Raw genomic sequence first — 72,089 nt, 5'->3', positions numbered from 1 at the left:
ACCCAACCAGCATAATCCAGCATCCCACTCTGCAATTCATCGTCCGAACTTGCAAATTACTCCCGTGTGCATCCAAAAACATAGGTATTTACCGATTTCACCTCCCAAAACCGTGCTTTTTAGCTTTCCTTTGCAAAATTCCCCAAAGAAGCCAAATTCTAGTTGAATTCGTTGCACTGCCTTCAAATAAACGCACCAGAGCCACTGCTCTTTACCAATTTTACCAGAAACCTTGCAAATTTCGTCTTTCTCTGTAAATTTCACCCAGTGAGCTAAATTCAAATCGACTTTGCTCTACAATTCCCAGAGAAAAGCCCCAGAACTATTGTTTTGCCTACTTTTTCTACAAAAACCTAAATTCCAATTTGAAAATCACAGAAAATTGAGCAATGGAAGCTCCGGTGGCCCTGAACATTACTCCCCTCAATGCACCTCATAAAGACCTAGAGTGGTTACCCCTGGCCGATAGAGATTTTCAAATCCAAGACTTAACTGGTAATGAAAACCACCTCCAAGCATTTTTTGAAATTAGAAACAGTCACAGAAGTAACTCTGATTTATATGGAATATGGGAATCCAACCTGCCCAGGTACTACCTCCCCTCAGTCAATGTTTTCCCTGATATAATCCGCTTATGTTGTGCCAATTATGAACCTGTACAAAGAGCAGTCAAGAGTCCATCTGGAATTGTCCTCTTTTATATAACTCCTGAGTCCATAAATGAAATGTTACACTTCAAACCCATTCTGCCTCTGGCTCCTCTTTCTATGGGATTCTTGCTTGAGCAGGGCCCTAAAATACCAAACTCAGAGATAACCCGCATTGCTCAAACATTCATGAGACCAGATTGCCAGCCCAAATTCCCACCTCCCTTTCTACATGTTTGGTTCAATAAAGCTGGAAGATTCATCATTGATATGATATCCTATGTCTTGGGATTCAAGACAAGTGAATATGTTGATGAGACCGCCCTAGTTTTGTTGTCCACATTTACTCCAGGACAGCCCCCTGTTGTCAAATATGACTATGCTACTTTGATTTCCAACAAGATCCATGACCAACTCTTGAATTTAGACAGAGAAAGAGTCTTCAAGTATACCTCTTATATATATCATCTGTTCCTATATTTCCAAACAGACAGTTTTTAGTTTCCCATCAGAAAATTGGATTCTAAAGGAGAAAGGAGGTATGTGATCTTTTGGACCTCAGTCTTCCATGAAGTCCATAACTCTCCTTACACTTACTGTGAATTCATTGATTTGTTTATACATCCGGTCTCCTCTCTACTGATGAGAACTCCTCCTCCTAGACTCTCTGGTGATATGCAGAAAATTTTACAGCTCTCCAAAAGCTACAAAATAGGTGACTGGTACTTCTACCAGAATCACACTGAAATCAGAATATATGGTTGTGAGCTGTGCCCTTATAAGCTGCCCAAATATGTGCCTATGAGACTGTTTGCTCTAGAATATTTCAGGCAATTTATCAATTCAGATTTGACTCACTTTTACGGTGCAAAGAAAAAAGCTCAGCTGAAATTAAGAAACCAGTTAGGCCCTTTTATCATTAACAAAAAGGAAGCATGGCAAGATGCTGACAAGATATTGGGAGAACAACTCAAATTAAAGAAGAGCTTTTGGTGGGTACCCTATGACCCAAATGGATTTATCTGTGAAAGAAAAGTAAAAAACAGGCTATCAACCTATAAACATTGTAGGATCCCTGAAATAGAGCAATTTGCTAATCAAGATGAGTGGGTAGAGGGCACATTGATAGAAGAGCTTACTGAGCAAGAGAAAATGGAACAAGCTATGAAAAATCTAGAAAAGACTCTTGACCTGGACTCTTTTGGACAGGTATTTTTCAAGCTGCCTCAGCAAACCGGAGTAGGTACATCATCTGCTAGAACTTCACAGCAACCTGCCCAAGAAAGCACTACACCAGCTACAGGGACATCAAAGGGAAAAGAAGTGCTAGATACAGAGCAGCACATAATGATAGATCAACCAGCATCATCAAAGGAACATGGCCAAGGGCAAATTCCTCCTGTCCAGACCAAAGCACTAGAGATACTAGCATTACAGAATCCTCTAAATGAGGAAAGGGTAGGAAAAGAGACAGAGAAGAAGCCACACCTGTAAGTGGATCAGCAGAGCAACTAGGGGAAAAAAGGAAAAGAATAAATCCTCTACCTGAAGAGGAAATTATTGAGGAAACCTTAGAGAGCTGAAGAGGCGAGAGGGCAACCAACCCATAGATCTCCTTGGTAATAGAAACATCCACTAGCTCTGATAGGCAGGACCTAGAAAGGCAACATAGTGTGGAAGTTTCATCCACATGACCATCAAGCAAGCAGGCCTCAAATGTCAAAAGAACATTCACAGAGATTAAGGCTATAAATGATCCATTGAGGCTACAACTTTATGACAAATTTCTCAAGATGACCCCCGCCAACTAGCAAAGGTTAATGTCCGCATATGACATTAAAGAAGGAAAAATGATCTTGAGCCACTTTAGGCCTAAAGTGCAGCAGCCACAGTCAGCAATTGACTACATTAGAAGAAATATGGAGGTCCTTGCCAAAGATATTCATCCTATGGATCATATTGAGCTGCATAAGAAAACTGGAGAGATGCTCTACTCTACATTGGTAGATAAGGCAATGTTAACTCACAAATTACAGAACTCATTGAACAACACATCTGCCCAACTAGATTTGGAGAAGGCATCTTCTTTAGCCAAGGACAACAGGATAAAGTCCTTGGAGGATATTATCATTGAGCTGGGACATGATCCTAAGGATGCCAAAGGAATAAAAGCATTGATTAAGAAGAAGGAAGAGGACATTGCTGCCCTCAGGAAACAGTTGAAGCTGCCTACTACCATGCATCCACAAACTACAGAGGTTGTGCAGAAAAAAGCAGAGGAGGACATGATGGACTTGCTGATGAGAATGAATCAAAGATTAAGCGAGATAGAGCAGGCCTTGGAGAAAGAACTACAAGATAAGTAGGGAGATTCAACCTCCTAGCCATCTCAAATAGCTCAAACTGTCACAACTGCTCCTCCCACAGTTACAACAGCAGTGCCTCCCACTGGCCCAGCATCAGCAGTAGGTACTTCAGCAACAACAACAGTAGCAAGCAGTAGCACTACCATGACCACTGAGGAGTTAATAAAATCCATGGAGCAATTACAACTCCAAGTTTCAGAATTGAAAGAAACCAAAGAAAGGTTGGCTAAGTTAGAAATAAGTTATTACAAATCTAAAATGATTGTGGCAGAAAAGACAAGAGAGGTCAAAGCATTAGAGAACAAGGTAAAAACATTGGAAAAGGACCTCTCTTTAGATAAGCCTTTGGGAGAAATCAAAGGCATTTTGTGGGCTTACATTAGTGAATCCATTAGTAATGTGTGGAGATCTATTCAAATTATATATGAGCAGATTGACTTGATAGGAGCAGCCTAGGTGGAAATTCAAAAGGCCAGAAATTTATTGGAACATATACCCGAACAGGCCAACAGGTTAATACAATTTTTGAACACTAAGACCAGTGAAGAACTAGCAGCACTGGACATCAGAGACAAGACAGGCTCCATTCTAAGAATCAAAAGAATTATGACAATGAGAACCCTGATGCAAAATTTTGAGAGGAAGAGCCAAGACATGCAAGTGGAGATAGACTCTTTTGTAGAAAGATTTGTAGTTTTGCATGAAAGGGGCTTGCCAAGTCTATTGGGAAGAAATGAGCGCCTGTTGAGACAAGCCGAGTACACGCATAGGTTGAATAAACATGCTGCTGATCAAGTAAATGCATCATCAAGTACTTCAGTAGAGAAGGCCTTTCCATCTGGCCAAACTCTCTACAACAACTTGGAAAATCTATTTTATATTGAGCATGAAGTAAAACATCTTTTTACAGTCTAGCCTAACTTCTATAGGTACATAGACGCAAATAAGACGTTGAGAAAGCTGCAAAGACATTAGTTACCAGAAGAGCAGTGGTGGAAAAGCATGCTGGAAATCCTATAGGCACGTTTCAACTTTTGTTTTACCCAGGATACAACAGATAACATAAAGTGGAGGAAGGAAATGGATAAGAGTCATGCAAGGCAGCAATCTATCAAATCAAAAATAGATACGCCCGAGAAAGCTAAGCCAGTAGCACAAAATATCAGCAGAAACAACCACCGGCCGACTCACCGAGCTTACAGTCAACATATCTCACCAACTGAGCACCCAACACAACAACATTTACTTCTTCATTTATTTCTCCCTGTTTCCAAGATCATTTATTTCTCCTTTCGAGTAGGTAGAATGAGTTATTGCTAGATATTATCTCATTGAGATATTTTGTAAACACTTTTGTACAAATACCTCCCCAAGTGAAGTATTCGGGGTTGGTGATACATTTTCTGGAAATGTGCTACAACTCTGAAAATCTTCTGAATACAAAAGCTGTTGGAATCCATTGTTGCTGGAATCTCTGGATGTGGAATTGATAGCAGAGGACTATGTTACAAAATTCCTGAATCATTTTGTGGATCAATAAGTCCCTCTTGCTTGTGTTTTCAGATTCTGTGTTTACTATATTGTATATATTTCATGATCTGAATAATAGGGAAAAAGAATAACTCAGAATTTGTTTTCATGCACTCTGAGTTCAATCTATGATATTATTAATGTTTTCTTTAGAATTAGGATAAACAGGAATTCTTAACTGCTCCTGTTTCCCCTGGTTCTTACATCTTGAATATTAGCTAAGGAATTCTTAACTACTCCCTAGCAATAACCATCCACTCTCCCTCTGTTTGCATGATGAAGGATTCTTAATTGTCCTTCACCCACTGACTCCATCCCATCTGATTCCAACTTATAAATTGTTCCATGATTGATTACCTTGCTTTGTAGTACCACCCTCTGTCAAAGAAACCATATCCAGCAGTTCATCCTCATAGACTCCATTAGCCCAATGGACTGAACTTCTCATATTTACACCCCTATTCTATTAAAGATCACCATCCAAAAATCAAACAAACCATTTCACTTCATAACTAGCCTAATATACCTCAAAACAAAGCTAAATCATAAAGAGAGAGCCCTCTCTAGATGTAGATTGGCAAAAACATGCATCTAAAAGATTGGTCTGTGGTTACCTCGGCCGTATTCCTTTTCTACAACTTTTGGGAACAACCTGAGTGATAACATCATTGGCGACTCCATTCGGGAACTGAATAAATTGTTTGTTACCACTGTATATTTTTAAAGCTACAGATGGAGCCTGAAGTTAGCCAGCTAGCCTTTGAAACTGTTTCTACTATGCAATTACAGGAGTAAATAAAAGTTGCTTCAGTCTATCTTCAGTCTAGTTTTAGGTGTTGAACAACTGTCTCAAATATTTGATCAATTCCTTGTTTCAACATATCTAAAGGAAAATTCAAAGCTCCTATATTTCAAAAGCTTCCTTCAAAATACTGTCAAAAGTTGTGTCTTTCAAAATATTTGGAGAAAAACCAAAAATATTCAGAAGATCGCTCCAAAGAAGAAGATCTGTTATACCAGATCAAATCCAGATCCAAATCCCCCACCTATCTTTGAAAATCCTAATTTGATCCCTAAGAACCTTAGAAGCCGAGATAATCAAGAATATTCTATTGATTTACACTTTGACACACCTCAGCAGAACCCTACCCAAACTAAGCTTACTGCTGGAAAATCACAAGTCCTTTCTACCATTACTGCTGCTTCTCCTAGTTCACCATCAACACTTCAAAAAAGATTTTCTACTCCCCCATCCATGACATATATTTCCATTGTTATCCCTATTCTTCCAGCTGTTACATTTATCCCTGCAAATATGGTAAACCGATATGCTCCCCTGCAGTTACCTGCAAATCCAAGGGCCATGCCTCAAGATTATCAAAGCAAAATCACCTATTTTGATGGTACTATCACTTATACATCTCAACAACATACTAAGAAAATGACAGATTATTTTGAAAACTATGAAATTGATGCTGATGATGTGAGAATGAAGATCTTTGTTCACAGCTTAACTGGTGATGTAAGGACCTCGTTTAGGGAACTCCCTGTAAACATTATCGCAGATCCAAAAGCCCTTTATCAGACTTTCTTGAACAAATGGGAAAAGAAGAAAGACCCTTTTCACATCCTATTAGAGTATGAAAGCTTGAAAAGAGGCCCACAAGAAACCGTTCAAGATTACTGTGTCAGATTTAATAATGTGTACAATGCCTATCACTCAGAATCTCAGACCCCCACCAGACCTGGCCTTGATCAAATTCCATGATGGATTTTATTCTGACATGGCATATCAGCTTAGGGAAAGAGATCCTCCAAGATCAAAAGACATGCAGAGTATAGCTATCAATGTAGAGGCCAACCTGATTTCTAAAAGTGCTCGAGCTAGAGCTGAAAGGACGACACCTTTCAAAGAGGAACCTTCTGCATTTGAACAAAAATAGGATGCAATTATTAAAGGAATGGATAGACTGGGTGATAGAGTAGAAACAATTGAGAGGAAATCCTCTTGGGATGGTCAACCAAGCAACATCGGAAGAAACCCAAATTTCAGGAAAAATCAGAATACCAATACTGGGAAGGCCGGTTCTGACCAAAATATTAGGCCTCCTTTCCAGGAAAACTATGCCGAAGCTTCAACTTCTAGTGAGCCAACAGAAGAATCTCAAATTAACTTAATGGGTCTAAATAGTGAACAACGAATTTTTTTGACCCAGGAAGATAAAGAAGCTCATACTTTTAATCAATTCCAAACCCAATTGGCGAATCATTCGATTTTAGGGAAGGATATGATACAGCTGTCTATGAGGTTCATAAGTAGTACAATCTGAGAGGTAGAAAGATAGATGTCCCTGAAAACAATAAACAGAAACAAACCAAGCAACCTACCAAAACCAAGGCTAAGAACCCTCTTGTACAAATTCTTCCCAAAACAATTTCTAACTCAAACAATCCAATAGTTGAAGATATATCAGACAACCTACAACCTAGCAAATAGCCTTCAACTTCTATTCCTCCTAAAGGAACTGTGGAAGATCCTCCAAAAATAACCTTGGAAATAGATTCAGCTCATAACAGCACTCCTGATAAAGGAAAAAGCATTGAAAACACAACAGAAAAAAGAAAATCTTGCTACCCAAAATGAAAAAGTCCAAATAGAAAAACCTTTTAACCTTGAAACCGAAATAAGCAAATTAAAGACAGCCATTCCATTGTCTGAATTGGCTAAACATGATGTCTATAGACAACAAAATCAGTAGATCACTTCAAATTTCAGAAAACAGAGATGCAGTAAATGTCCTAGATGACCAGCCAAAATTAATTTTTGGCCCTGAAGTAAATGGCAAATCAGTAGATGGAGGAGTTCCTCCTTTCTACGTGAGTTTGAATATTCATGAAAAAGTACTTCACAATGCAATGTTTGATTCTGGAGCTTCCCATAATCTAATGCCCAAATCTGTGATGGAAAAATTGGACCTAGATATCACCAGGCCATATAAAGACTTGTTCTCTTTTGATTCTAGCCAGGTTAGATGTCTAGGCCTAATCAAAGGTTTATGTGTTTCACTAGTTCAATACCCTGCCAAGAGAATCTTAATGGATGTAGTGGTAGCTGATATCCCACCAAAATATGGCATGTTACTGTCCAGATCTTAGGGTGCTAAGCTCCAGGGATATTTGTAGTTAGACATGTCCTATGCTACCATTTCAGTATTTGGTCAGCCAAAGAGATTGTACCCAGACACTTTGATGAAATATGTGGTCAACGGCCAAGAGAAACCCGAAAATTTTCCCATCTATTCCATGCACTCTGATATGGACTCTTTCATCCTATACAATTCTGAAATTTTCCCTCCAACTAATGACAAGGTTTTAGCATCAGCACAAGGAAAAAGCATAAATGAAGAATCTATTGCTCAAACTCTAGAAATTGCTGAAATAATTGATATAACAGACATTCAAGGGAAACTGCATAAAACTGAAAATCCAAATCTGCCTACCAAGCAAATTTTTAAGACCCCTGATACTAACTATAATCAAGAAATCCTATGGTACTTAGAATTTGATGGATTAGTGAATAAACTAGGAGAAGGAGTAGGAATTTGGATACATAATATGGAAAATGACCATGTTGAAGGACATGCATACAGGCTAAATTTTAGATGCACAAATAACATGGCTGAATATGAAGCCCTCCTACTAGGACTCAAATTGATCAAAAGTTTAGGGGCAGTTAGGATATCCATTTTGGGAGACTCTGATTTGATTATTCAACAAATGAAAGGAAACTTCCTCACAAATGACCTCAGGTTAAGATCTTATAGAGGGGCAGCAATCAAAATACTTAATACCTTTCTAGAATCACAGCTTGCCAAAATTCCAAGGAACCAAAATTTGCGTGCTCACAGTTTAGCAACATTTTCCAGCACTTATAAACTACAGTTTGAACCTAATCATCATTTTATAGCTGAAATTAAACACAGGCCAACTGTACCTGACAATGTTAAAAACTGGCAAGTGTTTGACAATGACACTCAAATTAATAATTTCCTGACTTTAAAAGAAGAATTTTCCAACACAAATATAGACACAAGCACTGTTTGTGAAGCTGATCAAATAGACAAAATTGAAACTTACATTTCAGCTGAAACATCAACTCAAATTCTACATCCAACAAACTTTACCAACAAAGGGTTGCAAGAGCTTAAAGAAATAGACTTTGATGAAATTTTTGAAGGAGAATCTGAAATGATTGATTTAAAAGACAATATTTTACCCACTGGATTAACTCCTCTGGAAGACATTTTTTATTCTAATGATATTCCAAGAAAGCAAAAAATGCAGCCATTAAACGCACAAATTGAGGACTGTAATATAGGCACTGAACGGAATCTTAAAATGATAAAATTGTCTAAAGCATTGCCTCTTGACCAAAATTTGAAATATGTTGAACTGTTCAAAGAATTTCAGGACGTTTTTGCATGGAGTTATGAAGATCTCAAGTCCTATGATACTTCTGTAATTCAACATAGAATACCGCTAAAAGAAAATCAAAAACCTTTCAAGCAAAAACTTAGAAGGGTCAACCCTGTACTCTTTCCTCTCATTGAAAAAGAAGTCAAAAGAATGTATGAAGCTGGCATAATTGCACCCATCAGATTTTCAGAATGGATCTCCAATTTAGTGCCCACTAGGAAAAAAACAGGAGAAATAAGACTGTGTGTTGATTTGAGAAATTCGAATAAAGTCTCTTTAAAAGACCACTATCCCTTACCTAAGATGGACCACATTTTACAAAGGGTAGTAGGTGCCTCTAGAATTTCATTACTAAATGGGATTTTAGGCTTCAACCAGATTTTAGTTCACCCTGATGACCAAGATAAGACTGCTTTTACAACACCTTGGGGAACTTTCAAATATGTAAAGATGCCATTCGGACTCAAGAATGCAGGGGCAACATTTCAACGAGCAATGGACATAGCCTTTGCAAAAGAGATTCATGATTTTCTGGTCATATATCTAGATGACCTTACTACATTTTCCAAATCAGATCAAGAACACCTAGATCATCTTAGACAAGTGTTTTTAATCTGCAGAAAATATGGTATATCACTAAATCCAAAGAAGTCATTATTTGGCTTGGAAGAAGGTAAACTGTTAGGTCACATCATCTCTAAAGAAGGTATTATAATAGATCGGAACAGAATACAAGCCATTCTGCAAGTTCCTCACCCTAGAAATATCAAAGAACTTCAAGCTTTCCTAGGGAAAATCCAATTTTTTAAGGAGATTCATACCCAACTTGGTTGAACTGATAAGATTGCTGAATAACATGCTGAAAAAGATTCCAAAGTCAAGTGGACAATACAAGCTAAACAAGCCTTTGAAGAAATCAAAATAGCTTTAACTAAAACACCAGTCCTTACAAGCCCAAAATTTGACAGAGACTTCATAATCTTCTTGTTTGCATCTGAACATACTATTGTTGTTGTTTTATTACAAAAATATGACCAAGGATGTGAAAAACCCATAGCCTTCTTTAGCAAAGCACTGAGAGATGCACCTTTAAAATATCAAATCATGGAAAAACAGGCTTATGCACTAGTAAAAGTTATTAAGGACTTCAGAGTTTATATTTTATTCTCGCACATAAATACTATTGTCAAAGATATCCTAACCTAGGAAGGAATTGAAAGCAAACGGGGCAAGTGGATAGCTAACATTTTGGAATATGACATTGAAATTAAACCAACAAAGCTGATAAAAGGACAAGGATTAGCTAAACTTATGACTGAAACCAACTTTCAAGCCCTTGACATCAATGAACTGGATAATGAATAGGAGATGGTGACTCCACAAATCAATCAAACCTTTTTATAATCACCTTGTTATGCTGATATAATTTATGTATTGTTAAACCTGCAGGCTCCTCCAGGGTTATCCAGAACTAAAAAGAGATTTCTAAAAATGAAAGCTTCAAAATTCTGTATTGTAGATAATGTTTTATTTTGGAAAAATCATGAAGGCATTTTACTGAATTGCTTAACAAAGGATGAAATTGACAAAGTGCTGAAAGAATTTCATGCAGGGGACTGTGGTGGACATTTGTATTCGAAATCAACTACTGATAAAATCCTAAGGGTTGGATTTTATTGGCCCACCCTATTTGCTGATGTCAAAAAGTTTGTTACTACTTGCCATAAATGTCAAATTTTTGAAGGCAAGAGAAAACTTCTACGTCTACCCCTTAGACCAATTTCTACTGAAAGACCATTTCAACAATGGGGTTTAGATTTCATTGGGGAAATTCACCCTCCCTCTTCTGGCCGGCGTAAATGGATTTTGACTACCACAAATTACTTCACCAAGTGTATAGAAGCCATCCCTTGTAGACAAGCCAATGATTTAGTGATTATGCAATTCTTAGAGACCAATATCCTGTCTAGATTTGGTTGTCCTGAAAAGATTATAACTGATAATGATGCTGCTTTTAAATCCAAAATAATGATCAATTTTTGTCACAAATACCACATCACCTTAGGCCACTCCATAGCCTATTACCCTCAAGGTAATGGTCTGGCTGAATCATCCAATAAAAGCCTGATCAATATCATTAAGAAAGTATTGGAGGAAAACAAGAAAAACTGGCACAAGAAGCTTATCAATGCACTTTGGGCAGACAGATTGACTACAAAGAGATCCATTGGAAAAAGCCCCTATGAATTGGTTTATGGCATGGAGCTTGTATTTCCTTCATATTTGGGAATCCCTATGATAAAGTTGCTACAAGAAGTGTATGCAGAACCCAATAACATGCAGAGAAGAATAAATCAGACTCTCCATTTACAGCAGACTAGAGAAGAAGTGTATCAAAGATCTCAAATTCTACAAGAAAAACTTAAGAAGATATTTGAAAAGAGGACTAAAGCTGAAGATTTCTTTGTAGGAGACAAGGTTCTGAAATGGGATTCTAGAAGGGAAGATAAAGGAAAACATGGGAAGTTTGACTTCTTATGGAAGGGACCTTTTATTATTCAGGCTTCACAAGGAAACAACACCTATTTTTTGAAGAGCTTGAATGGCACAGAAATAGAAGATGGACCAGATAATGTTCAGATGCTGAAGCATTATTTTGATCCAGTTTGTTGATATGTCAGGACTCTAACTTGTACATAAAAATGTTTAGTTTCTGCAGTTTATTACAGCAATAAAATAGGAAGGAATATCTAGGAAATTTTGAGAAAAAGTCAAGGAACTGTGCCACCTTTTTTGTGTTACTTTTTATTTTATCATAAGAATTGAAGAAGAAGACTTGGGAGCTGTAAATATGAGAACAAACAGTCAAACAAACTATCCAAAATAGAGCTACAATTGTTTGAATGAGTTCATGAGAAATGTATATATGTTGCAGAGGTACAGTTCTGTTAGTTTGCAGCAAAGGGAAAATTTCAGAATACAGCAAGAATTATACATAAGGCCATCTGACCTACTGTTCTTGACTTTTCACTAGGAAAAGCCATCCCCAAGTGGAGCCAGTGTTATGCTCCTATACCAATAGGTGTCATATTTCATGATTGATTGGTAAAGTCCCAAATATGTTCATCCTTTCCATGCTGCAAAGGTTCCATATTTTGAAAAAATCAAAAAATTAAAAAATGAAAAGAGGGTATGCCCTAAAAGAAAGATCAAAGGGCAAAAAGAATGAAATGGTCAAAAGAAAGAAAATGGACCCCAAATAAAGAAGGCTAGGAAAGTGTGGTAGTCCAAATTCCACTACTATTCTATTTTTGCAAAGAATCTCATTTTATGCAATCAGTTGACTCTTTTCATAGTTGATGGATAGCCAAATAGCTTAATGTTGGCCAGTTCATGTTTTAAATTTCTTGTTTTAGAGATAGAGAACAAAATTTGTCCAAACAGTTCAAGCTTGGCAGATAAGTAGTTAGGTAGAGAAGAAAAGGTGCTCAATAGCTAAATCTGAGCCCCTGAAATAAATAAGGGTATACTTATATAGCATGGCAGTTAAAAGAAAAGAAGAGAGTAAGGGTTTTCTAGTTTAAATGCACCCAAGGAAAAAAGAAGAAAAAATGTTAGGTATAAATAGGCTGGGTAGGCAGTTTTGATGTTGCAGAAGCAAGCTTATGAGAAATTTTCTCTTTCAAAGGTGATTCATCTCATTGGATATCATAAGTTTAGTGGAAACTATGTGGTCACAGATCAAATGAAGCATGTCTAACTTCCCCTCACTCTTGTCCCAAAATCACTTACTAACCTCCCCCTAAAGAGATTGGGATCTGCTCAGTGCTCCTAAAACACACCATTTCATGAAAAATACTAAGTAAAACTCTGTTTTTACTTAGGATAAAGGAAGCCACATTTCTTGTGTAAAATCCTTACTTTCCCTATAGCCTAAGATCATCACTTAGCGCTTCCCATTTCATGAATCACATTAATTACATTTTAACTTTATTATTTAACTCCCTATGGCTATTTCCCCTTTCCCGTATGTTATTAATATATAAAAACCCCAAAATGTTTAATATTCCCCGCCTCGGTTGTAATATCAACCATATCATTATATTTTTGGGAATTAGTGGTTCATCCGAAACCATGTAATAACCCTCCCTGCGCAAATATTGGAAAATTAATTAATGCCCAGTTAATTAACTGTTAATCCCCCCGAAAGGCAACAACACATGCCCTGGTAAGTCTTAAACCATAACGAATATTTCGTGGGTCCCGCGCCGTGGTTCTCCGCCATATCCCATTAACTACCAGCCGTCAAATCTGGTCCTTCCCATCCAACGGTGCTGATCAATATCACAACCTCTTCGTCGCCTGTACTTTAATGCCTGGGGAATGGCAGTAGTGCGCCCATACCGTGGGACACGCAGTGCCCTCCCACAGTGCTCGTTGCCCTCCCCACCAATACCACCTTGGCCCAAAAGTGGTGCGGGCCGATACCACTTACTGCCCTCACTACCTCCCCGCTAATGTCATCGCCACCTCATCTGTGACGTCATTGCCACGTCACGACAAAACACCACGTCATGCTGACGTCATCCAGAAAGAAAAAGGCACCAAAATCCTGCCAAACCAATTTTTGTCAAAAACCCGTGAAAGTGTCATTTTCATTCATTTCTATTGGTTGCTTTCACGAGACTGGTGCATGAAAATTACATCGAAGCTGCTACCAGAGCTCCAGTCCACCACCCAACCAGCATAATCTGGCATCCCACTCTGCAATTCGTCGTCCAAACCTGCAAATTACTCCCATGCGCGTCCAAAAACACAGGTATTTACCCGTTTCACCTCCCAAAACCATGTTTTTTAGCTTTCCTCTGCAAAATTTTCCAAAGAAGCCAAATTCTAGTTGAATTCACCGTACTGCCTTCAAATAAACGCACCAGAACCACTGCTCTTTACCCATTTTACCAAAAACACTGCAAATTTTGTTTTTCTCTGTAAATTTCACCCAGTGAGCTAAATTCAAATCGACTTTGGTCTGCAATTCCTAGAGAAAAGCCCCAGAACTATTGTTTTGCCTACTTTTGCTACAAAAACCCAAATTCCAATTTGAAAATCATAGAAAATTGAGCAATGGAAGCTCCGGTGGCCCTGAACATTGCTCCCCTCAATGCACCTCATAAAGACCTGGAGTGGTTACCCCTGGCCGATAGAGATTTTCAAATCCAAGACTTAACTGGTAATGAAAACCACCTCCAAGCATTTTGTGAAATTAGAAACAGTCACAGAAGTAACTCTGATTTATATGGAATATGGGAATCCAACCTGCCCAGGTACTACCTCCCCTCAGTCAATGTTTTCCCTGATATAATCCACTTATGTTGTGCCAATTATGAACCTGTACAAAGAGCAGTCAAGAGTCCATTTGGAACTGTCCTCTTTAATATAACTCATGAGTCCATAAATTAAATGTTACATTTCAAACCCATTCTACCTCTAGCTCCTCTTTCTATGGGATTCTTGCTTGAGCAGGGTCCTAAAATACCAGACTCAAAGATAACCCGCATTGCTTAAACATTCATGAGACCATATTGCCAGCCCAAATTCCCACCTCCCTTTCTACATGTCCGGTTCAATAAAGCTCGAAGATTCATCATTGATATGATATCCTATCTCCTGGGATTCAAGACAAGTGAATATGTTGATGAGACCACCCTAGTTTTGTTGTCCACATTTAATCCAAGACAACCCCCTGCTATCAAATATGACTATGCTACTTTCATTGCCAACAAGATCCATGACCAACTCTTGAATATAGACAGAGAAGGAGTCTTCAAGTATACCTCTTATATATATCATCTGTTCTTGTATTTCGAAACAGACAGTTTTTGGTTTCCCATCAAAAAATTGGATTCTAAAGGAGAAAGGAGGTCTGTGATCTTTTGGACCTTAGTCTTCCATGAAGTCCATAACTCTCCTTACACTTACTGTGAATTCATTTATTTGTTTATACACCCAGTCTCCTCTCTACTGATGAGAACTCCTCCTCCTACACTCTCTGTGATATGTAGAAAAATTTACAGCTTTCCAAAAGCTACAAAATAGGTGACTGGTACTTCTACCAGAATCACACTGAAATCAGAATATATGGCTCTGAGCTGCGCCCTTATAAGCTGCCCAAATATGTGCCTATGAGACTGTTTTCTCTAGAATATTTCAGGCAATTTATTAATTTAGATTTGACTCACTTTTACGGTGCAAAGAAAAAAACTCAGCTGAAATTAAGAAACCAGTTAGGCCCTTTTATCATTAACAAAAAGGAAGCATGGCAAGATGTTGACAAGATATTGGGAGAACAACTCAAATTAAAGAAGCGTTTTTGGTGGGTACCCTATGACCCAAATGGATTTATCTGTGAAAGAAAAGTAAAAAACAGGCTATCATCCTATAAACATTGTAGGATCCCTGAAATAGAGAAATTTGCTAATCAGGATGAGTGGGTAGAGGGCACATTGATAGAAGAGCTTATTGAGCAAAAGAAAATGGAACAAGCTATGAAAAATCTAGAAAAATACTCTTGACCTGGACTCTTTTGGACAGGTATTTTTCAAGCTGCCTCAATAAACTGAAGTAGGTACATCATCTGTTGGAACTTCACAGCAACCTGCCCAAGAAAGCACTACACCAGCTGCAGGGACATCAAAGGGCAAAGAAGTGCTAGATACAGAGCATCACATAATGAAAGATCAGCCAGCATCATCAAAGGAACAGGGCCAAGGGCAAATTCCTCCTGTCCAAAGCACCAGAGATACTAGCGTTATAGACTCCTCTAAATAAGGAAAAGTGCAGGAAAAGAGATAGAGAAGAAGCCACACCTGTAAGTGGACCAGCAGAGCAACCAGGGGCAAAAAGGCAAAGGATAAATCCTCTACCCGAAGAGGAAATTATTGAGGAAACCTTAGAGAGCCCAAGAGGCGAGAGGGCAACCAGCCCAAAGATATCCCTGGTAATAGAAACATCCACCAGCTCTCATAGGCAGGACCTAGAAAGGCAGCATAGTGTGGAAGTTTCATCCACAAGACCATCAAGCAAGCAGGCCTCAGATGTCAAAATAACATTCACAGAGATTAAGGCTAGAAATGATCCATTGAAGCTGCAACTTTATGACAAATTTCTCAAGATGACCCCCGCCAACTAGCAAAGGTTAATGTCTGCATATGACATTAAAGAAGGAAAAATGATCTTGAGCCACTTTAGGCCTAAATAAAACACTTGTATTAAAACACTTAAAAAAATAAATAATTCCTTATTTTCGGGCAGAGATCGCGGGTTTTACCTGCTGATCACCTGTTAGTGCCCGTGGCCCAATTGTTCCCAACCAACTCCTAACTAAAAAACTACTTTGGAGATGGTATAAAAAGACATCAAAGGGAAGGCCTAGAAGGAGAGAGAAAAGAGAGCAAGATTATTATGCTGATATTTTCCCCTTAGACCAGGTCTGAAGTCCTTGGTTCCTTCTGCAGTTCCCCCATTTTTCATAGGAAACCCTTGTTTCCATGTGTATTGGTGATCATTCATTCTTTATATCACCATTGAGTAAGACTTGGAAGGAGCTCTTGTTGGAGGCTTGAGGCTGGAACGAATCCGGGAGGAAGCTTTGCTTGGAGCCTGCTGAAGGTGTTTCAGGTGAAATCTTTCCGTTATATGTACTTTACTTGCCTTTATATAAAGAAACACGTCTTGGTTCCCGAAACAATCTTTCTTTGTGCTTATGAGATTCTTGTCTTGAATTCTTATGCAAGTAGTTACTTAAAGATTTTTATAACTAACTTTATAGCATGAAGATGGTTTTCATATAAGTATTTGTCCATGTACTGCTGTGTTCTTTGATTTGTTTGTTTTACAGGTCAAAGGAGAAGAAGGGAACTCCAAGAAGGGTTTGGACCCTAAAGGCCTTCTCGAACGTAGGACCTTAGGTACGTACCCTAAACATTAGAATTTGCTTACAGTAAAGATAATGGCTGTGTGTGTGTTTCTTTGAATAAGCAATTTTCAGTCTGGTAGAGTCTCAACCCAAAGGACCCTAGGGGTACTTTCCCCTCAACCAGAATTGGCGACTCTGCTGGGGAACAACACTCTTGTTGTTCCTAGTTTGGGTAGTCTTCAAGCCAATCAAGGCTCAGCCCCTCTGTTTGCTGGCTCTGACTGTCTGATATGTTCTTGAACTCTAAGCTTTTCCAGTTTTTTCAGTCTGTGTTTTTTATTTTTCTTGAAAATCTTCAGATACGCTGTTTTTCTAGATTACAGAAGCGTATATACGCAAGTTGAACTAAGTGAACCCGCGTATACGCAGGTTTCCTCAGTTACAGTCGTGTGTACACGCATTCTGCACATCACTGTAGGCGCGTATATTACATAATTTTCAAGATTTATAAATTTTCTTTTTGCTGAATGTCTATCTGGTGGTTTGGGTCAGTTTGAAGCAGTCATTTTCCAGTAACAGTCCTCTGTTTAACAGGGGGCATCTTGTTCTGAACTCTCTCTAGTTATAAGGAGTATTAGTCTTGTTTTCGTTGATTGCAAGCGTCATTGTTTTTTGACATACAAGATTTCTGGTTAAGAATCTTGACTGCTCTGTTTTGGCAGAGTAGGAAGATTGGATTCAATCTTTGTGTTCATTTTGTTTCGGTGACCCTTTTGTTTGCTTAACGAAACCATTTTTGTGACCATTTGCTCCTTAGTTTCGGGAAAGTTGTTTGTTACCATTTTCTTGAAACTTGTCTTTTGATCTTTTGGACTTTCATTGCTGCTTTTGATTGTCATGAGCGATTTCAAACACATTTATTTTTGTTGGGTTTTCATCATTTGAAAGGTGTCAATTCGTAAAAGTGTTTGGTTGCCTATTCTTCAATCATTAGTGTCAGTATTTTTGAGAGCATTCCTTGAAAAAGACTTCTTGGCTTCATTGAAAGAAAATCTTTTGAAAGTTTTGAGTTTCGCTTTCTTAAACTTGCTTTTCATTTGATTTCCTTTTTTGCGAAGTGAAAGTTCTTTGTGTTTATCTTAGAACTTGTTTTTATTGTTTGGACGAAATGATTGGTAGCACATCATCTTCTATCTAAGCATTTTAGTGGCAAGACAAATTTGATAAGTGAGCAACTTTCCTTCTTTGTTTGCAGAGTAGTCTTAAAATCTTGCATTCACATATAGTTGTTGCATTAGGATAGATTTGCATCCCTTTTTATGCATACATAGCTTTGTTAGCTTTTGTGAGTGTGGAGTTTGAAAAGAAAGCAAAAAACTTTGTTTTATTAGAAGTACCTCTGAACCTCATAGAAATTGCTCTTCATCGAAAACAAAAAGTGCATATGCATGTAGCTAAGTTTTGTTAATTTCTTTTGCGTCAAAAAACACCACTAGTTTCATCTCCATTACCTTGTGACTTAAAGAACAGCCTAATAAAATCAAGCGCTAATTAAAATCCACTAGAACTTTTTGTTTTAGTCAGTTACACCAACAAGATTAGGATTTTAGGGCCTTGGATTAGGCGAGTGGAGAGTTAACTCTCCAAGGCCATATAAATGTCAAACATAGGAGTCTAAATAACGAGAGAAAATCCAATAGCGTTAGGAAGACCAGGAAAGCTACGGATCTTGAAGTTAAGCACGAGGGTCTGTGAAGACAGGGAAGAGAGATACCCCCTCTCCTACTTGTCCGAACTTACCTCACGACTGTTCCGCCTGGCTTCTGCGACGAGTTGGTACACATAGTTGCCTCTCCTAGGGATCTACACAGGTGGCTGCGGAGGGGAATCCCGTGGCACCTGAGGTTGACGTTGTATCACTCTCGACAGTACTACTGGAGGGCACCCTTGCGAAGCTTGGGGGCTTGCACTAGCGCAGGCTGTTGTTAGGAGGTCAGCGTAACTTCCTCTGATACCTTCACTGATAGGACTGGGCCATCATTATCCCAGACTATCTTCGGAAGGCCCCTGACTCCACTTTCTTGTATTTTGGTGTCCGGTCCTCACCACCCGGAGCATAAATACTTGGAAGTTGTTTGACTGGCTGTATCTTTAGGGACTTTATAGTGAGTGCTCTTTGCTCCTTGTATATAGTTGGCTTTAGGTATTTTTGTCTAGTCACGTTTGGACTTTGTGTTCTGAGTGACTGGCTTACCACTCTACCGATCTTGAAAGGCTTTTGGTTGTTCTTTCAGAAGTTGTGGAGTTGCCTCCTCAAGGGCAAAGGTTTTGATTGCTTATTCATATTCCTTGAAGAGTTATTTCTACATTCCCGTAGGGGAAGGGTCTTTGGATCAATTTGATATGGCTAATATTCATGTGGAAACCAACCAAGGTACCCTCCCGAAAGGGGATCCTTGTGCTTTTCCTTTCTTTGGAAACGTTGGTACTCCCTTGATGGCCACTTTGAATATTCCTGGGTTGAATGTTGGACTACCCGTTTGGCTGTGGTCCGCTGCGAATATTCCAAATGCTCTTGAAGCCTCTCAGTTGATTGCTTTATTTCAAGGGCATCACATGGGTGCTAATTGTTCATCTTCTTTCAAAGAAAAATCTGGGATTCCTTCTTCGCCTCCTTCTTGTAACAAGAAATCTAAAAAGAGGAGAAAGAGGAAGTCAAAGAAGAAGAATAATTCTAGCATTTCATCTTCAACCTCTGCGAGTCATGTGGAAGATGAGTCTTCAGCCGCTGCTAGTCATGCTGGGGGCACAAGTCTAGTCACTGCGAGTCACACTAGCATTTCATCTTCAACCTCTGCGAGTCATGTTGGAGATGAACCTTCGGCCACTGCTAGTCATGCTGGGGGCACAAGTCTGGTCACTGCGAGTCAAACTAGCACTTCATCATCAACCTCTGCGAGTCATGTTGAAGATGAGCCTTCAGCCACTGCTAGTCATGTTGGGGGCACAAGTCTAGTCACTGCAAGTCATACTAGCAAAGAGTCACCGACCTCTGCAAGTCATGTTCAAGACTCTCCGCAAACCACTTCTAGTCATGTTGGCAGAATGGAGATTGATAAGAAACCTGGACGTAGAAGTTTTAAACCTAAGTTCCCTTGTAAGATATGCAAGGGAGACCATCTTACTCATTTATGCCCTGGTATTCCAGAGGTTCAAAAGATATGGTCCGAGTCTAAAAGTACTTCTACTCCTAGATTTGATATGGTTTCTCATCAATCCCATCAACCATCCGTTGATAATGTGGTAAATCCAGTGCAATCGCTGGCCGATTACACTCCTCTTTTGGGGGGTGAAGTGCCTAATAAAAGAGTTTGTTTGATCTCTAGTACAGAGTCTTCTAGTATAGGGGGAATTCTGGTTACTTCGAATGTTCCCCCTCCAAGTGCTAAGAGTGTTTCCTTTGATTGGGATAGCCTTGTTGAGCCTCGTCTTCCTTCCGCTACACCTTTTCAAATAAAGGTCAAGGTTAATTCCACAAATGTCTATCGATGTATGGTGGATGAAGGATCCTCTGCAAGTATTATATCCTCTTTGACTTGGAAAGCTTTGGGTTCCCCAAAGTTGTTGACAGCTCAGAGTCAGTTGTTAGCCTATGATAGAAGGCCTGGTGAATCTATGGGTGTTCTTCCTCAAGTGCCTATCACTTTAGGTGGGAAGACTGTTTTAATCGATATGATGGTGGTTGATAGCCCTTTAGACTTTAATATGCTACTTGGGCGGGATTATGTCTATGCTATGAATGCTGTGGTGTCTTCACTCTTTTGAGTAATGTGCTTTCCTCATAACAGGAATATTGTCACTATTGATCAGCTTGCATCTGATAATCACCACCCTAATTCGACTTTACTGCAGAATGCCCCTTGGTTTGTTCCAAGTGTTCAAGTAGACTCTACCCCGCCACGGGTGAATTATGTGGCATTGAGTCCTCAATGTTCAATTGCTTCTAAGAAGGATCCTTTGACTTATTATTCTCCTTCTTGGGACTTGGTCCCGGCAGTTGACCGAGAGATTCATCCTATAGGGACATGGGACCCTTTAATTCCCTCTTTTGATCCTTGTAGTTCTCATGATTTCTTAGAACTTGTTTTGCCTTCATAGGAGGAACTCTTTGAAGCCATGAGTTATGACTACCAAAGGAGTCCTTGGTCCGATCCCTGCAAGGGGTTTGTCCAGAAGAACTATTATGCATAAGCTGCAAGGCTGCGAGGTTCCCTGTACAATATTGTATATATGAGGTACACATTTTCAAGTTTTGTATTCTATAACACAAGATCTTATATGAAGTTTATATGTGGGATGTATTAACTTCGTGTCTAGTGCTCCTATTTATGTTTACAGAACTTGGAAGATTTCTCCTTTGGAAGTTTATGGTTGGTCCGTTCTGACAGGTATTGGTTCTCGAAACTGGCATATGGGTTAGGTTTTTCCACCTACATTGTGCATTTATCAGTTTCCTTTCCCATTTTTCCTTAGGATCGACCCCACCAAGTTATGATGCAGAACCTTCTCATTGCTTAGAAGTATCATAACTTGTGTGGTAGAGCCTACCTCATCATGGGTGCCCTAGTTAGTACCTTTTTGTCGCTTGGCACTCATGTTGATTTTTCATCCCTAGGCTCGGGAGTCCTCTTTAGTCCCACCATGACTTATGCGTTGAAGACTCATTCCTCTTAGCTTCTCCACTTTGTTCTGGCCTTATACCCCAGAGGCTCCTTTGTGTTGAGTTGTACTACTGCATTGCATGTTGACCATTTGTACCTTTTGGCCTAGAGCCGGCTTCACTTGGACTCGTGTTTAAGCCAAATTTTGACCATGACATCTGCAAAATCAACCTTGCATACCTTTGACTTCTGCAGCTTGACATACCCTGATCCGTGGAAGGAACATACCTCTGAGTGTCACTGACCAGTTTTCACCTCCCTGCATTGAGCATAGGAACGTTCCTTTCCCAGGAACTAGATCATCTGTTTCACCGACACTCGTTCTTTCCACTGTACCATAGCATTCTTTTATTCTTTTTCCGGCTTAACAGAAAAAGACAAAAAAAATTAAATATTCCAAAAAAGAGCGGGAACAGGGACATTATTTCCATTTATTGTTGGCAGCTAGAGTCAGTCGTGTCGCCCTTGAACAAAGCACTCAAAACAAAGTCTCCTCCGCATGGGTGGGATTTAGTTTGACTTAGGTATGCCATAACCTTGTTATTGAGTCAGTTCTCCCCCGATTGGTTATCTCTTCCAATCATATGGAGGGTTCGTTCGTGCCTCCTGCATGGCGAACTTATACAGAGTCATCATATGCTGCCACATAGTCACATTGAGTCATGCTTTTGTTCAAGATAAGTTAGCCTGAGTCGGCCTCTCTGCGGTGTCTCTTGACTCATTTTTCAGTCGGCCATCCCTGGTTGTCAGTGCCATGTCTATCATCACATCAGTTATATTGGTCCTTTACTCGTGCCGGTTTGAGAAGGTCCCCATTGACTTCTTGCTGGCGGGTCTTGTCCTTATCGATGACGACACCTTGCTCTGAGGACAGGCCTAGAGCCGCACCTTGGCCCTATTTTCATTATTGATAGGTCACCTTGTGCTCAGCATCGATTAGTATCATGGGTCTTTGACTGAGTGGTTTCCCTTGTGTTCGACATCAGCATACATTATCATACATTGGGATTCGTGCAGTACCTTGGTTTCCATTTGACCCTATTGGTGGATACCTCGCCTCTGTGTCAGCTTTCATTATTGGTTGGTTCAGAGGGTTTCTGTTGTGCGCTAGCCACATCTTGTGTACGCCGGAAACGTACTTCGGTTGGGTTACTACATCTTTTTCGTCCGATTCCTTCCACATTATTGGCCTACGGGTTACACTCGTGCCAGATTGATGGAGGATGCCTTAATGCCTTCCTTCTAGTGGATCTTTCCCTATCGACTCCGACTCATTGCTCTGGGGCAAAGATCTAGAGTCCATTTGGCAGTACCTTGGGGTTTGTAGTCATTAGTGGTAGATCCTTTGCTATCGATAGTGGGAAACCATCATTGTCTCTTGATCGATAGATTCTTACAGGTGTTTGACTTCAACTCATCTATTCACACTTGTTAGATTGTACTGGGTACCTTGACGCTCATTATCATTATCGGTGAGTAGTCTCGCGTTTGTTAACGGTATACATCAATGACCGGTAATCAAACGATTTCTCACATGGTCGACTTCAGATCATTTATTCCCATGGTGTAGAAATGTACCACGACGGTCGGTGAAGACCTCAGATTGTATCAGCATTCATTGGTTCACTTGACAGTTGCTTCTGTTGCTGCTAGTTGATACCACTCCACTTTATATGTTGCAGTCAGTCATGGCGACATTCTATATGCTGGCACCTGAGTTTGCAGTGTAGTACCATCCTATTCCATCATGTTCAGTTGGTACCTTTTGGGATCAGTCTTTGATATCAGTGATCCGTTGCATCTTTCAGCATCATTGACAGTCTTATATATGATATTCAGACATGTACTTGCTCCTTATGATCAGATGATCCATTATGTATCTTCCAGTCATTTATACTTGTATACTTAGTGGATCCGCTTGTACTTGATATGCGGACATGCTTTACTTTTTCTGAGCATGGGTATGCCCGCCTCAGACAATGTTTCTTTCTGATCTCCTTTTGGTGGCTTGGCAGGCTGAATTCTGGTGAAGTCCTCCTCAGGTTTATCGACAGACTTCCTTTCCATGTACTTACATAATATATTTCGGCCATCATGTTCCCCTTATGACCTCATATATTAGGGGGCATCTGTTATAGCTCCAAATCTCACTCTTATGGTTTGTGATGCTGCACTCATGGCCTAGGGCAACCCCTCCTTCCAGACCTGGTCCTAAAATTTAAAAAGAGTGTTTTATCCCTTATACGCGACATTGCCCTGAGTTAAACGCGTGTATACGCGGGTCTATGTATACCCAACCCGCGTGTATGTATTAAAACACTTAAAAAAATAAATAATTCCTTATTTTTGGGCGAAGATCGCGGGTTTTACGTGCTGATCACCTGTTAGTGCCCGTGGCCCAACTGTTCCCAACCAACTCCTAACTAAAAAACTACTTTGGAGATGGTATAAAAAGACATCAAAGGGAAGGCCTAGAAGGAGAGAGAAAAGAGAGCAAGATTATTATGCTGAGATTTTCCCCTTAGACCAGGTCTGAAGTCCTTGGTGCCTTCTGCACTTCCCCCATTTTGCATAGGAAACCCTTGTTTCCATGTGTATTGGTGATCATTCATTCTTTATATCACCATTGAGTAAGACTTGGAAGGAGCTCTTGTTGGAGGCTTGAGGCTGGAACGAATCCGGGAGGAAGCTTTGCTTGGAGCCTGTTGAAGGTGTTTCAGGTGAAATCTTTCTGTTATATGTACTTTACTTGCCTTTATATAAAGAAACACGTCTTGGTTCCTGAAACAATCTTTCTTTGTGCTTATGAGATTCTTGTCTTGAATTCTTATGCAAGTAGTTACTTAAAGATTTTTATAACTAACTTTATAGAATGAAGATGGTTTTCATATAAGTATTTGTCCATGTACTGCTGTGTTCTTTGATTTGTTTGTTTTACAGGTCAAAGGAGAAGAAGGGAACTCCAAGAAGGGTTTGGACCCTAAAGACCTTCTCGAACGTAGGACCTTAGGTACGTACCCTAAACATTAGAATTTGCTTACAGTAAATATAATGGCTGTGTGTGTGTTTCTTTGAATAAGCAATTTTCAGTCTGGTAGAGTCTCAACCCAAAGGACCCTAGGGGTACGTTCCCCTCAACCACTACCTTGCATCCACAAACTACAGAGGTTGTGCAGAAAAAAGAAAAGGAGGACATGATGGACTTGCTGATGAGAATGAATCAAAGATTAAGCGAGATAGAGTAGGCCTTGGAGAAAGCACTAGAAGATAAGTAGGGAGAGTCAACCTCCCTGCCATCTCAAATAGCTCAAACAGTCACAACTGCTCCTCCCACAGTTAGAACAGTAGTGCCTCCCATCAGCCCAGCATCAGCAGCAGGTACTTCAGTAACAACAACAGCAGCAGGCAGCAGCACTACCATGACCACTGAGGAGTTAATAAAAGCCATGGAGGAATTACAACTCCAAGTTTCAGAATCGAAAGAAACCAAAGAAAGGTTGGCTAAGTTAGAAATAAGTTATGACAAATCTAAAATGACTGTGGCAGAAAAGACAAGAGAGGTGAAAGCATTAGAGAACAAGGTAAAAGCATTGGAAAAGGACCTCTCTTTAGATAAGCCTCTGGGAGAAATCAAAGGCATTTTGTGGGCTAACATCAGTGAATCCATTAGTAATGTGTGGAGATCTATTCAAATTATATATGAGCAGATTGACTTGATAGCAGCAGCCCAGGTGGAAATTCAAAAGGCCAGAAATTTATTGGGACATATGCCCGAACAGGCCAACAGGTTAATACAATTTTTGAACACTAAGACCAGTGAAGAACTAGCAGCACTGGACATCAGAGACAGGACAGGCACCATTCTAACAATCAAAATAGTTTTGACCATGAGAACCTTGATGCAGAATTTGGAGAGCAAGAGCCACGACATGCAAGTGGAGATAGACTCTTTTGTAGAAAGATGTCACACAGAATAAGTCGATCTTGCAGACAAGATAGACCTTCCTAGAATCTAAAGAAGACCTAACGACAAGCAAACCAACCAGACACTATCTTTCTCTAAATATGCTTTTATAAACAATGGAAGACAAGTGTTTTTAGGGCCTACCTTAGGTCCAATTCCAGTTTGTGGATGCCCTCGCTCCTTCGATCCAAATGAGCTCCTTTGTCGCGAATTTTCAAACACAAACAAGGCAAACAAATTAAATAGCACCTGAAAAGCCAATATCATAAAACATATTTAACATGAAAGTCAAGGAGTCCATGAAACAAATAACATGAGATACTTGTTGAGAAAAATGAGTTTGATTGTATTAATTCAAAAGAAGAAGAACTTTACAACTTGTGCCTTGACGCTGTACAAGATCCTCCCAGGGTCCAGCAAGAAGTCTCCTCTACTTTAACAAGTTTCACTCTCTTCCCAATGAAGCCAAAAAGGTATGTGATCTCTCCTCTTAAGCTCAACTAGGAAGTATTAATTTCACCAGCATTTACCCTAAAAAATGCTCAGCTTCTAACCTCCCCAGCAACCAGCCCAATGCCTGAATTTATAGTGCAATGGAGGGAGGTTACTAGGTCCTCCTTCAAAGGGATAAAGCCCTCCTTCAAAGGGATAGCTCCTCTCATCAAGGGATTAGCTCCTTCTCTTTTGGGATGCATGAACCACCTAAGAGTGGCAAATCCACGTCAAAATTCCTTCTAGAATCATCTACAATTAACCCAAAGTGAGTTTTTTAGAATAAACTTGCGCCTTTTTGACTTTCACAGAGGTTCGCACCCACACCTTTAGGGACAGAGCGGGCAGGTCCGCAGCTTTTGTAAACAGAAGGTGCGGGACCGCAGGTAATAGTGAGAGAAAGTGCGGAACCAGAGTTTCATTGATTTTTAATGTCTTTCTCTTATTTCCAAAGCTTGACTTGAAGAGCTGAGGTCTGAGACTTGCTTAGGAGGACAGTACAAGTGATGATAGACCCATACTGACTGCAAATAATCATGGTGACGATATTTTTGTGTAACAGATTGCCCCCTAAAGTGCGAAGTCTGTAGTAGATGAGGATTTCATTTACCATTTAGGAAGAGTGAATTACTTTATCATTTTGAGGATCATCTTGTGGAGAGCCCAGTTGGAACCTATAAAAAACATTCAATGCAAGATATATATATGAGATCATATCATCACTGAGGTAGGCATTCCCATACTCAGATCAAAACTGACTTAGAAAACTAACTACTGCTCTGATACAGAATGATCTTGTAAAACATCACAAGTATAGACTCATGTGGACACAGTATGGACGCAGCCATCTGTTTATGAATAGTCCATTATATAATGAATACAAAATTCCTCGCAGCCCGGATTGTGGAAACTAGATCCAGGGTCTTCATTTCTACTTCCCAAAATAGTACGATTCTATCCATGCGAATAAATGTGTTGGAGTCAAACATGGTAGAAACAACTTGCTTACCAGTCAATGATGTAAACTGTTAACAAGTGTGAGAGAAACCACCAGTGATGTCAATGGCTCTCAAAGTACTCAGTACAATCCATGAAATGTGAATAAATGTGTTGATGTCGAACATGTCACGGAATCCTTTGATCGAAAGTCAATGATGCAACTTGTCATCAAATGCGAGAAACCTGCCACTGAGGCATGCAGATCTCAAGGTACTAACAATTTCTAGATCATCTTTCTAGATAATGAGCTGAATTCGATAGAAAGCGATCCGTCGCAGGCAAGTCCACAACACGAAATCATAGATCAAGCTGAAGAAATTTAGTTGCAAGGACTGACTCAGGGATGGTCAAGATGGATGACAGAAATTTTGCAGATGAATGGCTTATTGGCAGTGACCTATTGAACACATAACGACACGACAGATGGCATGGTGACAATTGACCCAAAGTTAATACCCAGAAACTGGCTGAAGACTTTCAATGTGGTTTGATCAACTGTTAGGCAAAGGATTTCCCAACCCAGGTGAATAAAAGTGTCGTGTTCAAGAGTGGTTACAAAGTATGACAAACAGGCTCATTTTTCTCTCTTTTCCCCCACCATTTCTGGCAAGTACCTCTTTATTTTTGACAAGCTTGAGGAGGATAACATTTGCTTGATTATAAGCTCATCCTTCGGATGAGTCCAACTTAATTTAAATTCAAATGCTAAGAAGGAGTGGTTCGTTCCTGTTTGTAATTGAACAGGTCCTTTACTGTGAAATTTTAACGAGTCCAGTATAGGAGAAACTCGGCGTTTTTCAATTTTAGAGAGTCTGAAAAAACTTAAGAAGACTCCAGGGTTGACCTTTTTTGTAAATTTGTGTCTCCCAAGCCCGAAAAAGTATAAAATAATACTTGAGAGAACCGCTTGATCTTTTACGACCAAGGAGTACTTTTCTTTATTAGTGCCCTTGACCCGAAAAAGTAAAAAAGCGATCAATGACACGTCATTTTATAACCAATATCGAATTTGAAACGACAAAAATCCGGCAATCTTTTCATGTTTTTACAATTGGAAAAGAGCTGTAAGTAGACCGTCTTTTAATTCCGTTTTAACGAGTTTAATAGAAAAGCTCGGCAATATTTTCATGTTTCAGGAGTCAGAAAAGAGCTTAAAGGTGACTCTAAATGTTTTTTCGTTGAAAATGATAGATTTTGCCTGAATAATCCATTATCCTGAACAAAAACGCAAACATTACTCATACCTGTTTGAAATGGATAAAAATGTTGCAAAAATACCTTTCCAAAGTGAAACATAAACAAATTTGCAATTTATTTACTCAAAAAACTTATAAAAAGGGCCTTCGTCAATTCATTTTTACCGTTTGAGTTTTGGGTGAGAAAATAGTGCTTTTGTTCAGAAAACTTCCCGTGAAGATTGCGGAAAATCCAACCATCGGAATCGAACGTCGTCTTCTCCAGGTAATCCACACCATCCTATTGTTCATTTTTAACCGTTTCAATTTTTGTTTTAGTCATTCATTTCATTTTTTGGAGGGTTTTTAGGCTTAAAACCCGCGCGCGGGGGCCCGCAGGTGTATCTCTGCTGGCCTGCGGACCCCGACTTTTTCTCCATTGGGAAAAAGTCAGGGGTCCACACCTTCCATGTAGACAAAGTGCGGTCCCACGCATTGTGTCTAACCCGGAGGGTGCGGTCCCCGCCGCAAGGGTTTTTAACCCAAAAATTCTCAAAATTGGACCAAACAAAATAATTTCTAGCAATTTAATTTATCTTTATACTTGATGCAAAGAGTACATCATGCTAGATTGGCGTGAAGGAGAGCATGAGGACGTTGATGCTGCCGCATGGAACCATCAACCTTCACTTGATTCTTTGAGGGCGTGCGGCTTGTACAAATTCTGGGCCATTCCTGGCATGAGGGCTCAGGTGGATTTCTTACAGTGGCTGGTTGACAGATGGAGCATACAGGACCAGTGCTTCTTCATTGGTGGCCACTAGCTCGAAATCGAGCCGGCGAACATATATTTCTTGACTGGTTTGCCTAAGAGAGGCGAAGACTTGACTCTGTTTGGGGCTAGGCCAGGTGGCCAGTCTGTCGATAGCCTCCGGCTAGAGTTCTGCAACAGCCAGGCTAGAGACAAAGGGATAGACATAAAGACCATATCCCGTCCTAAACTCATGGTGATTGCGTTTACTGTCACCAGACTTTGCGGGGCTGCCGCATTACATATTGCCACCGGATCCCAGATGCGTATGGTAGTTGATTGCTTTCGAGGCACCATCTTCAACTGGTGCGATGCTGTGTTGGCCAATTTGAAAGGCCAACTGACCAGGGCCAAGAACGGACAACTAAAGACCTTTGGTTATGGGGCTTTGGTTGTGAGTTTTGTCCTAGAGAGGGTTCCCATGTTGATCCCACATCACCTTACTGTTGGAGGTGGGCTTCCTCGAGAGCCCAAACTGATGCGATGGGTCGCAGTTATGGCCCGTCACCCGGACGAGAGGACAGAGGTTGCTTGATTCAAACCTGAGTATTTCCAATGGTTGGAAAACCAAGTCTTTTCTATTCAGGACTTCCCTTACGTTGGGGTAGATTTTTGTGGTGACCCAGACATGGCTCTTCCACCAGGAGAGCAGTGGGATGACTCAGGTAAAATCATTTTCAACATTTTTCCTATTTTAATTTTTTTTATTATTTTTCCATCGTCCCAAAACTGATAGCAAAAGTTTCAAATGCAGATGTGGGTCCACAGTGACCAGCCTCTGTCCAGCCTTACGAGAGGAAACAACCAGTTGCAGCCGCGCCAGCCCCACAGGATGAATTAGCAGAGGTTTTGGTCGAGTTGGAGGGTCATCTTGAGCGCTTGACAAGAGATATTCCGGAGACCACTATAGATGACATTCCTCGTCGACTTCAGTGCTATGTGATTGGGGTCCCAGGACCTTTTAGGAGGTTCCTTTGCAAGGTGGCCCGTGCAGTGGTTTCTTATCGAGATCATCACCAGTGATAGGATGATCACCTATTGTGGGCACATATGACATTTTTGATTTTTGTACTTATCATTTTTGCCGATCATAAGGTGTTTTTCAACCTATGATCGAGGACGATGTATTTTTTGACACACTCCTATATATATATCATTATTACTGGCTTATCTTGTAAATCATGTTATGGAATGGTTTTAAATTTACATGTATGATTATTGCAAATGTCTATTTAACATTCGAGAAGCAATTGCATCTGCTAATGTATTTAAAGATCTTGGAATATGCTGATGTTTAATATAATCAAATTCACGTTCCAAGAGACGCACTCTCAAAAATAATCTTAATAACACTGGATTTCTAATGGCATACACTCTATTAAGCTGTAATAAAACGAGTTCAGAATCTAACCTCACTATCAAACTCCGAATCCCAAATGAAATAGATTCAGATAATAACTCAGTCACTGCACTATACTAGGCAATGTTATTCATTGTTTGACCGAGGCTTACCCCATGCACAGATACTAACTCATCAGAGGGCGAATAGATAACCCAAGTTGCGGAAGAAACGTTCCGTGTAATACGACAAGCACCATCAGCGAAACCAATGTATGTTTGGAGAGGCATTGACATCTGCAATATCAAGAGTAAAACCAAGATAAGTAGGAATAATGACGAAAAAACACTCTCTAAGCTAAGCACACTATTTAAAACACACCAGCTAGAAAGAGAAACTATTCTAACTAAAAATCTCCATACCCATTCTTTAAGCATAATACCTCTTTAAGTAAAGACCATTTCTGGGTTTACCCAAAGAGTCCCCGTCAAAGTCTACCAATTCATAGGCCCCTTTTGCTAGCTTTCGCTTGACAACATAGGGACCAGGCCACATAGGAACGAATTTTCTAGCGCCTAATTTATCATTAGCTTGATCGTAAACTAAGACTAGATCTCCTTTCAAAAAATTTCGAGGGGTCACATTTCAATCATACTGAGCTTTCATGCATTTTGCGTGAGTCTCGATCGCCAATGCAGCATCACGTCGATTCTCATCTAATTGAGCCAAGTATAACAAACGCTTTTCCTCTTCGGAAGTGGCTGGAAGTAACTCGATGGCCATTTGCAGTGACGAGATTTCGCATTCAATGGGTAGCACAGCTTCCAGACCATAGACTAGTTGGAAAGGAGTGAACCCTGTTGATGTTTTTGCTGAAGTTCGGTACGCCCAAAGCGCTGAAAATAGCATGTTATGCCAATTCAACTGATGAATCCCAATGATTCATCGGATCATGATGACTAAAATTTTGTTGATGGATTCAACCAGACCATTAGCTTGTGGATAATAAGGATTTGAACTATCGTGACGCAAACCAAGCTGGCCTGTAAGTTCGGTCGTCATAATGTTTCGAAAATGACGCCCATGATCAGTGATTATCGCTTGCGAGACACCAAACCTAGCAATTATATGATTGAACACGAAAATTGTAGCTGTCTTGCCGTCTGCCTCAAATGTAGGCATCTCCTTGGCCCACTTGGTAAAATAATCTACCGCAAGGATGATATACGCATGCCCCCCGGCCGAGTGAGGGTTACATGTAATAAAATCGATACCCCATTTGGAAAAAGGACCAACGCAATTATAGGGTGGAGAGGAGCAGGTGGAGCGCGCATCTTTCGATCAAAAATTTGGCAGTTGTGGCATTTTCGGACCGCCGTAATACAATCTTTAAATAAAGACGGCCAGAAGTAGCTAGCACGCAATATCTTTTGGGCTGTGGCATACCCAGACATATGACCGCCACATGCTCCAGAGTGATAGTCATTTAGAACCCTTTCATCTTCCTCGTGAGTTAAGCAACGTCGAAAAACAGAGTCCGCCCCATGGCGATAAAGAGTATCTCCAATAATCCTGAATTGTTGGGACTGGAATCGTATTTTCCGACGTTCTGACTTTGAAATTTCTGGCCAAAAGGATTGGTTCTGGAGATAAACGATGATATCCCCATACCACAGATCTAAAGTGCTGATTAGAAACAAGGACTCGTCCGCAATGGGCTCCTCCGCCACAGTTTCCGTGTCAGCACGCGGGAAGTCACACATTAACTCCGCAAAAACTAAAGATTTCTTAGACTTGGATTTCTCAAATTCCAAGTCGAACTCCTGCAGGATAAAACTCCATTTAGAGTACTTTCCCCCTAGCAATTGTTTGGTCAAAATGTAGATCATAGGGTTGCAATCCGAAATTACTGTAGTTTTACGTAGTAAAATGTAGTGACGAAAACGTTGGACAGCTTGAACAGCTGCCAATGCCAATTTATCCACATGTGAGTATTTTAGCTCAGTTGGATTTAAATTTCAACTAAGGTAATATATCACATGTTCAGTTCCGAATTCATCTTCCTGAACTAAGACCATTCCAATGGTGGAATGAGAGGCGGCTAGATACAAGAAGTAATCCTGGTTGTAGTTGGGAGGATGCAATAACGGTGCATGGGTCAACACGTGTTTAAGTGCATCAAAATATTTCTGAGCTATCTCATCCCAATAGAATGGAGTATTCTGTTTCAACAACCGGGTAAAACCCTTTGTAACCTCGGCATAGTTAGGAATGAATCGTCGTAAAAAGTTTGCTTTCCCTTGAAAACTTTGGAGTTGGTGAAGACTCGAAGGAGGAGGCAATTTGACGATAGCTTCGACCTTCGAGGGATCGACGCGAATGCCGGCTTTCGAAACTACAAACCCTAGCAATCGACCCGTTTCTATACAGAAGACACATTTGTGTGGGTTCAACCGAATCCGATAATGCCTACACCTCATAAAGATTGCTCGTAAATGGATGAGGTGATCAGCTCGATGTAATGAATGAGCAGGCAAGTCATCGAGATACGGTTGCACAATGTGCTTGATGTCATGAAACGCATAAGACATGGCCCTTTGAAAAGTTGCTCCGGAATTCTTGAGCCCAAAAGGTAACTTGCAATAAGAGAATTTCCCCCATGGACAAATGAAAGCCTTTTTTGGTTGATCGGCAGGTAGAATATTGATTTGATTGTATCCGGAAAAACCATCCATGAAGGAGAATATTTCACTGTCGGCACAATCATCAATGATTTGATCGATATAGGGAGTTGGGTAATTGTCCTTTGGATAGGCTCGACTAATGTCCCTATAATCGATGCATATTCTTATTTTTCCCTGCTTTTTTTTAAACCAGAACAATATTCGATACCCAATCCGTTAACGGGATCGGATAAATGAAACCTGCTTTGAGTAATTTTTCAACTTCTGCTTTAATTGCAGCAGCTTTTCTTGGGTGTATCTGACGCAAACGTTGTCGGACGGGTTTAGTGTCCGGGTAAGTCTTGATCTCATGAACAACAATCGCGGGATCAATTCTTGGCATTTCCTCATAGGACTAGGCAAACACGTCGCGGAATTCTTGAAATAGGGCATTATATATCTGAATTTCATCATCTGTACACGAGGCACCTATATGAATGTTCTCAACAATTCTGGGTTTAACCGAAATGTCAATAGGAATAGTTCGAGAGATGTTTCCCAAATTTAACTCTGAATCGGGATGTTTCATTGGATTATGAGGTTCCTTGACATATTCAGTTGTAAAAATTGATGAGAAATCATTTTCAAAACGATCATTCTCAGGTAAAAACGAAGATCTGTGATGGAGATCTTCCCATGGTAAATCATCTACACATAGGATTTCACGAATTTGCTCATCAGAGTGAACAAGTTCAAAAAACGTGATTAAATCCAAGCTTGATGTGAAAAGTGATTGCTCATGGACCACATTCATGAAGTCATTTTCGGTTGAAAATGGGTCGGTAAACGATTGCATGGCCTCATACGCGATTTCATATGGACTCAAAGGCATGACATCACCAAATGAGTCTATCTCATATTCAGAAGGAATGATCCAAGGATCATCATAAACAATGGTGTCTGATGTAATCATATGAATAGTTGCAAATGAAGACGATGCGTTGATTGAAGGAAAAGGAAAAGTTCCCAGTAAACCGACATCTTTAACTAGTCCTACTCCAACATCCTTATATGGGATAGTCGTTTTACTGACATGCTGAATACTTTCCGAAGAGGCTGGGTCGGATGAAAATTAAGCCAGTTGGTCTATTGTTATGATCTTTCCATTATGTGGAAACTTTATTACTCAAAAGACCGATGAAACGACCGCTGTCATAGCGTAAGACCAACTTCGACCCAAGAGAAGGTTGTAATCTAGAGGGGCATCAACCACCTCCACATCTAGATTAATGGTTTTTCCTTCAACCCCTATAGGAAAATCCTGTAGAATGCCAAAAGGATGAAACCCATGGCCATCAAAGGCCTTTAGAATCGTCAGGGATTGTTTAGCGAAGGAGAACCAAGCGATCTCCAACACTGTATTGACATAATACACGTTGAGGCTCCCTCATCAATCACAGTCCAATGAATAGGCCTGTTTTTTACTATCACTGGGATCTGGAAAGCCATTTGATGAGGTAAACGCGGTGTACTATTTTCTAGATCGAAAATTATTAGGTTCGAGTCCTAAACATCAACAACTCCTATAGCTGACAAAAGTAATTTACGTTGTGCTAGACATGATTGCAGCACTTCCAAAGCCGACATTGCTGAGGGTGAAACAACTAAATCCTCAACAATGTTATAGTTCTTAGCCGCTCTCGCATGTGGATTGAAAGCTGACTTTCGAAGTATACCCTTGGCCGGAAGTTTGATTAACAAGTCTGGATTAGGTTTCTCGATCTGTAGTGGATCGAAACCGGGAGCTGAGGTTGATGGATTAGAATGAGAAGATTCTGCTTCTTTACCATCAATAGGACTTTTACTACCATAATCTTACGATCGAGTCGCAATCCTAACATGGGACATCATCAGTATGGGTTCTTCATTGGCACTCGAGGAAGAACCTATCATCTTACTGTCTTGAGCTGGAAAAGGATCCTTCAAAACAGTAGGCGTTTGGGAACCTTTGAAAATCTTAACAACCTCTGCACGATGAGGGAAGTCTCTTGTAAAATGTTCATCATCACAAATGAGACAAGGATAACGAGGTTTGCACTTTTCATCATTGGATTCCGATTTTTCAGGTTTCTCCTTTGAATTTTTGTCTGTTTTATTCTTCTTCTTTCCTTTCTTCTTCCCACCGGATTTTGATTTGGCTGTAGATGACTCTACAACGTGAATATCGGCGGAAATCTCTGCAGAAGAATCTCCTGTTGGGGAATCAGGAAAGGTTATGATAGGAGAAGAATTCTTGGAAGACTTCTTCTTACTTTTAGTGTTAACCATACCAATCATACCATCGGCGGCATGACATCCCGAAGGAGCTGCAGCGATTTGATTTTGCTTGGGAAGATCGGGGATTTTCTCGTGTAACGTACTTGACTGAGTATAGACCAAGTCAAGGTACTGTGCTTGAGCAATTACCTGCTCCTCAGCAACAACTCCGGCTTTAGCTACATCTTCAGTGATCTTTGGCAACAAATATTTTACAAACCACTCAGCCAAAATCTGATCCGGAATAAAAGCCTTCACTAAATTCCATCGACGTCTCCACTCATGAATATGATCTGAAATGTAAGTGGACGTCGATTGCTTTAACGAAGTTAACAATTCCGTGCCATTGTCATATCGGACTGGCAACTGAAAATGAGTTAAAAACGAGGTAGCTAACTGACTAAAATTATAAAAAGTGTCTCGCGGTAACTCAATGTACCACTTGGCTGCGAGACCAATTAGAGTGCGCTGGAAAAGTCTAAGATGGATTGAATCATCTGAAATGGAGTTAGACGCACACCAGAGGTGGTAAGCCATCACATGGCTCGACGGGTCCTCTCCTGATTTACCTTCGAACTTAGGAATGTCACTAGGAAACTTATTCGGCATTGGCGGCCAAAACGGAAGATAATTAATAGGATCGTTCGTTAGGTGCGACAAGTTCGGTAAGTCCAAAGTTGCGATAAACAGTAACTGACGATTAGGGTCCCTAAAACTCTGGGTCATGAGACCAGCCCTAGGAGGAGGATATCCAGGATAACTAGGAATAGGAATTGCATTTGGGATATTGTATCCTCCCAGAAAACCAGGATTAACCGGACCATACTGGGGTTGTTGATAAGTGTACCCAGGGTACGGTTGATACTGATAGACTGGCTGCTGTACAGCAGGACCGAATTGGTACTGTCCCTGGTACGGTTGATAAGTAAATTGTGGTTGACTTGTAACAACCGTACTTGAACCAGGTTGTCCTCCAAGCATCTGAACCAAAGTTTGAATCATAGATCTAGATGGTGGTAAAGATGTCTGAGGAGTAGATACAGGAACAGTAGAAACCGGAGCTGTCGATACTCCAGAAGTAGGTGGGGTAGTTTGAACAGATGTTGTGGCAGTTGTAGCAGTCGTTTGAGGCAGAGTACGAGGCGTACTAGGCCCAGGCTGAGAAACTACCGAAGGTATAGAAGTTTGAATGTTAGACTGGACTGGTTGCCGGGGTGTACCAGAAACTAAGGGTTGTCCAGATTGAGATGACAACTGTACATTTGGCTGCAACACCTGTTCAGTTTGCGATGGATCCCACACTATATTCATTCCAGGGTACTGACCTATAATAGGTTGAGAATATTGAGGACCATAACCGGGTTGAGGGTAGGATTGATAATTTAAAGGTACATTTCTCGTTCCTTGAACATACGTTTGACCAGAGGGTGGTTGGAAACCTTAGTTCGAATACTGACCTTGGGGTTGATACCCTTGAGGCACGTACTGATACTGGGGTTTACCTTGAGGTATAAATTGATACTGGGGTTGAACTTGGGGTACATATTGAGTCTGGGGTTGACCTTGAGGAACGTACTGTCCCGTAGGTATGTACTGTCCTTGAGGTTGCCCCCCAGGCGATAATTGAGGTTGCCCCCTAGGCGGTAACTGGCCACCTTGAGGTTGAGGATTGGGAATAGAACCTGACATCATGAGAATGTCTTCTACGCTCAACAACTTAGTACCATTGCTTCCAGTTAATAACCCTTGCTCAATGGGTTGAGGAGATGCTCCCGAAAAAGTACCAGAAAGTGACTGATACCCAGAGGGAACATAAGGACCACCGTACAATAAGGATTCGGGCGATTGAGTAAACATGGACGACTGCCTTGAAATATTTAACGGAGGATAATAACCTCTAGGCGTTGGGTGATAAGGAACGCGAGGTGGTGAAAAACTTAACCCTGGGCTTTCTAAAAAATTAGTCAAAGAAAGATACCAAGTACTACTCCTAGGTGGACTGTAAAAAATTGATTCACGCTCCCTTAGCTCAATAACAGGTTGATTTTCAGGGATAGAGATGCCTACTTATTCTTCCGGAGTAGCAAGTTCTTCAATAGCAATAAGTCCAGAAGGAAGATCTTGGGTGATTACTCTTTCTACCCTAGGTGAACCAGGACCACTAGAAGCTGGAGAAGCAAACCCCGATGTCGGAGTAGAAGAAAATTCACTTTCAGGCTCGAATATTTCAGGTTCCTCACCTATATCACTAGTAGATGAAAAGCTACCAGTAACTTCGGAAACAGACACTGACTGTGGATTATAATCTGCTACTAATGCTTGAAAATCAGGATGTACTATCAAAGAAGATTCTCCTTCTTCAGGTGACCCAACTCTACTGTCTCTAGGAGTTACGAGGACTTTCAAGCCTTTAAGCTGGCTCAGTGAAAACTCAGGAGGTTGGCCCGAATTCTACGGGACTTCCTCGGTAATTCAGCCACGGTTAAAAACTTTTAACTACTTCACACGCAAACAAAGTAAAATCTCAATGAAAACCACCTAAAGCCTCTAAAGAACCAAACAAATTTGAATCACATGCCTAAAGAATCTAGGAGATCAAACACACACAAACAGTAACTTTCCGTACTGAAAACACTAGTTGGTGATGAAATCCAACGTCGCAGAGTTCAATACAGAAATGGCGGTTGGAACAGTTACCCCGACAACCTGCTTAATGAATAGACTGGCACAAGTTCCTCCACTTAACTGTCTCGAGTGAAGAGAACCCCCCAGAAAATCCAAGTGAGTCTAGCTGATGTCTGCTCCAGGTACAGTGGGATCTTCCCACCACTGTCACCTCAGGAAGAATCCTAAACAATATGGCCACTAAGGTTACCAACTGAAACAAATATACATGGGGGAACAGTCTACGATCTGATACGCACGCAAGGGCAGAGTAGCAATCTCAATCCCCTTGAAGGCTCCTTGACATAATCCAAGGTTTACCAACAAGTGACCCCAGGCTCCTCGACAATGGTTAATCCGAGGTTTACTGTTTTTAATACGTGAATATCTGGCGTCGTTCCCAATGAGGAAGGATTGATTCCCACACTGGTTCAGACACGATCTCGTGCTTCTCCTTTAAGAGGAGATTTCCTAGAGCATAAATGCAACAATTGGATTTCTTTCCTACCACAAGATACAACTACTTGTTTGTTTTTACTGTCTTGGAGAGTTAATTACTCTCCTACTCCAAGACACTAGCCTAAGCTAAGTTGGTGTATCAGAGCCCTAGAAATAAAAATGTTGCTAGATGAATTTTACTTTAAGCATTATTTTTTATTGGTTTTTGTTTAAGTCAAAAGGTGCGGAGATGAAACTCGTGGTATGAAGACTCGACTCAAAATCGCTAAAAATGCACCTAAGATGATTTAAACAATCTTTTCTCTTCGATGAACTTCTAAACTAAGAAAGAGTTTGAGAATGCAAATACTTTGTAAACACAAATCTTTCTTAATCAAATAAATTAAAAGAAGAGCTTTTGTTCTTTCCAATGCACTCAAAGCGAGACAACTAGTTACTTCACAAAAATTTCCCTTTTTCATTTCAAAGCACTCAACCACTACAAAAACAAACATTTTTCCAAAAGAGGATTTTTTATATTTTTATAAAACACTCAAAACTATGCAAATAACTAACTTTGAGATCTATAAACTATAAAAACCTATTTGAAGTCAAAGCCTACAAGATGTATTTTTTAAGGATGTTTTACTTAGCTAGATGTAAGCTAAGGACCAATTTATGCAGAATCACAAATCAGTCAAGAACAACCAATTTTGTTTTCTTTTTGAAAATGAAAATCCAAACTTTTAAACACAAGCTTTTCGAAGTTTTGTAAAGAGAAAACTCAAAGCAGATTCCTCAACAAGGGGAGATTTCATAAATGGTCAGACTCATAAGAAGTCTGGTAGACACCAAGGTGATCTGAAGTCCCTACAGCTTCTAATCTCAGAGCCACTACACAACCAAAATGAAAAACAAGCCCAACAAGCAAAACTCCTAGGAATTTCACCTAAAACCCTAACACTAATGAAATCAACCTAAGGAAAGCTTCTGACAAGTTATATGCAGGTCTGGGCAGTGGATAACAATTTCTAAACAAAAAACTAAGCTGACTAACAGAGGAAATCTTAGGTTTTTCAAAATTTTGACAGGGTCCGCAGGCCCATAGTTAACATAGGTGCGGTCCCACTCTGTGCTAAAAGCAAAGATGCGGATAGGTACGCACTGTGTCAAAGGGTTAGGGTGTGGTCCTCTCCCAAAGCTATGAAAAATGAAAAATAACCCTGAATCTACAAACTCTACCTAATTTTACACACAACAAGCCAAAAACAGAAACAAAAACACAGTTTCTCAGGTCAAAGTAAAAACAAGGAAAACAATCAAGTCCCCAGTGGAGTCGCCATTTTGTCACATGGAATAAGTCGATCTTGCAGACAATATAGACCTTCCTAGAATCTAAAGAAGACCTAATGACAAGCAAACCAACCAGACACTATCTTTCTCTAAATATGCTTTTATAAACAATGGCAAACAAGTGTTTTTAGGGCCTACTTTAGGTCCAACGCACATTTGTGGATGCCCTCACTCCTTCGATCCAAATGAGCTCCTTTGTCGCGAGTCTGCAAACACAAACAAGGAAAACAAATTAAATAGCACCTGAAAATCCAATATCATAAAACATATTTAACATGAAAGTCAAGGAGTCCACGAAACAAATAACATGAGATACTTGTTGAGAAAAACGAGTTTGATTGTATTAATTCAAAAGAAGAATAACTTTACAACCTGTGCCTTGACGTTGTACAAGCTCCTCCCAGGGTCCAGCAAGAAGTCTCCTCTACTTTGACAAGTTTCACTCTCTTCCCAATGAAGCCAAAAAGGTATGTGATCTCTCCTCTTAAGCTCAACTAGGAAGTATTAATTTCACCAGCATTTACCCTTAAAAATACTTAGCTTCTAACCTCTCCAGCAACCAGCCCAATGCCTGAATTTATAGTGCAATGGAGGGAGGTTACTAGGTCCTCCTTCAAAGGGATAAAGCCCTCCTTCAAAGGGATAGCTCCTCTCATCAAGGGATTAGCTCCTTCTCTTTTGGGATGCATGAACCACCTAAGAGCGGCAAATCCACGTCAAAATTCCTTCTAGAATCATCTAGAATTAACCCAAAGTGAGTTTTTTCGAATAAACTTGCGCCTTTTTGACTTTCATAGGGGTCCGCACCCACACCTTTAGGGACAGAGAGGGCAGGTCCGCAGCTTTTGTAAACAGAAGGTGAGGGACCGCAGGTAATAGTGAGAGAAAGTGTGGAACCATAGTTTCATTGATTTTTAATGTCTTTCTCTTATTTCCAAAGCTTGACTTGAAGAGCTGAGGTCTGAGACTTGCTTAGGAGGACAATACAAGTGATGATATATCATATACCCATACTAACTGCAAATAATCATGGTGACGATATTTTTGTGTAACAAAATATTTGCAGCTTTGCATGAAAGGGGCTTGCCAAGTCTGTTGGGAAGAAATGATTGCCCATTGAGACAAGCCGAGTACATGCACAGGTTGAATAAACATGCTGCTGATCAAGTAAATGCATCATCAAGTACTTCAGTAGAGAAGGCCCTTCCATCTGGCCAAACTCTCTACAGCAACTTGGAAAATCTATTTTATATTGAGCATGAAGTAAAACATCTTTTTATAGTCCAGCCTAACTTCTACAGGTACATAGATGCAGATGAGACTTTGAGAAAGCTGCAAAGACATCAGTTACCAGAAGATCAGTGGTGGCAAAGCATGCTGGAAATCCTATAGGCACATTTCAACTTTTGTTTTACCCATTATACAACAGATACCATAAAGCAGAGGAAGGAAACGGATAAGAGTCATGCAGGGCAGCATTCTATCAAATCAAAAATATATACGCCAGAAAAATCTGAGCCAGCAGCATGGAATATCAGTGAAAACAGCCATCGCCCAACTCACCAAGCTTACAATCAACATATCTCACCAACTGAGTAGCCAGCACAACAGCATTTACTTCTTTATTTATTTCTCCTTGTTTCCAAGATCATTTATTTCTCCTTTTGAGTAGGTAGAATGGGTTATTGCTAGATATTGTCTCATTGAGATATTTTGTAAACACTTTTGTACAAATATCTCCCCAAGCGAAGTATTCAGGGTTGGTGATACATTTATGGAACTACGTTGTAACTCTGAAAATATTCTGAATACAAAAGTTGTTGGAATCCATTGTTGTTGGACTCTCTGGATGTGGAATTGATAGCAGAGGACTATGTTACAGAATTCTTGAATCATTTTGTGGATCAATAAGTCCCTCTTACTTGTGTTTTCAATTTTTGTGTTTACTATGTCGTATATATTTCATGATCTGAATAATAGGGAAAAAGAATAACTCAGAATTTGTTTGCATGCACTCTGAGTTCAATCTCTATTATTATTAATGTTTTCTTTAGAATTAGCATAAACAGGAATTCTTAACTGCTCCTGTTTCCCCTGGTTCTTACATCTTGAATATTAGCTAAGGAATTCTTAACTGCTCCCTAGCAATAATCATCCACTTTCCCTCTGTCTACATGATGAAGGATTCTTAATTTCCCTTCACCCACTGACTCCATCCCATCTGATTCCAGCTTATAAATTGTTCCATGATTGATTACCTTGCTCTGTAGTACCACCCTCTGTCAAAGAAACCATATCTAGTAGTTCATCCTCATAGACTCCATTAGCCTAATGGACTGAACTTCTCACATTTACACCCCTGTTCTATTAAAGATCACCATCCAAAAATCAAACAAACCCTTGTACTTGATAACTAGCCTAATATACCTCAAAACAAAGCTAAATCATAAACAGAGAGCCATCTCTTGATGCAGATTGGCTAGAACCTGCATCTAAAAGATTGGTCTATGGTTACCTCGGTCGTATTCCTTTTCTACAACTTTTGGGAACAACCTGAGTGATAACAGGACCTGTGCATACCCGCAGTACCATGGGCCTATTGGACAACATGCAAGAATTTGACTGATCAGACACCCTTTAGGCTTGTATATGGTGTTGAAACAGTGATGCCCATGGAATACATTGTGCATAGTCTGCGCATAGCAGCACTCACGAGTATGACAAATCACGAAGCCTTGGAAGAGAGGCTCTCATAGCTGGCTGAGCTTGTGGAAGAGATATTTCTAGATGCATTCCTATTATAGCTTCAAATTTCACTCTTGATGTTTGTGATGCTGCACTCATGGTCTAAGGCAACCCCTCCTTCTAGACCTAGTCCAAATACTTAAAAAACAGTGTTTTACTCCCTATACGCGACATTGCCTTGAGATAAACACGTGTGTACGTGGGTCTGTCTATACCCAACCCATGTATATGTCTCAAAACACTTAAAAAATTTAAATCTCCTTAATTTTGGGTGGAGATCGTGGGTTTTACCTACTGATTACCTATTAGTGCCCATCGCCCAACTGTTCCCAACGAATTCCCAACTAAAAAACTACTTTTGGAGAAGTATAAAAAGGCTTCAATGGGAAGGCCTAAGGGAGGAGAGAATAGAGAGAAAAATCACTCGATTGAGATTATCCTAGATTAGGTCTGAAGATCCCTATGCTTCTAGCACTTCCCCCATTACAGGAAATCATTGTTTCCTTGAGTCATGATGTCTCTCCATTTGTTGAGATATCCTTGAGTGAGTTATGTAAGGAGCTTGTTGAAGGCTTGAGATTGGATGAATCCAGAGGACGGTTCCACTTGGAACCTGTGAAAGAAATACTCAGGAGAAATCATTCCTTTCTCTACTTTAGTTATCTATAATAGAAGAAACACTTGCCTTGTTCCTGATATGAATCTTCTTCATGTGTATGATATCAATGTTATGATTTACAAATGAATGATTATTTCAATTGCATAACTAACTTTCAATATGATATGAAGTTGATTTCTTTATGATGTTTAGTCCATATTATGCTGTGCTTTCTTGAATTGATTGTTTTGTAGGTTGAAGGAGCACACATGAATCAAGCACACATGAATCAAGAATTCTTCGAGGCTCTAATAGCAAGTTCTATGTTTGAGCAATTACCAGAGATGACACAAGCACTATTGAATAGAATCATGTCAACACCTACAATAGCTATGGACACCGAAGCAGTAATGCTAAGGGGGATATGCCAGAAGTGGTTAGGGAGGCATAATAAGCTGCTCTAGAGGTTTCCAAATTATTAGCAAAAGTCCCTAAATCACCACAGACACCGAGACCAAATATGACCCCAACCAAGGAGAGTTTGAAGGATAAAAAGGGCAAGAAGTATGTAATTTATGTGTGCACATCACCGAGAAGAAATCCACTGAAGGACAAGCCCACTACATAGGAGAAGGGAAAAGCCATCAATCTGGAGTTGGAGGAGGAGGAAATATAAGACATCACGATGGATGACGAGGACTTGGGGATAGATGTGGAGGAAGTTGAAGCCTAGGGTGCTGACCCTATCACTCGGTTTCCTAAGTACATCCCTTCGCGCAAGGGCAAGACTAAGGTCCCAAAAGATATTGATGAGAGCAAGGTCCCCTTGCAAAACCCTCTGTTTCCAGATGAGATTGTCTTCAAAGGATCGTGCTTGGGACGGTTTCCTCTATTAAAGCTCGAAGAGTGGGACCTAGCTGACCATGAGAAGTTCCCACACTTGGCAACCGAGAAACTAATGCACCATATTATTGACACAACTATCGGGATGACTGCATTGGAGCAACGGAAGTGGCTCAAAGGAGTAAACAAGGCAGGTCTGCTCAACCTACTATGGCTGCTACACTACAACCACACCCCGATTATAGTATTGGTCATTGAGTAGATGCTATGATTGGTGCTTGATGGTTGTCTGTGGCTGGGGGATCTAATACCCATCACCGACAGATTGATCCATAGGATCACATGGTTGCCCTACATAGGTGAAAATCTGGCCATGATGTTTGGTGGAAAAGTTGGTGAGCAAGCCCTCGCAGAGGACATGAATGAGAAGTTTAAGCTTGTGAAGAAGCTACACAGATATGCCATATCAACTATCAGTGACCCTGTCATAAAGGTGGCCACACAAATTTTTCTAGGGAAGGCGATGAGGAAGTGCCGTGTTGATGAGGTGTCAACGCCTGTCTTTGCACTAGTAGCCCAGTGTACCGAAGGAGTCTAGTTCAATTAGGAACACTATCTATATAGTGAGTTCCTTGTGAATTGTCATGAAGCACAAGAGCTTAGTAAAACTTCCCACTATGCGTGGCTCTTGCTATCTATTATGTTGGTAGCATGGGAGCTACCAGAGGATAGTCAATTCCCTTCAGTCATGCTAGACCTACCTGAAGTAGTGAAGTATGCTTTGCTGTGAGTGACTAAGGATGCACAGTGCATCAACAACAAAAATATCTTTAGGATCTTGATGGAGATGAACATCCGCATGGCCATCAATCACGAACCATGGTTGTCACCTATGGTTTTTTTCGACCTATAGGGCTACGCAGAGTTTAAGGCATATTTTCACCATGTGTCTATCAGGGTGCAGAAGGACCCTATGTAGACATGGTATGCCTTGCCTTGCCTAGCAACTAACGATGCAATTGATGCAATGCTGGATCATTGGCTGGAAAAGTGGCACACTACATTAGACTTGCCGGTGGGAGTGAGCAAGTTCACTGCGTAACGCAAGAAGAAGGAGGCCAAGCTCAAGATGATGTAGCTAGCCAAAAAGAGAAAGAAGGAGGATATTGACAAGGCCCAGGTGGAGTGCAATGCACCTCAATAGATTGAGAAGCAAGCAGGTGGAATAGAGTGGGGCTCCAAGAAAGGCGTGAGGTTGCCTTTGCCCGAGACAGAGGAAGAGATAGACGAGAAAATCAAGCAACACAACGTAGAACTATAGGCGACATCCACCCTCATCAAGCGTCCAAGGGAGCAAGAGAAAGGTGGGTCAAGGAAGAAATCCAAGGCCACTAAGATGCCGCTAGACCCAATCACCCTCACAGAGGGGGGTTTACATGAAATTGGAGACACAATACAGAATGTCACGCGGAGGCCCTAAAATAGTTTGAGCGGCAACAACAACTAATATTGGGCACTATCCAAACAGGTCTGTAGGTGTTGCAGAACAATGTGTCACAGGTTGGGATGGTGTCCACCAGCCTTGCTATCAGCACTTTAGAAGCTACCGAGATGCTACGCAAGCAGGTATCGAGCGCGATAGTGCTGCCCATTGGATCACTCACCATGGAGAATGAAGCTGATAGGCCCACTGTCAGCACCCTCAAGGGAGTAGGGTTAAATCTAGTAGTGATCCCTAGCGAGGTGCTCCACCTATTGTAGGATGGAGTGATCGTGGAGCTGAAGGCCCATGAACATTGCACTCTACAGGTGATCAACGAGCAGAGGATTAATAACGAATAGATGGCCCTACAGAGAGACTTTTCCATTGCTGCCATGACCAAGGTAACTGCACAAAACAAGTGAATAATTCAAGTCGTAGAGGAGGCATGCCAAATGGTCCCAAAGTTGGCCATTCCTGAGGAAGAATTGGTCAAGGTGCATGTCTGCAAGCTAGCTATAGGGGTGTGTGACACTCGCATAGAGATGATGAGGGTTCAGTTGGAATTGAACTTGTAGATCACCGAATTATGGTTGAAGGCCCAACCTTCAACTACGCCAGAAGTAAATGATCAACGTACAACCACTGTCACAGAGGCAATAACAGTGGTCGAAAATGCAGTAGTAGATTGCACACAACTTTTTGAAAAAGTTCGAGGTCCTAACAAGCCTATAAGAGGACCCTAATGTATAGTGACTGGAGACAGAAGTACGAGAACTGCAGCAGCACTATGACAAGGTAAAAGGCGCAGTGCGAACAATCACACTCACACGGAGACTAGAAAAGCTGCAGGAGGCTAAGTAGTTGAAGGAACAGGTAGATGCAGCATAGCACAAGGAGGAAGTGGTGAAGGCACGAATGAATCCCTAGATGGATGAGGCTTATGCAGCCACAACCTCTATTGAAGGAAAGCTTGTGACTCTACAAGAAACTTAGCAGAGGCTTCAGGCTGACAGTTCAGGAGCAGTGATCGAGCATATGGTTGAAGAAGCAAAGCAGGCAGTTGCACAGTGCACTGTCGAGGTTGTGGTCATATAGGTCGAGCTAGGAGGTCTTCGTGCTAAGATCTCCAGTCCCGTAGAGTGACTCAAGGGCAAGTCACAATGGTTGTGTTGGGGGACTGTTGGGAATGGGATCCCCCAAGGATAGTTTTGGGGCTAAAAGCCCATGTTTTGGGTCAAATTTTGTAATAAAGTTGTAAAGTCTCTACATTTTGTGGTTGTAGAGCATGAAGGTGTCATGAGTCATAAAGGGTTGTCCGCCCTTATTTTGTAAACTGTAAAGTCGCTTGTAAAGATCTACCCATGGTCCATGGACCATGGGATTGTATAAAAAGAGCTAAGTAAGTAAGCTCAAAGTATTCATAAGGGTTTTGGTAGTAGAAGACAAGGCTTGGAGTCTTGGTAGAGAAATCTAAGTTTTAGGTCTTAGCGTAGGTAGAGGCTCTGTAGCTGAGTGAGGCCTAGGGTCGAAGTCTGTAGTTGAGTGTACAAACCGCTATAGCTGAGTGCGCAGACCCCTGCAGCTGTATGCTCAGGGTAGATAGAGTCTATAATCTGAAGATATCAATAAAGAGAAGCATTCTACAAATTCTGTGTCTTTGTTTCCTGTTAATGCATTTGGTTGTTGGGTTATGTTATATTCTTTCCACAACTAGCCCATGTAGTTAACTGGGAGGTTAGAAGGTGGGTGGAGCCCCCCCTTCGTTGCACCAATTGCTTAGTGGGGGGAGTCATAGGGGGTTTGACGGGTGCAAGTAACCCCACTTTATGGTGTCCAGGGTAGTGCCCCAGAAAATTTTGGTTTTGGACCCTATGTTAGGTTGGGCGGACCTACCTATGGTTTTGTGCATGATTTTTCGCACATGGTTTTGGACGTGACGGTTTTCGGTCCATGGTTTTGGACGCAATGGTTTTTGGTCCATCGTATTGGATGCTTCGACATGTATAAATATGTACTGTAACATTGAAAGAGACATAATGAAAGATCAAGCTGCTAGTCCTGGTTTTGGGATCCAGGTGAAAATATCTATGTATATGTGTTTCAAGTGTTATGGTTTTGCATTGTTTATTTTCTATGCTTTTAGAATTTGTATGTAGGTAATTTTTGTAATGGGTTAAAACCTACATTTGGTATCAAAGTTGTTTTGGCTTTAATGGGATGCCTTTGTTGCTGAGGGGTTTCCCTGAGGCCCGTGGTAGACTCTGTTGAGTGTGAGATCTATGAGATCGATTCTAGTGGTGAAAGAAGATGGTGAGCAGTGGAAAGATAGATATCAAGAAATTTAATGGTCAGAATTTTGAGTTGTGGAAACTCAATATGGAGGATCTGTTGGTGGATAAAGATCAATGGATCGTGGTAGATTCGGGTACTAAACCAATGGGAACTTTTGATGAATGGAATAAGTTGGATCGGAAGGCAAAGAGCACAATATGATTGTGTGTCTTAGATTCAGTATTGTTGAATATATCAGGGGAAGCTATGGTGAAGGCTTTGTGGGACAAGTTAGGGACTTTGTACCAATCTAAGTCTTTGGTGAATAAATTGTTCCTACGAAAAAAGTTGTATAACCTAAGGATGAAATATGGAGACTCGGTGACACAACATCTGAATGCATTTAATACGGTGGTAAGTCAGTTATTGTCTGTTGATATTAAAATTTTAGATGAAGATAAGTGCATCAGTTTGTTGTGTTCTATACTAGATTTGTGGGATAGTCTAGTTATTGCAATAGGTAGCAATACAACTGCCTTGCAATTTGATGAAATAGTCTCATCCTTTCTGACGGAGGAGATGAGATGGAAAAATATGGAGAGCCAGAATGGTGATGCATTCTCTATATGAGGACGGTCCCAGAAAAGAAACAAAAATAAGTCATCGAGTGGGAGATCTAAATCTTCAGGAAAACCTGTAAAGGTGGTGTGCTGGAAATGCAGAAAGGAAGGGAACTTCAAAAGGGACTGTAAATCTAAAGCTCCTGATAAAGGAAAGGGATCTGATGATGCTCCTTATAAAGAGGTGAAAACCACCTCAGATGAAGGTGGGGATGTGTACTTGGCTTCTTCAAGTACACATGTATATCATGAGGCATGGGTGATTGACTCAGGTGCATCCTTTCACTTCACTCCCCATAGAGAGTGGTTCTACGAGTATGAGAAATACAATGGTGGTGATGTCTTCTTAGGGGATGACAGGAAGGCTAAAATCATTGGATGCAAAAAGTAAAGTTGAAGTTGCAAGGTGGAAGGGTTAGAACACTTCTGGGTGTTCTACATAATCTTGCATTGGCCAGAAATCTGATTTCTATAAGCAAGCTAGATGATGCAGGTGTAAAAACAGTGTTCTAGAAGGATACCTGGAAGATGGTTCAAGGGGCATTGGTATTGATGTGGGGAGTTCAGATTGGAACTCTATACAAGCTACAAGGTAACATTGTTGTTGATGGGTGCAATAGTTATGTGGTTCCTGAAAGTGGAGTAGAAAATGTAGTGGTCTCTGGAGAGAAGACCATGTTGTGGCATCAAAGGCTTGGAAATATTGGAGAGAAGGGCCTTCAAATACATCATGGTAAAGGTATGGTAGAAGGTATGAGTAATAGCTCTCTAGATTTTGATTTTTATGAAAATTGTGTATGTGGGAAGAAGAATCGGGTGATTTTCCCCTTTGGTGGTAAGAGGGCGAAACAAATATTAGAGCTTGTGCATAGTGATGTGTTTGGACCTGTAAAGGTTCCATCATTGGGTAAGTTTGTGTACTATGTATCTTTTATAGATGACTTCTCAAGGAATACATGGATATATTTCCTTAAGAACAAATCTGAAGTCTTTGATAGGTTTAAAGAATTTAAGGCTCTAGTGGAAAACCAGACAGAGAAGAAGATAAAGTTGCTGAGAACAGATAATGGTGGAGATTTTTGCAGTAAGGAATTTGAAGAATTCTATAACAAGTGTGGTATAGCACTGCAGAAGACTACTCCATATACACCTCAGCAAAATGGAGTTGTAGAAAGAATGAACAAGACATTGATGGAAAGGGCAAGAAGCATGCTTAGTGGTGCCAGGTTAGGACAAGAATTATGGGTAGAGGTGGTGGAGACAACATGTTACCTAGTCAATAGATCACCTTCATTAGTGTTGGAGGATTAGACTCCACAAGAGGTATGGACTGGTAACAAAACCCTCTCTTTCACATCTGAGGGTATTTGGATGTGATGCATATGTACATTGTTGACACATAATCATAGGGATTGGGTGAACAACTGTAATTAATGTAAATAAATAATAGAAAAAATGGAGAGTCATTGGGAGATGAAATGAACATTCACTCCCTCTTGTATATAATAATGAACAACCTAAATGAATAACATGATTTTATTTGAGGAGTTACCTCCTGGTCTGACATGGTATCAGAGCCAACGCCATTTTTGGCTTCCCTCTTTAATTTGTAGCTCCTATTCTACCTATTTTACCTATGTTCAGACTGACATCTCTCTCACTATTATTCTGCTGATTTTGGCTAGCCTGGCAGCCCTGACGCTACCTCCCATCGAAGAATACACAGTCATGGTATATCGCTTCAAAATCAAGCTGGAATTTTTTGGTAATGGTATCTTGTGGTATCCCGTGGTATCATTGTGGTGAACACCGTGGAATCGTGGTATCGTTTTGGTGAATGCCACTCCTCGTTGAACGATGCCTTCTACAGAACCCTCAGCCATACCCCATCTCACACCCTCCTCCATGGTGAATGTTCCCATGGCTAATACACAGTTAACTCTTTGCTCCATGTTGAATGCTAGTGTGGTGGCTGATCCACGTTGAATTCTGGTGCAATGGCTACTCCATGGTGAACACTTAGTCTCAATGTTCATACATTTGATCACTGCAGATAAACAAAGCCTTCTCCCATGCTGTGCTACTCCTCCCACACTGTGGCTACTTCCATAATGCCTTAGATGATCTTTATAATGTGGGATCCCATTTGTAGCTTGAGGTCCAGCATAATCACGATGAGGAGAACAACCTCGGTAAGGTGAAATGTAATTTTGTGGTGAGTAGCTCTTTGGGACAGGACTATGACTGCTCCTCCCATTTCGATGATATCATGGACTATGGCCCCTCCTACCATGTTGTCACTGCCTCTATTAACTCGCAATGTCAGTCCCACCATTCGCAATTCCTCCATATAACTCATACATTACTCCCAATCCATACAAATTCGCTCCTCCATATAAATAAATCCATTTTATTTTTTACCTCTGCTCTATACATATCATATTGTAATTGTTTAACCACCAGAACTACAATATGTTTTTTAATTGACAACAAAAGTATTTTTACAACACTCATATTTTACAATGCATTCAATCATATCTATTGTGGGAGTAGTTCTCACTAGCAACAAGAACTATCTTGAGTGGTCCCGAAAGATAAAACACAACCTCATTTTCAATGAGTTGTGGAAAGGAGTGTGTGTTGGAGACAGAGAAAAAGAGCCAGAACAACCTACCTCAGACAAGGAGTTTTCCATTTGGGAAAATAAGAAAAACAAGGCTTATGCATTGGTTACAGCATCAGTAAATGAAGATGTGAGTCTCCATATTTCACCATTTTCAAATGCTTTTGAAGCCTTATAAAAACTGAAGGAACTCTAGGACTCACACTCTACACTTGAATTTTTTCAACTCATGATTAAACTCTTCACCCTTGAATTACAAAATAATGATCCTCTTGCTCTTGCATCAGAAGTAAAATCTATAATGCATGATATCAAAGTCACTAATGTTGACTTGGATAATCCTCTAATATCTTTTCTCAAGGAACTTTATCCCACTTACTCAAATTATCTTGAGTCTTTGCAAGAAAATGGAAACATCAAAGATATTACCTTTGATTCCCTTGTGAAAAAAAATTGTTGAAAGAGAGAAAGCTTTTGGGAAGAAGACAACTCCTGAGTCTTTTGAAGAGGTTGTGTGCCTTGCTCATAGAGAAAAGAATCTTGCTTAATTTTCTTCAAAAGGAAGAGGTGGACGAAGAGGAAGAGGAAGAGGAAGAACTTTCAGAGGCAGGGAGGCAGACACTCTCAAGGATAAAAAGTTAGATTTTCACTACATACGCTGCAAAAGAGATGGATCACATGATGCATCCACATGCAAGCTGCCTTGGGATAGAATTGAGCAGGAAAGAAACCAACCCAAAGGTAAAACTAATGACAAAGAGAAAGGTAAAGCACCTGAATCCGGTCACTATGTTGTGGCACACTGTAATATTGGAGTAAATGAAGACTTATTTAATGCTTCACTTGCTTCTTGGAAAAATGATTGGCTGCTTGATTCAAGAGAAACTTGTCACATGACTTTTAGAAAAAAAAAATTGAAGAATTTATTGACAATGTTGATGGAGCAATATACTTTGCAATCAAATCAAAACTCAAGCCATCAGGGCTTGGCATAATTAGGCTTAAATTGCCTGGTCTTCCAGACTTTCTTCTGCATCAAGTTCTATATCTCCCATAGATGAGGAGAAAATTGTTGTCCTTGGTCCACATTCACTAGCAAGGACACTCCATTCATATGTTTGATGGCAAGCTTGAGGTGAGAAAAGCATCAGACCACTCACTTGTCTTGACATGAATAGAAGAAGAAAGGCTTCTCAAGCTGCAGGGTACCTCTTGTCGTGCATAAAATTTCTCATACAATTCTCATTATGAAGAAGGTACATTTCCATCAAGTTTATTATGGCATGCTAGATTTGGACACTTGAACTATGATAGCCTATGCTTATTGAAGAAAAATGGTGTTACTGGTTTTCCTACAATTCCTAGGAAACTTAAGCAATGTGATGCTTGCATTCTAGGAAAGCATAGCAAACAGTCCTTTCATGATTCACATTCAAGAGCACATAGAAAAATTGAACTCAGTCATTTAGATCTATGTGGTCCAATGCCTGTTCCTTCTGCAAATGGAAATAAATATATGATGGCATTTATTGATGACTACACCAGAATGTGTTGGTTTTATTTATTGAAGAACAAATCTGATGCTTTTCAAACATTCAAGAACTTTCATACATGGATTGAAAATGATGCACAATATCATATTGGATCTATTCGCACTGATAATGGAAAAGAATACACTTCAAATGGATTTTAAAACTATCTTCACCAACATGGGATCAAACATCAAATAATTATGCCTTATAATCCCCAACAAAATAGAGTAGCTGAAAGAATGAATGGGACAATCTTAAATATGGTACATTCCATGATGTTTTGGGCTAATGCAATTCTATGGGTTGTATATGTAATGAATAGATTTCCATATAATTCTATTAGAAACAAGACTCCTTATGAAATGTGGTATGGGCACACTCCTTCGGTAAATCATCTCAGGGTCTTTGGTTCCACATGTTATGCCTTGATACCAAAGGTACATAGAAACAAACTTGGTGTAAGAAGTCATAAGTCTATCTTCCTGGGGTATTCAAACACATCCAAAGCATACTGTCTCTATGATGAACTCAATAAAAATTATGTTGTATCTAGAGATGTAATATTTCTTGAATAATCCAAAATTGACAATGTTGTTGAGCAGCAAATTGATTGCTTGGATAGATTCGCAAATGAAAAATCATTTCAAGAATTTGATAATCAGATTCAAAAACTTGAAGGGGGGGTTCCTATACTAGATCAACCTATGGAATCTTCTTCTGAAGCAATCTCTTCCCCACATGAAACTCCAACAACAGATGATACTTTAAGTGATGTGATTAATAGAATTGGGAGACTCAATCTTGATTCAATCCCAACTCAATCAACGGAGAAGCCTGGACCATCTGAGAAAGGTCCCCCAAAGTGGCTGACAAAGACACTTGAAAGTGTTCATCCTAATGAGGTTGGAAAGACAGGAACTAGAAATTCAAACCGGCAAAATGGAGGTGATGTAGATGACTTTGATTCGCCTATTGATATGGATGTTTCTTATGATTGTGAATTGAATTTGTCTACAGATTTTGAACGAACTTCCTTCAAAGAAGTTGCTTCTCATGATGAATGGAAAGAAGTGATGCAAAAGGAGTATGATGCCCTGATAAAGAATGGCACTTGGAAGCTAGTTGATCCTCCATTGGGAACCAAACCAATTGGCTGCAATTGGGTCTACAAGAACAAGTATAAAGATGATGGCTCGCTTGAAAAGCACAAAACCAGGCTTGTGGAAAAAAGTTTTGCACAGAAGGAAAGGGTTAATTATGAGGAGACTTTTTCCCCCACAACAAAATGGGCTACCATCCGGACACTCTTTTCCCTAGCAGCTCAGAACGGTTGGAAATTCCATCAAATGGATGTAAAAACTACTTTCTTGAATGGAGATCTACAAGAGAATGTTTTTATATCCCAGCCTGAAGGATTTTTTGTGAAAGGACATGAACATAAAGTATGCAAACTTTTGAAATCCTTGTATGGCCTCAAACAAGCACCGTGAGCCTGGTATGAAAAACTAACTGAGCATCTTCTTTAACTCAATTTCAAACATTATGATCTTAATGATGGAACTTTGTTTGTCAAGGTTGGAAAAATAGTTGTATATCTTGTGGTATATGTAGATGATATTTTGATGACAAGGAACAATGAAAGCTACATTACATCCATAAAGAAGGAATTGAGGAAAGGTTTTGAAATGACTGATTTGGGCTATGTTCATTACTAGCTTGGTATTGAAGTAACTCAACATCTGAAGTCCATATTCCTTTCTCAAAAGAAATACATTGGAGATCTGTTGAATAGGTTTGGAATGACTGAATGCAATCCTTTGACTACTTCAATGGAACAAAACTTAAAGCTCACATCCACCGAAGGAAAAGAATTTGAGGATGCAACAAAGTATAGATAGCTTGTAGGAAGTCTCAACTATCTAACTACTACTAGACCAGACATTTCATTTGTTGTTGGAATCCTCTCTAGGTTTATGCAAAAGCCTTATGAGGGACATTAATCTGCTGCAAAAAGAGTTCTAAAGTACTTGAAGGGAACTCAAGACTTTGGAATCAAATATACACAGGTGGGTGACTTCAGCTTGATTGGAAGGATACTCTGATTCAGACTTCGATGGAGACAAAGAAATTGGGGTATTTACTTTAGGTTATGCTATGAGTCTTGGATCAGTAGCTGTCTCCTGGAGATCACACAAATAATTAGTTCGAACAGATTCCACAACAAAGGTAGAATATGTGGTAACAACTGAGGCAAAAAAATAAATTGTGTGGCTCAGGAAAATTCTTGAATATTTTCAGGTAAAAAAAGTACAATCGACTCCACTCATTATTGACAATACCTCGGAAATAAAGTTGGCCAAGGACCCAAAGTTCCATGATCGAACGAAGCACATCAATACTAAATATCATCTGATTTGACATCATGTTGAGGCCAAAACAATCCATCTTTGCCATTGTTCCACTAATGAGCAAATTGCAGACATGTTCACCAAAGCACTTGGAAGAGAAAAGCTTGAAAGATTCAGAACGATGCTTTGACTCACCAACATCCCTTCAGATTAAGGGGGGGGGAATGTTGACACCAAATCATAGGGATTGGGTGAACAACTGTAATTAATGTAAATAAATAATAGAAAATATGGATAGTCAGCGAGAGATGAAATGAAAAATCACTCCCTCTTGTATATAATAATGAAAAAACTGAATGAATAACATGATTTGATTTGAGGAGTTACCTCCTTGTCTGACATACATGTTCGAAAGGAGAAACGAACCAAGTTGGATAGTAAATATGAAAAGTGCATCTTTATTGGGTATAAGGATGGTTTAAAGGTTATAAGCTTTGGAACCCAGTAACAAGGAAGGTTGTGTATAGCTGAGATGTGGTGTTCAGAGAGGTGGAATATGTTATTAAACATGAAGTTCAAGCAAAGGAACCTGAGAAGATAGAGTTTGATCTAAAGGAGGAAGAATCAGACTCTACAACAAAGGAGGAATCAAAAGATGAAGAGCCACAAACTCTAGGCGTGAGAAGATTAGTTCGAGAAAGAAGGTAGCCAGAAAGGTATAGTCCATATTCTTTCTGTTCAAATTTTTCTTTATCTATTACTGATGATGCTCCCAGAACTGTGAAGGAAGCAGTAGATTCAGAGGATGGAAAACTCTGGAAAGAGGCCATAGTTGATGAAATGGCATCTTTGCACAAAAATGAGGCTCGGGATCTGGTGCAATTGTCGGCTAGAAGGAAATCTATTGGTAGCAAATGGGTGTTCAAGAAGAAGAGAAATGTAGAAGGAAAGGTGGAGAAATACAAATCTCAGTTGGTAGAAAAAGGTTATTCCCAGGTGCCGATAATTGATTTGGGTGATAGTTTTTTCTCCTATTGCCAAGGTAACTTCTATTAGATTAATTTTATTTGTTGTTGTTGCTTTTGATTTTAAGGTAGAATAGATGGATGTGAAGACAACATTTCTTCATGGGGATCTAGAAGAGGAGATCTACATGAAGCAACCTGAAGGCTTTGCAGTGGAGGGTAAGAAAGAATTGGTTTGCAAGTTAAAGAAGTCTCTGTATGGGTTAAAACAGTCACCAAGGATGTGGTAGTAGAATTTTGATACATTTATATGGGGAATTGGCTTCACTAAAAGCAAAGAAAATCATTGTGTGTATTTTAAATTAATTGGTGAGCTTGTTATTTATCTGGTCTTGTATGTGGATGATATGTTGCTGGTTTGAAATGACAAAGAAATTATCTAGGATTTGAAGACCCATTTGTCTTCCAAATTCGACATGAAAGATCTTGGTGCTACAAACTATATTTTGGGCATGGAAATTAAAAGAGATTGGACAAAGATGAAGCTCTGGTTAAACCAGAGGAAGTATGTCGAGACAATATTGCAAAGGTTTAGTATGCAGGATAGTAAACCAGTGAAGGTTCCTATTCCTGTAGGTGTAAAGTTATCTGTTGAACAATGTCCCAAGACACAAGAAGAGGAAGAGGACATGTCCTGTGTTCCATATGCAAGTGTAGTTGGTAGCCTGATGTATGTGATGGTCTATACTAGACCATACATTGCACATGCAGTGGGAGTATTCAGCACGTTTATGTCAAAACTAGGGAAGGAGCACTGGAAAACATTGAAGCAGGTTTCAGGTATTTGCGTGGCACTAGTGATTATGGTTTGTGCTACCAAGGAAGACTAGGATTGAACAGAGTGTTGGACATTCGTGGCATTGTTGATGCAGACTAGGCTGGAGATCTGGATCAAAGAAGATCTACAAGTGGGTATGTGTTTAACCTATTTGGAGGTGTAGTCAGTTGGATGAGTAAGAAACAATATGTAGTGGCACTATCAACTATAGAGGCAGAATACATGGCAGCCACTCATGCAAGAAAGGAAGCAGTTTGGTTGTAGAGATTGTGTTCAAGTATGGGGTTAGTATAGGGAGCTATAAGGATAGACTGTGACAGCTAAAGTGAAATTTTCTTGGCAAAGAACCCTGCATATCATTCAAAGACAAAGCACATTGATGTTCAATATCACTTTGTGAGGGATATGATAGAAGACAGAAAGGTGGACACTTTGAAGAATACTGCAGATGCATTGACAAAATATGTGAGCTCTAAGAAGTTATCTTGGTGTAGAGAAACAATTGGCATTGCAAGGTTGGATAAATGACTAAGCTCTCTTGTTGCCCCCTATGGAAAGAAAACAACAAGTGGGAGAATGTTGGGTTATGTTATATTCTTTCCACAACTAGCCCACGTAGTTAACTGGGGGGTTAGAAGCGGGGCGGAGTCCCCCCTTCGTTGCACCGATTGCGTAGCGGGGGGAGTCACACGGGGTTTGAGGGGTGCAAGTAACCCCACTCTATGGGGTCTAGGGCAGTGCCTCGGGAAATTTTGGTTTTGGACCCTATGTTAGGTTGGGTAGACCTACCTATGGTTTTGTGCATGATTTTTTGCACATGGTTTTAGACGTGATGGTTTTCGGTTCATGGTTTTGGACGCGATGGTTTTCGATCCATTGTATTGGATTCTTTGGCATGTATAAATATGTATTGTAACATTGAAAGGAACATAATTAAAAATCAAGCTGGTAGTCTCGGTTTTTGGATCTAGGGGAAAATCTTTGTGTATATGTGTTTATGTGTTATTCTCTCGCACTGTTTATTATCTGTGCTTTTAGAATTCGTATGCAGGTAATTTTTGTATGGGTTAAAACTTACATTGGTTATACTATGTTTCAAATTTAATTTATAATGTTTATATAATGTGTGAATATATGTGATTATATTGGGTAAGTGAATGAAAGTATGAATATCAAATTACGTGGCGCTAACTGTGATTGTTTAGTAAGATAAGTAAAACACTTAAGATAACTTGGAAACTTGTTCAATACGTCGTCACATCAGTGCAAAAGTACCTGAACCATAGTTTAGGGTTGCGTGAAGGTTAGTCGTATTCATTCGCGGAGGTACTAAAGGTCAGAATAAAGGGCTAGACTGACAAAGACCTAGAGCTTAACGACCTGTACGAAAGTAGGAATAGAGGGAATAAACCGACATCACGACCATCTCAAGGTATGGAAATTTGGTTCCAACACCCCCCCATACTGCTTTTGGTCAGACTTCAATCTGCCCTCTACAGGATGATGCTGAAAGGGCCAGTAGTGTATGGATTTGTTTGGCTAACTAACACTAAACCTGGGTCAGGCCCCACGTAGCCAACAGACATCTATGTCCAAAATTTATTTGCAAGTGGATTTGAACAACTCCTTCAATATTTATTCGTGTAGCTCTACCTATTCCTTGTCCTTGATTGCCTGGATGAGTTGTTTCTTTAGTGCAACACACTCCTGTTCTATCTGAATGTTTAAGTGTGAGGTGTGTTTTTCTCGCTCCTTGAGCTAATTTTTTATACCTTCATGCAATTCATGTAGGACCAGAGTGTGTAGTGATACCATGTTCACATTGACATGATGTTAGGCCCCTATACTACTAGTGTAACCCCTTATTGTTATTAGTATAACCCACTTATTATATTGATGTACCCATGTAGTGCCCATATTGTTACTATTGTGCCCCATAGAAGCCCACTATTGTTATTATTGTGCCTTTATATTATTATTGTTAGGTCGGTTGGATTATATTGTGACTCCTTAGACTCTTATATATAGAAAGGAGGTTTTGTCATTTGAATCATCCAAGAATTTTTCATTTATGTAATGTAAAGGAGGTTTCCCCCTCGAAGAGGCTGAATTCTAAGGCATTGATCTATCTTTTCTATCTTTTCTTGAGCTGGTTTCATAACATTTGGTATCAAAGCTTTGGATTCTAGGGTTTCGCTGCTCCAAACAGGTCATCGTGGAATTTTCGCTATAACTTTTTTTCTCTGATGTTTCAGAAGTCGCAAAAAAAATCCATTTGAGAAGAAATCACATTGAAACTTGGGTCTGAATTTCATAGCTTTTCGCACGATATTTGCGGAGATATGATTTGAGGAAGCTGGTATTTTTGCAGACTACTAAATTACATTCAAAACAGGTGACCTGGGGAAAATCGTCATAACTTTCTCTCTGGGAATTAGATTGAAATTTCGTAAGAAGGTACAGAAATCGGACGGACTTTAGTTTCTTCTATATCTTTTTCAGAACCAAAGATCAAAAATTGTACACGTGGCACTTCATACAAGTTCGCTCTTCTGGAAAGGTCTATAATCAGGTCATCTTGGGAGATTGTGCATAACGTTTTCTTAGAGAATCCAATTTGGATCAGACTAGTGGCATTGGAAAGAGGACACAGAGGGCTACTATAGCTCACAATTTCAGAACTTAAAGATTGAAAAGTACAGAATTACAGTCATTTCAAGTTTGAGCTCCTAAAATCAAGAAAAAGCAAGATGAGGAAGTTTGATGGCAAGGATCCGGTAAATTGGATACTTCAGATGGGGCAATATTTTGATCTACATGGTGTACAACTATTACAAAAGGTATGTATTGCATCTTCATATTTAGAACCAGATCAATTTTTATGGCACGAAGGGCTTTGTTCTCGTAAACAACTTGTTACGTGGTCAATTTTCACGGAGGAAATGATAGCACATTATGAGGATACAAAGAGCAACACCTTCTTTAGAGCAACACCACAACAATTAGAAAGAGTAAAAGGGATTTGTGACATAGTGGAAAGAAAAATTATGGAAACCAGGAAGCGTACCCCTCACAACTATAAAGATGGAAGTGTTGTTTCTCCTAGCCTTCCACAACCTACAAGGGTTACACCACAACAATTGGAAGAAAAAAGAGAAAAAGGGCTTTGTTACAATTGTGATAGCAAATGCACTAAAGGTCATAAGTGTGCTGAGAAGAAATTATTTTACATAGAATATGAAGAGGAGGAAGAAAAGGATCAAGAAACGTCAAAAGAAGAAGATATACGCTAGGACCCCACCCCAGAGAAAGAAGAAATGAATCAGGCCATATCTTGTAAAGCATTGGCAAGAATTACCACTCCTCAAACTCTCAAGATAGAAGGACATATCAAGAAGAAAAAGGTGCAAGAAGTGAAAGATCACATCGAGACAGAAGAAATGAATCCAACCATATCTTGTAATTCATTGTTCGAAATTACCACTCCTCAAACTATCAAGATAGAAGGACATATCAAGAAGAAAAATGTTCAAGAAGTGAAAGATCACATCGAGCATCAAGAAATGAATCCTACCATATCTTGTAAAGGATTGGAAGAAATTACCACTCCTCGAACTCTAGATATAGAAGGACATATGAAGAAGAAAAAGGTTCAAGCAGTGAAAGATCACATCGAGCATCAACAACAGGTTCTCCAACTTTTAAAGGATAACGTCACTTCAGTGCAAAATCAAACGAAACAACAGGTAGATCAACATTGTAGTGAAAAATGTTTTGATGTAGGTGATTGGGTATTTTTACTGCTACATCTCTAGCAAGCTATTTATGAGAAGGAAATGTTGGCAATACTACATGCACTTAAAAAATGGCGACCTTACCGAATGGGAAGACTCTTCAAGGATGAGGATATGGAAGCATTGTTTTGTGCTATTTATATTATCCAACCAGATTGGATAAACGAAGCAAGGGAAGAATGGAAGAAGGACGAAGAAGTATGGCCACTTATTCAAAAGTTGCAAAAGATCCCAATTCAAACAATATTGCCAGAAATTGAAGAGGAAGGAAAAATCATATTAGAACCTGGAGCACTCAAAGAAACAAGAACTCGACAACTATGAAATCGATCAATTTCAGAGTATCTCATCAAGTGGAGGAACTTACCCGGTGAATATTCCACATGGGAGGACAAGAATTTTATACAGAAGCATCAAGAACTACTCAAGCGTTGAGGACCATGATTTTTGAAGTAGAGGGGCATGTTAGACCCCTATACTACTAGTGTAACCCCTTATTGTTATTAGTATAACCCACTTATTATATTGATGTACCCATGTAGTGCCCATATTGTTACTATTGTGCCCCATAGAAGCCCACTATTGTTATTATTGTGCCTTTATATTATTATTGTTAGGTCGGTTGGATTATATTGTGACTCCTTAGACTCCTATATATAGAAAGGAGGTTTGTTCATTTGAATCATCCAAGAATTGTTCATTTATGTAATGTAAAGGAGGTTGCCCCCTCGAAGAGGCTGAATTCTAAGGTGTTGATCTATCTTTTCTATCTTTTCTTGAGCTGGTTTCATAACACATGAACCCATCCTTTTTCCTACTACTTGGCTTCGGCAAAGTCAAACTGTAAAGCTTCGACAGGTATTTGCATTATCCTCATCCTGAATGTTGTTTCTATCAGCATTTCCTATCTATGCTGGTGGTGTGGATACTTGTGCCAAAATCTTTTGCTATGCAATACTTTACTACACACCTATGATAAGCTTTCCATAGTAGTCTTCCACCTTATTCTAGGATTCCATGGTTATCTCTTGAACCTTGTCTTTGACTTGACCAAGGTCACCTTCAGTGAGAACCATTGGTGTGATTTATTTTGATTTATTCACCTTATTCTTATTTTTTCTTTTAATGGTGGTGTCATCTTAGCTCTTTCTTTTGTCTGTGGTAATTTTCTTTGTTTCTAACTCTTCTGCCTCCTTATTCATATCCTCGCCTCCTTGAGGATCCTCCTCATGGTGTTCTTCTTCATGGTGTTCTTCTTCCTCTTCCTTTTCCTTGTCTTTTCCACTGCCTTCACCATGGTGTGAAATGTCTAGCTCTTCTTTTTCTGTTGTGCTATCTCCTGCTTCCTCTAGTGGAGTCATTCATTTTGTAGTCCAACTCTATATTATTTCTACCAAATAATCTTCTTTGACCATATATGGAAATGCATGCCGTTCCTTCTTTGTGTCTCTATGTGCCTCTATGTACAGTTTATGGAAATCTGCCTTGAACCTTACCACAGGGTTTTACTATTTGTTCAAACTCAGAAAAAATTGTGGATGTTGGTTTACTAACATGTGTAGTTCTATTTGATATAATATAAAAGAATTCTTATTCTCCTACACTCATGATGGTTGAGTGGTATACCACACTGAATCATACATCGCAACCTCACATACATCTTCTTGTATAAGAGAAAACTGTGTATCCTCTGGCTCTTTCCACAACAACATAGTAGTGATCAAAATTAACCATGCATAATGGAAAGATGAACCTTTCTCCTAGACCTTGTGGTAGTCATCCAGGAATTCCTTGCATAAATATCCATCCCAGTGATACTAGACTCCATTTGCACACTACGCAGCTAAATACACTATCGACACAGGAACTCCATTTGCACGACACTTCCTCATGATCTTTCCATACAAAATATGTGTGGTGAAGCAATGTTGGCTTGATGGACCCTGACCCAGGTTCAACGTTAGTCATCCAAGAAAATCCCTACACTACTGGACCTTTCATAATCAGCCTGCAGAGCGTGTATCGAAGTCTCGCCCAAAGCATTATGGAGGGATGCAAGAACCAAGTTTCTACACCCTGAGATGGTCGTGATGTTTATCTAGACTTCCTGATCCTACCTTTGTGCAGATCGATAAGCCTTTAGGGCTTATCAATGTTTTCGTCCTTTAGTACCTCCATGAAGGTACCCGATTGATATTTGCGCAACCTTAACCAGAGGTCCAGGCACTTATGCACCTTTGTGGCTATGTTACTGTATAAGTTCCCAAGTTATCTTAAGTCTTACCTACTCTACCATGCACTTATAGTTATCTTCACATAAACCGATACTCTTTCTTGCATTCAATTAATAGATATAATCAAATACATTCATGCATAACATAAGAATTATAATGTAAACCCAGATCATAACATAATATAATCAGATGCATTAAAAAGAGACAAGATACATAGTGATTTGTAGAATACTTCTCTTTATTGATATCTCAAGTTCAGTATAGACTCTATCCACCCTGCACACACAGTTATAGGGGTCCGTGCACTCAGCTGCAAAATTCCACCCTAGGCCTCTACACACTCAGATGTAGATCCTCTACCTATGCTAAGACATGACAACACTTAGAACTTCTTACCCACAAACTTTTTCTACCACTACTACTTAACTACCTTAAACTCTTTTAGGAATCCCTTTTTATTCAATCCCATGGTCCACAGACCATGGGTATATCTTTACAGCCGACATGAGGCTTTACAAAACAAGGGTGGACAACCCTTTATGACTCTTGACATATTTTCACTTTGTGACCACAAGATATAGAGACTTTACATCTTTATTACAAAATTTGGGCTTTCTTCCCCGAAACATGGGCTTTTAGCCCCAAAACTGACTCTTGGGGGAACCCATTCGTAATAGTCCCCCAACACAAACATGATGACTCACCCTCAAGTCACTCTGCGGGCATAGAGATCTTGTTGCAGAGACCCCCTAGCTCGACCTGTACGACTGCTACCTTAGCGGTGCACTACGTGGTTCCCTGCTTTATTTCTATCATTGGCCCTGCACTATTAGCCTAAAGCTTCTAGTGAGTCTCCTACAGAATAGCCATCTTTCCTTCAAAGGAGGCCATGATAAAATAGGCCTCGTCCAACCAAGGCTTCAAGTGCTCCTTCAGCACTGCCTCTTTGTGCTGAGCTACATCTACCTGTTCCATCAATGCCTTGGCATCCTATAGCTTCGCGAGTCTCTATGTGAGGATGACAGTATGTGCTGTCCCTTTTACCTCGTTGTAGCGGTGTTGTAGCTCTCGTGCCTCTATTTCCAACCTCTGCATAGTAGGGTCTTCTTGTAGGCTGGTTAGTACTTCAAATGACTATTCGAAAAGAATTGTGCAATCCGCCACTTCACTTTCTACTATCACTATTACCTATGTTATAATAGCCACGCACTACTCCTTTACTTCTGAAAGAGTCTAAGGTTGGGCCTTCAACTGCAACTCTGCAATTTTTAGGTTTAGCTCAAACTGAACCTTTTCCAACTCTATGCGGGTGTTGCGCACCCCCATATCAAGTTTGTGAATGTGCACATCTACCGGCTCATCCTCATGAATGGCCAACTCTGGGACCATTCGGCATGCTTCCTCCACGATTTGGACTATGCAATCATTCTTATCAGTCACATCGTTTGCAGTGGCGATGGCATAATCTCATTGTACAGCCATCTGAGCATTCTTAATCTTCTGCTTGTTGATCACCTGCAAAGCACGCTATTCACAAGCCCTTAGTTTTGTGATCACCCCATCCTATAACAGGTGGAGCGCCATCTAGGAAGTGCTGCCAAGTTTAGACCTACTCCCTTGAGGGTGCTGGAAGTGGGCCTATCAGCTTAGGTTTCTATTGTCAGTGCTCCATCTGGCAGCACTATGGCTCAGGAGTCCCTCGCACACAGCATCTTGGCGGCTCCTGAAGTACCAATGGCCAAACTGGTGGATGTCACAACGGTCTATGATGCCTGGATCTATAGCTCTCATAGATCCACCTGAATGGTCGTAAATGCCTGCTATTGTTACTACTCAAATTGTTGTTGCAGTTCCTCGGAGGCATCCCGGACTGTATCTCCAATGTCATTCAGATCCCCCTCTGTTAGGGTGATCAGATCCATGAATGTCTTGCTAGCCTTGGACTTCTTCCATGGCCTTAATTTTTATTGTCCCCCTAGATGCTTGATACGGAATGTAGGCATCTGTGGATCCCCTCCTCCCTGCTCTATCTGATCGTCCTCTTCTGCTTCTACCTCTAGGGAGGGTGACTTTTCTTTATCAGAGCCACACTCCTCTCCTCCTATCTATCCTCCTGTCTCCTGCATGGTAGCATGATCTACCTTAGCCTTATCCTCAACCTCCATTCTCCTTTTCTTAGCCAGCTGCTCCATCTTGAGCTTGGCTTCTTCCTTCTTCTGCTGTGTGGCTATCTTGCTGGATCGTGAAGTCAAGTCCGAGGCAGTGTGCCATTCTTCTGGCTAGCTCTCAATGACTACTTGGAACACATCATCCGTCGCCAAGTAGGGAAAGTCATACCACTTCTTCTCGGGGTCCTTCCCTGCCCTTATTGATACATGGTGGAAATTAGCCTTAAATTCCATGTACGACTGCAATTTATCAAATATAGTAGGTGAAAACCATAGCTTGTAGTTAATGGGCATGTGCACATTCATCTCCATCAAGATCCAAAAGATATTACTATCCTTGATCTATTGAGGATCCTTAGTTTCCCGCAACGAAGCATACTTCGTGGCCTCAGGTAGGTCTGGCGCAACTGAGGGAAATTGACTGTCTTTGAGTAGCTCCCAAGCTACCAGCACAATGGACAATAAGAGGCACGCATAGTGGAAGGTATTGCTGAGATCCTGCACCTTGTAATAGTTCGTGAAGAACTCACCACAGACGTATTGCACTGAATTAAACTAAACCCTCTTCGCGCATTGGGCTACTAGAGCCACAACGGGTGCTGGTACTTCATCGGAGTGACACTTCCGCTTTACCTTCGCTTCCAGAATCTGCATGGCCACATTGACCACAGGGTCAAAAATACTTGTAATAGCATAACCGCGTGGCTTATTGACTAATCCAAACTTCTTCTCCATGGCCTCTGCGAGGGTCTGCTTGCCCACCTTTCCACCAAACATCATGGCTAGACTCACCCCTGAGTATGACAGCCTCATGATCCTATGGATCAATCTATCAGTGATGGGTATTGGCTCCTCTAGCCACAAACACCCATCATGTACCAAGCACAAGCTTGATTACAAATAAGGTAATGGGTGTGCGATTTTAATGTGGCACCCATAGTAGGTTGAGTAGGCTTGCCTTATCCATGCCTTTGAGCCACTTCTGTGGTTTCAACATGATCATCCCAGTGGCCTTATGGAGAAGGCGGTGCATTAGCTGGTCTGTTGCTAAGTGAGGGAATTGCTTGACATCAGCTAAGTCCCAGTCCTCCAATTTCAACATTGGAATTGGCCCTAAGTGCGGTCCTTCAAAAATAGTCTGATCTAGCAGAAGAGGTGTGTATAAGGTGACCTTGCTCTCGTCAATGTCCTTAGGCACCTTGGCCTTGCCCCTACATGGAGGGACATACTCAAGCAATTTAGTAATGGGGTTAGACCCCTCAACTTTAATGTCATTAGTTTCCACCCCAACATCCTCATCGTCCATTAGGATATCCTCAATTTCTTCCTCCTCCAATTCTAGGTTAATTGTTTTGCCCTTTTCTTGTGTGATGGGCTTTTCCTTTGATAGGTTTCTCCTCGGTGATGTGCGTACCGACTACGGTTTCATGGTCTGCTCACCTTTCTTTCTTTTCGCACTCTTCTGGGTTAGGGGAGGTCTTAGTCTAGGTGACTATGGTGACTTGGGGACTTCAACTGGTATATTGGCAACCTCTGGGGCGACTCCCTCTGCTTCCATAGAAACATTTGGTACAACCCCTTCAACTATCACTGCTTCCACAATATCTATAGTTTCTGTTGGTGCTGACATGATGCTATTCAACAGTTCTTGTGTCTCCTTTGGCAATTGCTCAAATGTTGAATTCACTATCAGAGATTCAAAGAATTCACGGTTCATATGCACCTGAGAGCTCGACAACTCAATTCTCAAAATGCCAAGTTTTCTTTGTTGGGTAGCCACATGTAATTTATAGGCCATTTTGAATTCAAATCAGAATGTTCCCCCCAAAATCAATTCATTAATTCTAGATTGGTGACAGAGTTTTAAGGATCTCACCCATAAATTTCATCTTAAATGCTACCCCCACTCCCTTTGGTCATTTTTTCTTCATCAAATCATGAACAATGACTTTAACGGTCACTTTCTAGCTGACCTGTGTGGCTTTTTCTAGGTAGCGCAACCTTCTATGTGTGTGTGATCTCTATGACATCTCCTCGTTCTGCATAGTTTCCTCATCGCGTAGTTCCCCAATCCAGAAAGTGTAGTTTATAGTCTTGCACCTCTTTTCAACTGCTTGGAGCGTTAAGACGATGCTACCTTCATATAGTCACTTAGCTGGATCACTATTGTATGGCTTCAATCGACTACCATTAAGCTTTATTGGGAAGGGATCCCCATTTAACTTAACTAACTAAATTGCTCCACCGTCGGTAATCTATTTGATGACATAGGGCCTCAGCCAATGCATCCTAAATTTCCCTAGAAATTTATCAAACTTGCTGTCATATAAAAAAAACATATCATTTACATTGAAGGTGTGTAGTTTAATGTGTTGATCATGCCATGTATTTTCGTGCTCATTTTGAACTTGTTGATGAAATCTAGCCAGAAATTGGTCCTCCTCAAGCTCTACTAGCTGTGTGACCCTCTCTTCAAGGATCTATAGTCTACCATTCCTGTGAGTGCACTATCCACATACTAGGTACAATGTATTCCATTGGCATTGCAACTTCTATGACATACATGAGTTTGAAAGGCGTTTGTCGAGTCAACTTCTTACAACTCGTTTGTAGGCCCATAGCACCGCTAGTATGTGGACATCCCAATCACTTCTCTAAGAATTGTAGACCTTTGTCAATGCATTCTCCAGTATCTTATTGAATGATTCCACCTTCCCATTGGCTTATGGGTGATAAGGCATGCTCTTCTAATGATACACCTGAAATTCTTTTGTCAACATGCTTATTGTTTCATTAAGAAAGTGTGTACCATGATCGCTCATCAAGATCTTTGGATAGCCAAATTTTATCAATAAATATTCAAAAATAAACTTTTCTACTATCGTTCCTGTACAATCCTTCACTGGTGCACCTCTTCCCACCTGGTCAAGTACTCAATCGCAGTGATGATGTACTGTTCACCTGTCTTCTTTCCTGGAGGCTGAATTGAGCCTACAAAGTTGATCGCCCATTTCTCGAATGGTTGTAACATCACCTATGGCATCAATGGTAGTTCATCCCTTCGCGATGGCCTACCAATCCTTTGACATGCATCACAGGCCCTACAATATGCTTTCGCATCCTTATGCAAAGTTTGCCACCATAATCCAACACACAGAAACTTCTGCGTTGCTGCTTTTCTTGCATAATGTCCTCCTGCATCTCCTCCATGGGCCTCTGCGAGGATGCTGCTTCGCTCAAAGTCAGTTACATAACATCACAATATTTTGTCTGACCCCATTTTATACAAGTGTTCTAATGATGGAGAAGTATTTTGCGCACAGTACTAACTCCTTCTACTGGCTCATATGCCCTTCTAGAGTAGTCCTCATTGTCAGGATATGTACGATATATTCAAAGTGACCATCCGTGATGTGCAATGCAAAGAGCTACACATTAGGCAATCCTTCCTCCAAATTAGTGGGCTCCTCTCCCGTTTCGATGCATGACAGATGATTTGGTCCCACGTTCAATTGTCCAAGATTCACACTAACTTCAAAAGCATACTCCTGGAACAATAAAAACACTTGCATATATTCCCCCCCAACACAGGCTTATTAAATAGGTATTTCAATGTAGAATGATCTATATACATTTTAAAATTTCCACCTAGCAAATAGTGATTGAACTTTTGGAGTGCGTATACCATGGCTAGTCCTTCGCGCTTTGTAGTGGAATAGTTCTTCTCAACCTTGGAAAAATTCCTGCTCATGAATGTTATAGGATGGTTCAATTCCCCCTCTCCCATCTGTTTCAGCACGGCCCCCACCGCAATACAGGACGCATCCACGTGCAGATGAAATTCCTTCTTCCAGTATGGGAAGACTACGATTGGTACGGTAACCATTTTCTCTTTGAGTACGTCCAAGCTCTTCTGGAATTCATCACTCCAATAGAATGTAGCATCCTTTCTCAACAATTTCCCCATGGGCATGGTGATCTCGGAATAGGTCTTAATGAACTTCCTATAGTATCCATTATGCCTTAGGGTTGCACTAACTATTTCACTTTCCTTGGCACCTCGAAGTTGATTATCACTATGATATTCATGGGGTCTACCATCAATCCTTGTCTGCATACCACATGACCTAGCAGGATCCCAGAAGGGACAAAAAACATACACTTCTTTAGATTGAGTGCGATCTGGTATCTTCAACACGTATCTAACATTAAGCACAGACTTGCCACATGACGCTTGACCAATCCAAACATTGTCCATTCGTCAAAGTACACCTCTAGGAACTTATGAATGAAATCTTTGAATGCCACAATGACTATACGCGAAAAGATTACTGGTGCATTCTTTAGCCCAAAAGGCATTATAGTATACTGAAAACATCCCCATTCCATCAGAAAGGTCATCTTACTACTATCCTTAGGCACGATTTTGATCTAATGATACCTAGAGAACCCATCAGTGAAACAATATGCTTCTTGGTCACCTACATTATCTAGGACTTCGTCAGTGAATGGGGTTGAGAAGGGGTCATGCACGCAAGCATCATTCAGCTTCTAGAGATCCACACATATCCTTATTTCTTCTTTCTGTTTCTTTTTTGGAACCACTATCGAGCTTACCCAATTAGATTCCTCCACTAGTTCAATAATTCCTGCTGTGAGCATCTTATCTAACTCAGTGCGAACCCTTTTCTTATACTTAGGATTAAGGTGGTAAGGTTTTTGCTTTACGGGCTTCGTGTCTGGTTTCAGGGTTATCTTCATGACACCGAGGTCTCCTATTATCCCTTTTAAATCAAAAAACTTTGTGGGGAAGAAATCCTGATATTCGTGGAGGAGCTTAGTGACCTTGTCTACTATCACATCATCCCAATAGTCCCCAATCTGTGCAAAGTTTAGTTCCACCTTTGTGCCAATGTTGACCTGCCTAGTTTTCAGTGGAGCGATTATGTCAGGATCCTCTATCTGTGGACCTTTAACTTCATGGTGACCTTCAGTTTCCAAAATATTAATTTTTCGTGGATCCTCGTCTTCTTCTTCAACAGTCACGTTATAGAATTCCAGTGCATGGCGCAGCTGGGTAGTCCAATCAAGTTGGATCAGGTCCAAAGGATCTTGAGGTATCCTAAATGTTGCTTCTTTAATCTCCTGCAGTGTTGTGTCAATATAGTCAAACCCATCCTCAAATTTTAACGTCATTAAAAATTGATGACCCTCATCATTGGGTAATTATATGAGCCTTAATTCACCTCCTAGCTTAGTCAAACCAACTATTCTCACAACTTATTGCATACTTCTGATTAGATTTTGTTTATGAGATGAGTTAGACTTGGATATTTTGCTTTGTGGTCTACTGTGCTTTTAACGCAGGATTAAAGGATAAAAGCAAGAGATTTTAGCAAAGACCTTGGTCAAAACTTGAATGGGACAAGGGAGAGGAATTATAGGAGGGAAATCCTGCTCATTTACTACCCCTCCATTCGAATATTCATCCATTAGCTCGGAGTGCAAACAACCAAATCATGAGGATTAGAAGGCAGCCAAGTAAGTGAAAGTCAAAGCACCAGTTTATCTCGAGTTTGGGAGCCGAGCCTCCCTAATTTTAAGGAAGTCTTTGGAGAATTTAGTTGTATATGTAGATAAGCCTAGGACCTCAGTAGATTCAGTTTTTTGATTGTAAAACTCTACTTTATTTTTGAGCTGCAAGACTTGTGACAATTTTTTATGTAATCCATTGCTTTGATAATAAGAATGAGTTTTGTTTTGAGCCAACACTGAGTTAACTCAGAGGGCTGAAGATCTTTGGTTAGGGCCCAACCCTAGCAGCTAAGGCTCCTCTTTATTGTACATGTATGCTAGCATAGATTCATGGTTTAATCATTCATTTTCTTAAATAGTTGCATTTCCATTACAGCAGTGTAGCGCATAGATTCATGGTTTAATCATTCATTTGCTTAAGTAGCTACATTTCCATTACAACAATGTAGCGTAGATTGGTTATGTTTTAGTTTGCTTCCATTTGCGCCTTCTTTCAATTAGCAGGTTAGCAAGGAGAAAAAGATCCCCATAAGGTTGTCAGCAGGTGTCTCAGCCTCACCTCCTCCCTCTGGGACCATGACTTGAGGAAGAGACCCTTTAGCAACCCCAAAAACATAGATTTCTAGTTCTTGCATGAAGTTTGTTGTCTTGATTTAGTATGAGGTTCATTTCATTGTCACCTTTTTCCATCACTTTTTGCTCATATGCTCATTTCCTTCAGCATGAAATGCTTAAGCATAAGCTAATAAAACACGTGTTGATCAGATTATAACTGTAGATTTCCTTACCACCCAGTCCACAATAAACCTGATCAATCACTGTTTGATTCATTTCAACGCTTGACTTTATGTGTTCTAAATCTCCACTGTCGATCTGTCTAGCTTGATCCAATGGCTAGACAGATAAATATGTATTGTAACATTGAAAGGAATATAATGAAAAATCAAGTTGGTAGTCCCGGTTTTGGGATCTAGGGGAAAATCTCTATGTATATGTGTTTTATGTGTTATGCTCTCACATTGTTTATTTTCTGTGTTTTAGAATTCGTATGCAGGTAATTTTTGTACAGGGTTAAAACCTAATTTTGGTATTAGAGTGTTTTTTTGCTTCAAGGGGACACCTTTTTTGCTAAGGGGTTTCGCTCGGGCCTGTGGTAAACCCTGTTTAGTGGGAGATCTGCAAGATCGATTCTGGTGGTGAAAGAAGATGGAAAGCAGTGGAAAGATAGAGATCAAGAAATTTAATGGTTAGAGTTTTGAGTTATGGAAACTCAAGATGGAGGATCTGTTGGTGGATAAAGATCATTGGATCACGGTAGATCTGGGTACTAAACCAATGGGAGTGTCTGATGAATAATGGAAGAAGTTGGATCAGAATGCAAAGAGGACAACATGATTGTGTGTCTCAAATTCAATATTGTTTGTTGAAAATAGCAACAAGAAACGCTAAATATATAAGTACTAAATTTAGTACTACTATAAATAGCATTTTGGGATACCTTCCTATTTTAGTCAGTCCCTAAACTAAAATAGAGAATTAAAATTTGAATTTGATCTTAGCAATTGTTTGTAAAATAATTAATTAATTCACCATGAGTTAATTAGTTGTGTAAAATCAAACATG

The sequence above is a fragment of the Pinus tabuliformis genome, chromosome 9, assembly GCF_031772625.1.
Source record: "Pinus tabuliformis cultivar Carrire ecotype Pingquan chromosome 9, CPIR1, whole genome shotgun sequence".
Lineage (NCBI taxonomy): Eukaryota > Viridiplantae > Streptophyta > Pinopsida > Pinales > Pinaceae > Pinus > Pinus tabuliformis.
Note: the sequence above shows the minus strand (reverse complement) of the source record.